We start from the raw sequence: 72,089 nt of genomic DNA, 5'->3' as shown, positions 1-72,089 counted from the left end.
CATAAACCAAAGGGCATAACTGTAAACTGCCAAAGCCCTGATCCTATCGAGAATGCGGTTTTTTCACGATCAGCTGGCTCCATGTCTACTTGCCAATATCCACTTTTCAGATCGAGTGTGGAGAACCAACGAGAACCAGAAAGTGTATCCAAAGTATCGTCTATTCGGGGCAAAGGATAACTATCTTTTTTAGTTACTGCATTGAGCTGTCGGTAGTCAATACAAAAACGTGTTGAACCATCTTTCTTCTTTACTAGCACTACTGGTGATGTCCATGGACTATTTGATGGTTCAATTACCCCTTGTTTGTTCATATCTTTGATGATGTCTTCGGCTTCATCTCTTTTTGCAAATGGAAGTCGTCTAGGTTGTTGTCTGATTGGCTGAGCGTCTCCGGTATGAATTTTATGCTTTACTATGCTTGTTTTGCCATTATCCTTCTTATCCATGGCAAAAACATCTTGAAATTCTATCAGCATAGACTTCACTTTTTTTGTTCGTTCATCATCAAGGTCTTGGCACGTTTTAATCATCGTCTCAACAAGCTCCTTTGGATACTTAGATTTCGACGGTTTCTCATTAGTATTCATGGAACAAATCGAAGCCACGGGAACACACTGTCCGATCAAAGTTCTTTTACTTAACTTAATAGCATTTCCCTTTAAATTCATAACTCTTACAGGGACGACATCTCGAATTCTCACCAAAGCTTTTGCCGTTAGGAACTCGGCATTATTCACATCTTCGACCATCCTTAAACTTCCCTCTCGGCAGTTACCATCAGGTCTGGTCATCAAAATTTTCTCACTATTACCGGGTATTGTTACGTCACAAGTAGTTATTAAGCTGATAACGTCTTCTTTGTCTTCATGAAACGGCAACTCTTCACCACTGATCTCGAGAACTCCATCTTTGACATTCAATACAGCCCCAACTTTCCTTAGTAAATCCATCCCCAATATGAACTCATCGGAGATCTCTGCAATTAATACTGTATGTTTCACTGTGGTCTGGCCAATGGATACTGACATATTAGCCTCGCCATATGTATTAATTATCTCACCAGTTGCTGTTCTAAGCTTTACTGTTGCAGGCAATAATTTAAGATGGCCTCGTACTACTTCTGGCCGTGCAATAGTTCTCGTTGCACCTGTATCCACCAAAAACGATCTACATTTATTATTGATACGACCCTCTATGTACAAGCTATGAATTCCACCTGAGGACGTAATGTTCACAGTTACTATGGGGGCTGTGTTTCTCGAGGTCGGCAGTTGCCCCTTGTTGTCGACCCGTTCTAGTTTTCCGACTGTTGTATCATTTTCTTGCAATTACGGCGAATATGACCTACGTCACCGCAATTCCAACATCTGGGCTCGCGTCTCTTCGGCATCGTGTTACGAACTACTTTTCGTACCATTTCTTCCAGACGTTCATCGTTTGGTTCGTCGCCTTCTTCAATGGTTCTTACTCGATGACTCCGTGAAGTTTGACTGGCTGTTTCATGTTCCAAGGCAATAGCGAGCGCTTCATCTAGAACTTTTGGTCTTGCTAGTCGTAAAGCTTTCTGTAATTCACTTTCTTTTAACCCATTGACGAAGGTATCTACAGCAATTTCTTCTAAAATGTTGTCTGGTACCTCCGGATAAGCCAACCGCACTATACGAGCAACATCTGCTTCAAACTCTTGCAAATTTTCACTTGCTCGTTGAATTCTACTTCTTAGTTGCGCCTTGTAGACTTGTTGTAGATGGGCATCTCCGTAACGTTTGTCTAGTCGAGTGAACAAGGTCTGGTAACATTTTTCTTGACCCTTAGGAATCGATCTTAGGATATCTGCAGCATCACCTCGTAAAGCAGCAGTCAAGGAAACAGCTTTTTCTTGTTCTGTCCAATGATTGGCTGTCGCAATAGCTTCAAATTGTCTAAGGTATATGGACCAAGAAGACTTTCCATCAAATGGTGGCAATTTGAATCTCATATTATGTGTCGTTTCGTCTCTGGGTAATTCTTCTTTCACTACCGGATCTAAGGCTATTGTATTAACTGGTGGTAGTACTTTTGTGTTAGTTATCATGGTCTCTAATTGTTTGATCTTCTCTTCTACTTTATCGAATGTTCTTGAGACTTCTTCAAATTTCTCATTGTTTTCATTACATACTTCGTCGAATCTTCTAGACATATTTTCGAATTTCTCGTCGTTTTGTCTAGCTACTTCTTTAATAATTTGTGAAGTCTCGTCGAATCTTTTGGAAACATTCTCATCATTCTTTCTAGAACTCTCTTCAATCATTTGCGAGACATTCTCAAATTTTCCATCAATTATTTTCGTTAAAACTGCTTCTTCTGCTGATTGAAACTGAAATGTCTCTGGGTCTTCTCCATTCTTGTTAAGCACAGTCTTCAGTCGTTCTTGGAGTATCTTCTTGGACCCACTGCAGTCTTCATCGCGTTCTTCTAGCTGCTCACGCAACTGTTTTACTGAAAGTTCTACTAGCAGCATCTTTGGTCAGGTACACACGTACTTTTTAAATGTTCTTTTATACGAAGATCACAACCGAACTACGCGGATGTTCTCGACGAATAATACTTTTCAAAAGTTCAAAAGTTTTTTTTCAAAAATCACTGCTGAATTTATTTGCAAACCCCACACCTGACACCACTGTAGCGTGATTAAATAAAACGAGCGGTTCGAATTTATATACATATATTTATTTATAACTTTACAGTTCGGTACTCTCTTATCGACTAACCTCCTTCTAACATTGTTACCTATATATATACTACAGTTACTACGTTCGAGAATATTCTGGCGTTGTCCCACCTCTAGTTCGCCTACGTGACCGGTTATTCTCTCTCGCACTCGATACACGGAGAAGCTTCTGGAAGGGTATTAGAGATGCAATGCAACCGTTACCTGGCCATGCCGAGAGCATGTTTGTAACAATAAGTTGTAAATTAATTTTCCGTTAACGGTAACTCCTGCTTTGATAATATTAAGTGTGTTAAGTGTGAAAATTTCTTCAGAATGTTAGTTAACCAAAAGAGGCGATAAAACGCATCCCTGTCTAATTCCTCCACAGATCTTCATTTCTTCTGACTGTTGCCCATCAATTTGAACTAGGACTCGTTGGTTCCAATATAATGTTTGGATTATCTTTATGATTTTACTATCATTGTGGTTATTCATAAGTATGGATATTAGTTTTTCATGCTTTATTGGTCTGATGACTATTTTGTAAATTCTGCCTTTTTTTCCTTTCCCTATATTTTTATTTTTTCATATTTTTTAATTCAGGCAATCTGTTGTTCACAACTCTTATTATTCTTTGTGCAGATTCTTTATAAGTCTTCTTTGTATTGGAGGGGTTATATACATTAAGGTATTGTACTATTTTTAGTTCATTTATAGACTCTTACACAATGCCATCTCTTTACAGAGTTGTTCTTTTTATGTAAATTATGTTGAACTCTACTGTAACAATTTTAAGTATTTATTGGAAACAATGGTTTTCTTTTATTTCTTTGTTGTGGGCGTCCAATATAAGTTTCTTCAAAATAATCGACTGATGGTTGCGCTTCATTCGATAATATGTCGCTGTTACCTAACTGTTCAAATGCAGTTTTTACATCTGATTTTGGTACATATGCAACTGCAACCAACATTTTAAGACATATAACAAAGTTTGCATCCAAATCTCATTTTTTTTTTTAAACTACACTGTTGAATTCGACGATATAAACTCTGACATAAGTGGAAAAAGTAACCTCGATGACTTTTTGTAGTCTATTTTAAGTAGAAATTAATTTTTTTAACTGATAATAGGTGACAAATAAATAATATTGAGGAAGAAGAGGTAAAGAAAAAAAAGAAAAGAAAAAGAAATTAAAAAATCAGAAAATCAACAGGAGACAGAATACCGAACGAAGTCTTAAAGTACAGAGGACTAGATCTGACCAAACAACTACTAAAACTAATCCAAAAAATAATATGTAGAACAAAACAGAATTCCTCAAGAATGGAGATCAAGCATCCTAATGCCTCTCTTTAAAAAGGGAGACAAATCAAACCCGGAAAATCACAGAGGATTTAATTTGTCAAACACAACACTAAAATTAACAACCAAAGTAATTAACAAATAAACTGAATGAAATTATATTACTAGCAGACGAACAACAAGGTTTTAGGTGGGGAAGATCATGCACCGACGCTGTATTTATTATGAGGCATGTGCAAGAAAAATTATTTAGGCATATGTGTTTCTTGGACCTTAAGAAAGCATTTTACCGGTTTAAATTAAAGGACGTTATACACTTATTGTAAAGATACCTTTAGGAATAATCAAAATGATCAAAAATATTAACCAAAATAACACAATAAAAGTAAAAGTAGAAGAAGAACTAACTGACCATATTGAAGCTGGTAATGTGTTAAGACAGGAAGATTCCCTGAGTCCTCCATTGTTTAACCTGAATATGGATGAAATAATAAAAAAAGTAAAAACTAAAACAGGATACCAAATGGAATAAAAACAACTTAAAATATTCTGCTATGCAGACGACGTTATACTACTCTTTCAAAGTGAAGATTATTTACAATGTATGCTGCACCAATTTAATAATTCCCAAATAGCTCAGTTAGCTTATGAAACAGTATTATTTTTCAGTGAGAAAGCCAAGTCTTCTTTGCACACTGTCGTTGGAGAACGTTTTTTCGTCTCTTTATGTGGTGGAAATAAAGATGATTCTCTAACAGTATGAGATACAAATGACTCGTCAAGGCAGTTACCAAAATAACATTTAACTTATCATAGCTTCCGCCAACACAAGATGCAACTTATACAAAATTCAAAGAATTTCAAGATGAATTATCCACAATGACGTCAATTATTCTAACTTCCGTTCTTTCACACACATTCCTACTGATACTGAATTAGATTCTGAACCGCAGCCTGGACCATCAAAGAAAATAAAAATCATTTGCTGGAAAACAACTTTTTAAATATATAATTATTATGCTCAATATTATCTTGTCTGGAAATTGTCAGTGAATTAGACCTAACTTCAAAAAAATTCGCCTCTAGATTCTAACTCATAGGTCATCGGAAAAAAGGTTGGTAATAAACTAATAATACCATAGTAATGATGATGATAAGCAAAATAGATTATATGAATACAAATATATATAATAAAAAACTAAGCCTAATGGTTCGTTTTATCGTATTCTTATGAGTATTCACGAATCTGGTCAATTTCGGATTGGTGTAAATCCTAGTGCAATTATTTTAATTAAACACATTTGTTGTGAAAATTATCCTTTGGAAACACTCTATAATATTGGGGTGATTTCTTTTTATTGTAAAATAACCAGAAAAAGTATAAGACCCCAATAGAAATTTGTTCAAAAGTTTTTGATTATTTTTGTTTATAACTTTTTTACGATTAAGAGTAATAGAAGTAAAGTTGAAGGCAATTTATTTTGCTACAAATAATGTTTAATACAATTTTATGTAGTGTTGCTGGTTTATAAGATATATTGCGAAAACTCTTTGCACCCGTTATTCCAAGATTGTGAGTATTCACGAACTCGGTCAACTTTGGAGCGCTGTAAAATCCATAAAAATTAATGAATTAAACAAATTTGTAGTTAACCCTTTAAGGCGCAAGTTTATTATGATGAATTTTTTTCAAAGTTTTTTCAGATAATAGTTTGGAATACTATAGTTAGTACATCAGTTACTAAATTTTGAATATATTTGTGGTCAAAAAGGTGGTCAACCGTTGTACCAGAGTTCAATCAAGAAATAGTTCTCGTGCTAGTTTCTCTGGTACATAGGGTGAACCAAATAATAAAAAGTGTATCAATAATAGGAATAGGACTTTACAAAAATACTGCACAATATTGTAGTAAACAAATAAAAATATAATAATAAAAATAATAGTTCAGTCACTTGAATGATATGGTTTAAAACAATCCAAACACAAAGCCACTTTACAGTATACGCACTCTATATCACTGCGCTTCTGTAATCCCCTTTTTGAGCACTGCTGGCATCGTCTTCGCGTGGTTTTCCGCGGCAAATGACCAACATTTTGAAAATACTCCATGTTTATTGGCTTCCCAATTTTTTTTCTCGCAGAAAAATCTTTCATAAGACTGGTAGCCAATTTGGATCTATATTCAAGGTGAGATATTGCTTTTTTTCTACTGTTACTTTGCCTAAGGGACTCTTTATAAATTATATAAGAATTTACTATGGATGCATCAAAAAGGTAATAAAATACTTCCATCCACCATCGACGACTTTTCCAAGCTACTGAGTATGTCTGTATTCGTTGGTCAAACCTATCAACACCACCCATATACATATTGCAGTCTACAATGGCTTGAGGACAGCGGATGTTTTCTCGTTCTCCAGTTTTTGATGTTCTCAAAACAAAACCAGTTTCTGCATGATTATGCATATTGCTGCATACGGTCACAGATTTTAAGCCACGATCCGTCCACTTACTTATAGTAATATCATTGCAGACAATTCCATCAATTTTACCCATTTTCATATTTCTGTCATCTACTAAAGGTGCTTTTGAAAAATATTTTCATGTTTGTCTTACTGTTCCACAACCAAAATGACCTAGTTCTGATAACTTATTCATAAGAGGAAGTGTGGTAAAATAATTGTCAAAATACAAGCAGTGACCCCTTTTTTCCAACACTTTAATTAAATTCAGTATAACTCTTTCCCCTAGAGTATGTTCATTAGTCATTCCCCTAGAGTATGTTCAAATTTTTATACCCCTCTATATGGGTTTCATTGGCATGTACTGTTTCAAAGTAGTCCTTCCTTTAAAGGCAACCATACTTTTATCAATTGAAATATTTCTGCTTGGAGAAAAAGATTCCATAAAGGTGTTTTTTAATTTTTGAATAGAAGGTCTCACTTTGTACAACTTGTCAAATTCCTGAGTTCCTTTGGCTTTCATTTGTTGGTTATCATTCAAATGGATATATCTTAATATTTTAAGAAATCTCTTTAGAGGGAAAATATTAGTAATCCTTTCATTACGAAAATTTGGATCTGCAGACCAGTATTTTTTGATAAAAGGTAAACTATTAAATCCAATTAGAATTAAAATTCCTAGGAAAGCTTTCAATTCTTCGAAGGACAAATCTAAATTTTTTTCGTCTTGGACAGCATATAGATTTGACTGTTCTACAATGTATTGTAGTAAGGTGTCATTAAAAAAAAACATTAAAAAAACTTACTGGGTCTTCAGAAGACGGTATCACTTTCGAACCCTTGAATCCTGCATAATTACAATTTTTAATTGAGTAGGTATTCTTGGTTCTTTAGACCACCCCTTAAAATCATTGGTAACATCGAAAGTTGCTTCATCTTCACTTGATGATTAAGCATTCATATTTTTGTTTTGAGAGTGTTTTTCGGGTTGGTAATCTCTATCTGCTACAGAATCATCTGAATCCTCGTGTTCTAAAAAGTCGTAAATTGTAGATTTTTTACGTTTTCTGCGTAGGGGTTCGTCTATGTCTATTTTGGCTGTACGACTTCCAGAGGGAGTAGACGGCAGTATTGCAGACGAACTTCTGCTAGATCTTTCTGATGGTGTGTCAAGTTCTACTACATCCTCAGCACCTGAGTGCCCTTTAATCTCGGAATGTTCAGCTTGATCATCCGTTATTTTATGTAATATTTTGGCTAACTGTTCAGTTGTAAGGCCCTTTTTCCAATACTATATATCAGAATAGTTTTCGGACATCTGAAAAAAACATGCGTGTTGAGGTATTGTGGAAAATATTTGCTGAGCGCAAATAGATTGGTTCATTATATATAACGAAAATGTACAAAAATGACCAACACAACATATGCAACCAATTTAGCATATTTGTGATGGTTATAAATATTTATATTTTAGAGGAAATTTTGAGGTTACATTTTTCTAAAATATCATATTCAAAATAATTTTAAATTTTCTTTACTTTTGATATATATTTTTTATTCTGAAACTATTGTATAGTATCCTTATATTGGTAATAAAAAACACTTACCTTTTATAGCAATCCTCAATGGTCAAATTTTGATGAAAAAATAACAAAACAGATTCAGCCTCGTGCTAATTGCAAAAAAGAAGCACACTAGAATCCACTGGTACAAATGTTGTACCGCTACAATGTTTACAAGTTGAGTAAACCTTCCGATATCAGAGCCGTCTATGCATTACTTATTAAAATACAAGTATAGATGTAAATAGGTAGAAATCTACTTCGTACTACTCATTTACTCTAGCGAAAATGTGTGGTACAAGGGTAATACCAGGGATACTTAAAGGGTTAAAATATTTACTCTATGAAAAACCCTATATAATATTGCTATGATGTTATTTTATTGTAAAACGTTAAAAAAAATATAAGCCAAAAGAAAGAAACGGGTGTGGCAGTCCAGTGGGACTGCCGGTAGAAGTTATACTTCTATACACGCGTTCGCCGTTAAAAATTTATATAGGAGTCAATCTGCACAATCATTACATATGTAATGCTATAGGTAAGAGAGAGCAGAAAGAGAAAAAGAATTAGTTATATAGGTATATGGTGCATCGTTTGCTGTATATAAACATTTGACCTGTAATAGGAGTATAGTATCAATATTTTAATGAAAATATATTTTTTTATTTTTATATATGTATAAAAGGAGTTGAATGCAAAAAAAATTTTACACATACTCTGCAGTAAAATTCATTGTTTATTTTGTTATTAATATAAAAATTACAATACAATAAATACACTGCAACATAATTCAATATAATAATACAATATAAATTAAAATCTAATATTCATTAGTGTTTAAAACTGCCAATATACATAACTTACTTTACGAAGATAAAAATAAAAAATCAACAACTCGGATTATGTTGTAAATTTTCATTTTATTTTAAAATTTATGTTTTTTGCGTATATTACATATATTTAATAAGATTAACGTGAGGTTTTTAAATATTTCAAAAATAAAAAAAAATTCACACTTGGGATTCGAACTCACAACCACCAGCGTATGAACCAAACACGTAAAGGATTTGCCAATTAGACATGACACTAACGGATTTCAAAATTGACAGTTTTCGGTAAAACAGTGATTATTTTGAAATACAAAAGCCTAAAATAATTATAAACGTTTAAATAAAACTTTTTTATGTTTAAATCTACGAAAAGTAAAGATGTAGAAAATTTAATTTGCTACAAATATAGATTTATAAACGAGATACTTATGTTTATACTAACCACCCCCACACATAAAAAAAAATAAAATTGCGTCCTCTCAAAAATGTAATCTCAATTTAACTATTAATTGACTGATACTATAGTTTAGATTTTATAAGCTATATTCAAGCATAAAAGCAGTATTTAGAAATAGAAAAACGGTCAATATAAAAACAAAATACTAGAGATCCAACACCATTTAACCAATATACGATTAGCATAAAAGAGACACTTAATTAGATTATTCACAGTAATAAAAGAAAGCTAACTTAAGAATTACTAAAACAAGTGTAGAAATGCGACAAAGCGGCTTTATCCTCTCTTTTTCTATATTTTTAGCTTTATTTTGTTAATAATTTGTTTGTTGAATTAAAGAGTGCTGTAAAAAGAAGTACGCTTGAGTCCGTTTTCTTTCATGATAAAAAATAATAAGCTTTGTACCGCAGCACAAAAATTTAGAAAGTTTCTAATAAGTGAGGCCACTAGAAATACAAACTTGGTAAAAGTTTACAAATTTGATTAAGAGATTGCTCGTAAAAGTTGCAGTCGTAAAAATGGAAATAACATGAAAAAGTTTTCTCTGTTTAGTATTTTCATTAGTAAATCTACTTTATCCCGACAGAAACAAATTGTTTTGGAAACATTTTAATTGTTCTTTGAATAAATATTTTAGATTAGCTTAAGGCTTAATTTAATATATTATTTTTATGTTGTTTGGAAAAATGTTTGTTGTAGTAAACTATTATGTAAAAGAAATATAGTAATATAGTTATAGAAGCAACAGAAAAAGAAACCCCAAAACCACTTGGGAAAAAAACAAAATCTTGGATGACAGTAAAAATTCTTGAACTTATGGAAGAACGAATAAAACATAAAGTAAGAGACCTGAGTAAATACAAAGAGATTCAGAAAAACATCAGAAAGAAAATTCGAGAGGCAAAAGAGAGGTGGCTCTCTGACAGAGGCAAGAAAATAGAAGATCTGGATAAAAAATATAATAGCTTTAATTTACAGAAAAATATAAAAAAAAGACTGGTTCAAAAAAAGCACAATGACGAATATCCTTAAAAATGATAAAGCAGATATTGTTACTGATATGAAGAAAATATTGTGTCACTGGACCAATTACATCAAAAAGCTATTTAATGATGAAATATAAGAACTATCATTAGAAACCACAGAGGATACCGAACCACCAATATTACGCGAAGAAGTCATATGTGCCATCAAAAACGTAAAAGAGGGCAAAGCTACCGGACCAGATAATGTGCCCATCGAATTATTTAAACTCATTGATGAAGATATTATTGATGTATTGGTTAAACTCTTTAATCTAATAAATCAGTCTTCCACATTCCCCAGACAATGTCTGCAATCAACACTTTTTCACACAGTCACACAAAATTTTTTGAAAATAATACACAGCAGAACTGTTAAAGCTCTTGAATATAAACTTAGTGATACACAATGTGGGTTTTAGAACTGTTAAAACTCTTGAATATAAACTTTGTGACACACAATGTGGCTTTAGAAATGGTATGGGCACAAGATATGCTTTGTTCGGCTTGAATGTGCTGGCTCAGAGATGCATGGATATGAATCAGAAAATCTACTTATGTTTTGTAGATTTTTAAAAGGCACTTGATAAGAAACATAAAAAGCTTATAGAAATACAAATATGTCCAAAAGTTTGGAATATTGGTATATTTCATATTTTTATTGATTTTTATATATAAACTCTTCTAAATAGTTAAACATCATTTTGTATTAATTTTTAACAGTACTAAATAAATCTCAAAATAAGATAAACAAAATGCAAAAAAATTATTTATTCTCTTAAAGTGAAAAACTTAGAATGTACAACTTATATTTTATAATAAATTAGTATAGAAAAAAATAATTTTTAATCGAACTAATAATTAATATTTTCTCCATTGGTCTGTATGCATGCCTGTAGGTGATTTGGCATGCTGTCCATTAACTGGTTGAGCTGGGCTTGCGGAATTCTCTCCAATTCTTCACGAACAGCATCTTTTAGTTCTCGAAGTGTAATAGGGGGATTGGTTCGCTTTTTGATGCGTGTTTTGAGAATGTCCCAAGCATGTTTATTAACGTTCATGTTAGGGGAATTCAAGGGCCACTGGTATATAGATATTCCTTCCTCTTCCAGAAAATGTTGTACTGCTGTTGTTCGATGAGGAGGTGCGTTGTCATGCATAAACACAAATTCATCACCTACTGCCCCTTGGAATAGACGTACGACAGGATTTAAAACTTCCTCGATGTACATAGCTCTAGCGACTCTTCTCTCCAGTACCAGCAGTGGCGTCCGTGTACCACTTATAATACCACCCCAAACCATAATACCGCCACCTTCAAATGGGACACGCGGTTGGGCTCTTTCTTGTCGGGCTTGTCGTCCTGGGGCCCTTCAAACCAGTGTTCTTCGCAAATCAGATACCAAGCCAATTTTTGACTCATTGGAGAATATCGCGTTATTCTAGTTAGGATCATGATGCACCATTTCTCTAGCTCATTGCAACCTTACTATTGTGTTTTGGTAGGTTAGTTTAGGAACACGTAGCGGTCTTCTACGATACAAATTTACAGAATTTAGTCTGCAATTTATTGTTTGCCATGAAATATTCAGTCCTTGAAGCCTAGAAATTTCTCTGGATATACCACTTGTAGATTCCAGACGATTTTTACGAGCTAACAATGTTATTTGCCGGTCTTGTGCTGCTGTTGTACATCGACTTCTGGACGATCCTTGACGTCATCTGTATCTTAACATTAACAATATTTGCAATATAACTTTGACTAAAGCCCTGTTGTAACAAAGCAATTACTCTAGATCTGGCAAAATGAGATATCAAGTTTCTAGGCATATTTAAACGGCTTAATTCAAATTTAAACAAACACTGAAATAATGTTTAAATACGCTAATTAGTTGAATGTGACCAAAATCATACAAAAGCTATTCATTTTTCATCATTTTTATTTAAAAACGCTCTAGAATGAATATCAACAACAGTTTTAACACCACAATAGGCGTAGATATATTATTTCTACGCATTCCAAAATTTTGGACATGTGTGTAATATTAAAAAGCGGAAAAATATTGACAGTCGTGATGTGAAAATTATATCTAATCTATATTGGAATCAAACTGCCAAGGTAAAAGTTGACAATCAGATCATCCGAGATATCAAAAACAGATAGGAGTCCGCCAGGGTTGCGTGCTGTCACCACTACTCCTCAATGTCTACAGAGAAACGGTGTTTAAAGAAGCGCTCTCAGATTCAATAGAACGTATATCTATCAATGGAGAAGTTTTGTATAACTTACGTTTTGCAGACAATCCAGTAGTAATGACGTATAACAACAATGATTTACAGAACGTAATGCAACGACTTAATGAATGCTGTCATGAGTACGGACCAAGGATGAATTTGAAAAAAAAAAAACTAAATCATGATCATGACTAAATCAGCAGATGCAAACATCCAATTGATTGTTGGGGATACTGTAATTGAGAGTGTGGATACCTAAAAATATTTAGGAACATGGATAACGTTAAATGTAGAATAAACATAGAAAATAAAACACGTAATAAAATAGCACGTGCATCATTCGGTAAACTTAAAACGTTTCTTTGTTGTCGGGATATAAGGTTAGGACTATGCATAAGAATGCTTTGATGTTACGTATTCACTACTCTTCTTGATGGCTTGGAAGCATGGACAATTAAACATAGTCGCCTTTAAATTTTGGTGGCGCCTTTAAAGAACTTAAGGAAATGGTTTGAATGCAGTAGTGCAGGTTCCGCACGGCCATGATGATTTACAACCTTCGATAGAAGATGGAACTTAAAGAGCCGAAACTTGAAAATTTAAAAAGGAAATAAAAAGAAACCTGACTGAATATGAACTAAAACAAAAGAGATACTAAAAGACCAGTGGGACCTAATAAGAAGAACCACATTAACTGTACCACAATCGATGCTAGGAAATAAAGAGAGAAAAGATTACAATTTGTTTGATGATGAATACAAGGCGTCAATTGAAGACTAAAATAAAGCAGATAAAATATATTACTATAGAAGAACTACGAAAAAAAAATGGTATTTAAACAAAAAAGATGAATAGCTGATAAACTGTTTAGACAAAAAGAATTCATAAACAAACATATAATATGGGAAAGGAAACAGGAAAGTAAACTTTAAAGAAGACAAACTACAAAATACGAAATACTAAATGCATATAAATTTATTAAACAAATAGAATAAGGATAAAAACCAAAAAGTAAACAAACTTGGAAATAATATTTGAAAAAACTGCTACCGGAAGGTAAAATTGGTAAACTTTTTGGCTTCTTTTTTCGGTTCCCACAATTGACATTATTAGCAAAATGCAGCTTGTTCGTATAATTTTTAGAGATTTAGTGGATTTTTCATCTTTGATAACTGAAGTAACCGAAAATTATAACAATCATGATATAAAATACATAAAATATAAACTATTGAAAGGAATGGAAAATGAAGAGAATATGATACCTCCCAAAATAGTTATGGTCATACGAAGTACGATGATGAACACAGTTGCTCAGATATAGATAAAACATCAGATTACAGACCCATTTCAAATACCATCAACATCATCAGCAGGCGCTATAGTCCTTTGCGAGCCCTGACTGGCCTCAAAACATTCTTCCATCCTTTCTTGTCTATTGTTTGTCTTTTCCATACTCATGTCTTAATCATTGTTAAATCGTCCTGGATGGATCTGCACCAACACTGTTTAATTTAGCATTAAAATAGGTATTTAGAAAATGATCAGAAGGTAAAAACAACACGCTCATTAATTCATCAGTCCAACTGGCAGCATATGCAGATGACATAAATATTATGAGAAGAAAAAAAATAAGCGATAATTCATATAAGGAACTTAAGTACCATATTAAACAAAAAGACAGTAACCAAAAAAAGACTAAATTACTAGTAGTAAACTGATCAGAGAGAGTAACAAGACCCTACCTGACAGTTGATAACTTAAAAAATGTAGACAGCTTTATCTACTTATAAGTCAATATCACAAAGGACGACATTGAGGATGCAGAGCTTAGCAAAAGAATTATCCTAGACAATATGGCATACTTTGCTATGAACCAGATACTTTAATCACGAGACTTTCATCAAAGAACTAGGATACCAATCTTCAAGACCATAATGCGACCAATAGTGAGTTATGGATGTAAAACTTGGGTATTGACTCAAAAATCTATTAACTACACAGACATATTTAAAAGAAAGTTACTGAGGCAAAAACTAGGCTTTATAAATGAGGACAACCGGTAGCGAATCAGACACAATAATGAAATATGTAAAGAACCACCTTTAACCGGCGACTGTGTGGTGAAATTTTCTGACAGGAGCTGTGTGTTGGGGTAATTATCACCCCATTTTTTTTTATTTATAAAATTGAGAAAATATTTTATTTTTGCATTCAACCTTAAGATTTTAAATCATGGTTATATTGTTATATAATATTTTTCAAAGATAAATCATTTAAAAAATTTCCGTTAAAAATTCAACGATTTAAAAAATATACTAAAATTTTGTTTATATTTAAACCACTACCACAATTTTTGTTACCAAAATTTTTATTAGAGATATAGAATAAAAAAAAATACAAGTTTTATAAAAAGTAACTAGGAACTTTTGTTTAAATAGCATAATTAACAATTATGTGCACATTTAGAACAAAAATATACACAATGTTCAAGACAAAGAAAAATGTCACATTTCACACATTTTTTTTGGCACTTTCTGTCCTTTCCACGGGGACACACTCCACATCTGGATGTTGTTCGTTGCTTCTTGTTTGGAGGTCCTTGAGAGTCCTCTCCGCCATCATTTCTTTTTAGTTTGGCTCTTATGTCTGATGGTATTCTTTGATTGTTACCTCTTTTTTCAATATATGGTTTAATTAGTGCCAAACCAAGTTCTTTTAAAAAAAATCTGCGTTTTAGTTTTTCAGTTGGCTTGTTATGTTGATAAATAACATAACTATTTATTCCTGCATTATTAAGCAGTGAAAAAAAAATTGTTAGAGGCCATCGTTTGCTATTACGAGACACATTATATAACGCAGACATTTCGTCAACCATATCTACGCCACCTTTTGTGTGATTATAAAAGTCTATAATCTCAGGTTTATTTGATTTGTGGTCAAATTCTGTATCATGATGAAGTGAAGAAGCTACTAACACTATTTTATTTTTCTTCGGGACAAAGGACACCAAAGAAATGTCTTTTTTAAATCCGAAAATTGCGTGGTTTTCAGCTCTGTTTTTGGAATTCAAAAAGATTGTCGGTATTTCCCTCTTGTTTTTACGAATAGTTCCAACTGATGTTAACCGATGTTCATTGAGCAAATGTTTCATTAGCGGTATGCTGGTAAACCAGTTGTCGAATGTAATGTTGCGGTTAGTACCACGGATTGGATTTACAAGCCTGTTTACTACATCAAACGGTCTATTACTAAATTGAAAAGGTCCTTCAGGCTGTGAGCCAACATATACCTCTAAATTTAAAATGTAGAATGTTTTGGCATCCACTAAGGCAAATATTTTAATTCCATATTTGGACGGCTTATTGGGGATATATTGCCGAAAGGAACAACGTCCCCGAAAAGATTCTAATTTTTCATCGATCGTCAAGTATTGACTAGGAATAAAATATTGTTGACAATTGGATACAAATCGATCAAAAACAGCTCGTATAGCTGCTAGTTTATCTACTCTTTTTCGTTCTTCTCTATTTTCGATATTATCGAATCGTAGGCATTTTAAAAGTAATATAAATCTTTGCAGGGACATTGTTAGCCTGAAAATGTCAATTCCTGTTCCATCTGTAGCCCACAGATCCTCCAGATTTAACCTGTTGGCTTTATAAACGCCTGATAGATATAATAATCCGAAACTGCACGAATTTCTTCTGCGTCCGTAGACTTGGTGATATATTTATGTTGATCATTATAATTCTGAGCAACTAAACTGATTTTTTTATTAGTGCAGTGGACAATATCTTCCACAATAATATTATCCATGAATAATTCCCAGCAAGAAATGGGCGACTTGCAATATTTTGCATTATTTCGAACACCGGGAAGTAAAGTTATTAAATTTTCTTGTCGTGTTCTAACCGATTTATTAGGACAGTTCTTTGCCCATTTTGTTTTCCCATCCCGTCCGATAAAAAACTTAGATTGCCTTACTTTATTATCTTCAAACTTATTGTTGTCTTGACAGGAATCTTCCGACGATGATTGATTTTTCTGATTAGAACTTCCAGGCTGACAATTTTCCACTGATTGAAGTTGATTTTCTAAAACATCCTCACTGGGACGAAGGCTAACCTGCTGACTTTCATTTTCAGATTCGCTTTCTGATCCTAACTCTGATCCAGTTAATTCATCCTGCCAAAGCTTCAAGAGAGCTTCTTGTTCTTTCTCCCAACTACACATATTTCTATATGTCTGAAATTAAAAATATCTAATCAATTTTCAATATTCCTACCAATTACATTATGTTTCTGTTAAAAAAATAAAGATAAATTGTGCTAGTATAAGAACTTACCTGTTAATAATTAACCGGTGTTGTGGGGTTAAAATTACCCAAAAACTAAATATTACTGCACTTCAACTGTGTGGTGGGGTTAAAATCACCCAAAAGTCCAAAGAACGCGACACCACTCGTTCAAATCTTATTTATATACTGAAATTTATGATGCAATACAAGATCTGTTATATTATGGGAAGGTATTCGTGGCGCCAGATGAATCTGGCGATGTTGCCACTATTTTAACAAGCGCTAATGAACGACGTGGGTGATTTTCACCCCACAACACAGTTGCCGGGTTAACTCAGTATGTCTGCCTACAGCGTCTTCAATGAACAGGTTATCTATTTAGGATGGAAATCAGGCTTCCTACAGAGTACCTACCTACAAGTGAAGAAGACATAGAAGATCTACAGATTGATGACAACGTAACAATCAAATGAAAAAATAAATTTAAATATTTGGGGTTTATAATCACAAAAAAGGTAACAACAAACGAAGAAATTACACAAAGATTAGGACAAACAAGAACAGCAATCCGACAACTTAATTCAGTATGGTAAGATAGAGACCTAAATATGAAGACAAAAACACAGATTTATAAAACATTAGTGCAAAGTATTATGACATATGGGGCTGAAAATTGTATCATAAACAAGAAAAACAGCAGTAAGATAGTAGCAACAGAGATGGAATGCCTGCGAAGATGCTGCAGAGTAACAAGAATGGATAGGAGAAGTCATGACGAAATAAAGCAAAGAACATCAATAGAAACAGACATATTAACATAGAACAAAAAAGACTAACGTGGTATGGACATGTGTAAGAAGAACTAGCAAAAACCAGATGGATAAAGAGAATAACCGAACGGAGCCCCATAGGAAGGAGGAAAAGAGAACGACCCCGAAAATCGTGGAGGAACGAAGTAGACGACGCCATGTGAGTAAGAGAGGCCTAAACGATGGAAAATGGGACAACAGAGAGAGATGGAAACTGTTGAGCGAGGGAAGAGAGTGAATACTGTTGAATCCCCAAATATGTATATAAAAAACAGGCTTTTAAAAAACTGTTAAATGCAAGAATGCAGAGGAAGAGACCTATTGAAAGACTTAGAAAGTGATGAGAGGATGGTGTAAATAAGGATGCAAGAAATTTCCTTTAAATACCCAAAGTGTTGTGCAGCAGAGCGTCCATCTTTCTCATTTATGGTTCTTTTAGTAAAATATATGGAGCAGAACATTCGGTACCTGAGAAAAAAGTGATAAGTAGTAGTGCGAAAAGTGAAGAACATTGTTTTCTCGGATGTGCAGAGTTTTTAAATATTTTTTAAAATTTATTAGCAGTTTGTATTAGATTATCTTTAAATGATTGTGCTTTATTTAATTTTGCGTTCAATTATTTCTGTATTTTATTTTACTTAAGAATGGTATTTTTAAAGTGTCTTGACAATTCTTTCAACGGGTTAGTTGTTGAGAAGCAGCAACTAACTTCTGTTTGGGAGGAATTAGGTCGGAATCTCATTTCACGGAAATATTTGACTGTTATCTTCATTCTGTCGTTAGAGCATCTTCAGAACATATATTTTATTATTTGTATTTTTCTACGTATATGATTTTAGAAAATGTATTGAAAGTATAATTTCAGTAAACGGATTTTAACATAGTTTTGATAATGTTTTTATTTGGTTTTTAAGCAATACAATGAAACCAGCTATAAGCAAATAAGTAGAAATAATTCATGTACTTTTGATAAATTAAGTCGACTGACAATCTATTGGTTATTGATCAAGACCTGTCGCCTTGTTGTCTTTTGGACTTCTGTTGTTATTATTAGTTCTTGATTTGCTATATCTAGATCCCCAGTTTCTAAAAAAAGGTTAAGATATTTTTATTTACTTAATGTAATTTTTATTACTTAACTAGTTATAAACATTAATTTGTTTAATTTACTCTTCATACGATACGAAAAGGTAATCGCAAAAGTAAATTATTTACACTAATATTTATCCTAACGTAATATCTTTTTACGAAAAACCAACTTGTCACGTTTCGAAAAATTCTCTCCTTTGTCTCCTTTTCGCCTGACTTGGTTATCTTATTTACCACACTAATAATGAAATATTCCCATTTGCCAAAAATAACCTATTGTACAGCACTGTAGAAAACGGGGGCTTCGCTATGACAAATCTAACAAAAGGTTTTCTCGCACGCAGTAGTAATAATCTTCGACATTCAGCTAAATCTTATCGAAATTATGTGTCTTCCAAATGTTTTCTCCTTTATCCGGGATAATGACAACACTTGAGCCAACCCTTAACAATAGAAAAAAAATCAATGAAACTTCGCCTTCTGGATTGGGTAGTTATAGCTCAGAAATTTTATAAGATTAAGTTGGTTAACTTTATGACTTGAAGAGATATTTCTAAAAATGTGTTCACTAATTCAGTCTTAAGTGGTGATGCTATGTATATATATATATATATATATATATATATATATATACATATTATTTCGTGGGTTTGTCGGTCTGTTGTAAATAAAACTACTTAAATATTGCTTAAACGTTTCGGCAAATTTGCTATTTTCAATAAGTACTTTATTTTCATATTATAAACATTACATTATACACTTATATTTCATGTTTACACTTTTTAAAAGTTTAACATGAAATAAACAATTGGTATCTGACATTGACAGATGACATCTGGCAGGTATATTTAACTAGGAGTGGTTTAGTGTCGTATTTTAAATATCTGCTATAGTGCATTTAAAAAACAACTCAATTTATTAAATTATGATACATATTAGAAAGGTCTTTGATGTCAGTCTTAATATTTTAGAATTTGGATCTTTTTTTATGTGAATCATCTCCAATATGCATCTTTTGTTGTAACTTTATTAGTGTATTATTATTATTGGTAGGTATGGTTTGGGTTTGTTTTGGTTTGGTATTGGAATTAGATTGATTTCTGATAATATAACTTTTTTTTTAATTAGAGGGTTGTAAAATTATGGTGAATAAATATTTTTTTCTAAAATAACTTTAATTCTTCTCAAATTTGCGGAATGGTATTGTGAACTAGATAGCTTAATTGCTCTGTCAGTAAGACTGAACACTACAACTCTTTTATGGGCTATGGGTACGTTGGTATTAAAATTTAGATACCTTCCGGACCAAACATTTTTTTGTAAACCAGTTAGTTGTTATCATTCTTCTAGTGTTGTTATATTCTAAACTTAAATCAAGAAAAGTAATTTTATTTTTTGCTTCTAGTGTATGAGTAAATTGAATGTTATTATAGAAATTATTGAACATTTAAAAGGTATGATCGATTTCATGATCTGGAATGCAGAGTGAGCAGTCATCAACATATCGTTTGTAGAAATGTATGTTGTACTTCAATTTAAAAATGACTGTTGTTTCTAATATTTCCATTATTAAGTTTGCCATTGTATCTAAGATAGGCGAACCCATGGCCACTCCAGAAATCTAAAAATAGTATTCATTTTCCTGTTGAAAGAACGTTAACTGAGGCAGAATTTTACACCCTCTAGGAATTTTTCAAGAGGAAGACAAGTATGTGTTTGGATATCATTCCATCTAGTCTTGACACTGTTTAGAGCTATTTCAATTGGGATGTTAGTGTATAATGATGTTACATCAAAAGATATAAGTTTGCGATTAACTGGTACAGACTGTTTTGAAATAAAATTGTAAAAATCTCATGAATCCTGTATATGATAGTGGCTTTTACCGATTGCATTTCCCAAAATGTCTGCAAAAGATTTAGTGAGGTTATATGTTGGACTTCCAATTTTACTAATAATTGAGCGAAGAGGAATGTCGTTTTTATGTACTTTTGGAATCCATAATATATGAAGATGTGCCATTGTGAGATATTAATTTATTTTTAAGTTCAAGTCTATGTATTTCGTATATACAATTTGTTAATGAGAGAATTTAAACAAGTTTGGATTTTACTTTTAAGATTTGTTTTTTCTTTTTTGTGTTTGGTTTGGGATCGCTAAATACTAATATCATGTCAGTGATAGTCTATGAGGCACTTGATCCCAGAATGGGCCTTGTCATCTCGAGTTTGTGGATCGAAAACTGATTGTATATCGAATTTCCACAAAACTCCAGCAAATGAGGCTGAGTGGCATCAGGTGCATCGTAGTCAATCGCCGTGATGATATTCATGTTCAGTGACTCCAAAAACCTCCGAGTAGTTATATATTAAACTTAATTTCGTCATTTATTACCGAATTCAAAATTTATTACTTTTCATCACTTCGAAAAACATTTTTCTTGTTCATTAATGCAATTTTAATTCTCGAATCAATATTTTTGTTTACAAAATTTCCCAACATTTTTTGAATCGAATGAAATAAGTTTTAAATAAATAACTTTCAGTGACGTACTCTATATTTTTCTCTAACAAGTAGATTTTGACCCATCTGTGAAAAGTTTTTTCTGAAGTTGAATCATCAAAAGTAGGGAAATAAAATTTGGTTTGGGAATTGGAACAAATTAGTTTCAGCTGAGATTTCTAAATAGGAAAAAACATTAAAAAATGCTATAGCTAAAGGAGAAGAATTTTTTTGTGCAACCATTTGTCAACTAAGTTAGATACAAATATGTCGGATATTTTTTGCAATAGGTAGGTTTGGTTTACCTTGACATTTAAGGATAAACTTTCCAGTTAAAAAAAGATGTCTTAAATGTAATGAAGGTTCCGTAAAAAGCCACCACAGTCAAGAATTGACCTAGTACAATAGATTAATCTTAGAATCAGCGCCCCATTGGTGACGAGTAACTACGTTTAAAACATTTAGCCTTTTTTCGCATTTAATTAAACAGTTATTAATATGTTCTCCCCACGTTAATTTAATATCAAGGATGACGCCGAGATAAGTATAATGTTTTTGGACAGGTATAGTTACATTACCAATTCTAATACTGGATATATTCGGTAAGCGATTACGACTAAATAACACTACAGCGGATTTATTTGAAGTAAGTTCCAACCCTTATTTAAGAAATAATTCTCTTGCACTGTACATAATCCGTTTTATTAAACCAATACATACAACCAATAAGAATTTTTAGAAGTATAAAGACAGAAATCATCACCGTATTATAAAATATTACAATTAATAGCCATACCACGTAGATCCATATTATATAGATTAAACAACAGAGGGCTAAGCACAGATCCCTGCGGCAAACCTTAATAAAGTAACCTTGGACCAATTATTTTATTATTGCACAGAATGAATACTTGTCTATTAACAAATAGATTAACGAATACCTGTGCACATCTAGTTGGGACTCCTATATTTGTTAATTTCTCGAAAAGTAAGTTTAAAATAACGTTATCATATGCACTCGAAATATCTACAGAAAGTGGTACTAAAAGTTAAATTCGTATAGGAGATTTGAGAAATACTTTTTGTGCTTGATATCAGGAAGTTTACAAAAGAAAACTTTTTCTAATTTCTAATTTCTTCCGCAACACTGTGTATTCAATGTACTAGACAAGTAACGTGTGTGAAGTTCTTTTCATGGCGCCGTCTCCTTTTAAAGGTTGACGATCCAAATGGCAATTGTAGTTTTAGAAACTGTTGCGCGGAATATTTCTGCAGATGAGCGGTCGAACCATCTCCTCAGGTCTTTCAGCCACGAGTTCTGGCGTCTTCCTACTGATCTTTTGCCCTGTACGTCTCCTTCCAGTATAACTTGAAGTAATTCGTATCTTTCGCCTCTCAACACTTGACCCAAGTCTTGCATTTTCCTCTCTTTGATTATTCTTAGTAATTCTTTTTGTTTACACATGCGACGAAGTACCTCAACATTAGTAACTCTTTGTACCATGAAATTCTCAACATTCGTCTGTATATATACATCTCAAAGGTGTGTGAAGTTGGTATAAATTATTTTTAAATTTTGTCCTGCCTTGACCATAGATTGTGCAGTATCGATTAAAAAAGCAATAATTAATGGTTGGGAACAGCTGCAGAATTTTTTTTTTGGATATTTCTTCTTGTGCAAAACGTTGTTGTAGAGTTAGATTAAATGAGCAATATATCTTCCAGGCGAATCAGTGGCTTTATCAACACACACGTAGAAGTAATTGTCACTAATATTAGTTTTTATATTATCTATTACTGACGAGTACAACGAGTTGATATGGTTTCTCTTTATAGTCCTTTCACTTGGAATATTCAATTTATAATATTTTAAAAGGTAAAAGAAATAATGAATTGGACTTACTCACAATCAATTTAATTTAACTAATCAGACGACCGGTTTCGCTTTCTATAATATGCAAAGCATCTTCAGGTCACGATACAAAGTTAAATAAATGCTGAAAATAATAAACCCATATTAGGGTGTTGTCTAATAAAGATAAAATAAAGATAGATGATATAAATTATATAAATTACAGTAATTATACCAATATTACATGTCTGTGGTTTTTCAAAATGAATAAGATGTTTAAGCAGACAAGGTAAGACCCACAAATTGGTAAAATAGTCTATTAAACTGTAATGAATTAATAAATAAACAAATAAATAAAACATTACTTACATGCCGGTACATGCCAAGTTTTATTTATTTGTTTATTTATTAATTCATTACAGTTTAATAGACTATTTTACCAATTTGTGGGTCTTACCTTGTCTGCTTAAACATCTTATTCATTTTGAAGAACCACAGACATGTAATATTGGCATAATTACTGTAATTTATTTAATTTATATCATCTATCTTTATTTTATCTTTATAAGACAACACCCTAATATGGGTTTATTATTTTCAGCATTTATTTAACTTTGTATCGTGACCTGAAGATGCTTTGCATATTATAGAAAGCGAAACCGGTCGTCTGATTAGTTAAATTAAATTGATTGTGAGTAAGTCTAATTTATTATTTCTTTTACCTTTTGAAATGGACTCACACAAGCAACACATTCATGATTTTATAATATTTTTTTTTAAAAAGAAGTTAAGTTTATTGAATAATTTTAAAAGTGGTATATTTGGAAAGATTAATGTACGGCACAAGTCTTCATTAAAAGTATTTTGTCTGTTTCCTTCTTTCGAACTTGACCAAAAGCACTTAAAAACCGAAGCTTGATATTTTTCTCCAGATTTAGTTTTGTTTTTTTTTTGGCTAAATGTAACGTAATTCTAACATATTGATATATTTGAAATTTCCTTTCGCGTGCAATCTGTAACAGATGTTTTCTTATACATAACTACAGTTAGAATCGATTTCTTTACAATCTTAAACTAAAGGCATCAATAAAAGAAATTTCAAGTAACTGCACTATTATTACATGGCAGTCACTGATATTTCAGCAATAGTTAAAATATATAATTTCTACTAAAATATACATAAATAGGTATTAGTATTATATTAAAATATAATTATATTATTTATGTTTTATTAAAAATCATTAGAATACGATAAACCGACATATCTATGTTTTGTAGACCTTAAGAAGGCATTTGATTAAGTCAAATTAAAAAACGTTATCCACTTATTGTACTCAAGAGAGATACTTCTAGGAATAATCAAAGCGATCGAAAATATCTACCAAAACAACACAATAAAAGTAAAAGTAGAAGAAGAACTAACAGACCCTATTGAAGCTGGCAACGGGATAAGAGAGCAAGATTGCCTATGTCCTCTATTGTTCAACCTTATTATCGAATAATAAAAAATAAGAACTATAAAACGATGCCAAATGGGTAGAAAAACAAAAAAAACGGGTGTGGCAATCCAGTGGGACTGCCGGTAGAAGTTATACTTCTATACACGCGTTCGCCGTTACAAATTTATATGGGAGTCAATCTGCACATTCATTACATATGTAATGCTATAGGTAAAAGAGAGCACAAAAAAAACAGAATTAGGTATATAGGTATATAGTGCATCGTTTGCTGTATATAAACAACATTTGACTTGTAATAGGAGGATTTCATCAAAATATAATAATATTTTGATGAAAATGTATATTTTTATTTTCATATAAATGTATGAAAGGAGTTGAATGCAAAAAATTTTTTTTACACATACTCTGCAGTAAAATTCATTATTTATTTTGTTATTAATATAAAATACAATACAATACACTGCAACATATTTCAATATAATAATACAATACAAATTAAAATGCAATATTCATAAGTATTTAAAAATGACAATATACATAACTATTATTCCAAACTCAATTAAAAATTTCTATGAGTACGCTAATAATTAAAAATAAAGTAATCAATCAGTGGAAATGATAACAAATAAATGTTTCCGATTCTAAAAATGCTAAGATATTAAATAAATAGTATTCATCAGTATTTAAAAATGACCATAGGCATACATAACTTACTTACCCATATGTTTAATTTACCATAATAATAATATTCATCATCATCATCATCCAGCCTCAAGAGTCCACTGCTGAACATAGGCCTCTTCCTCATGTTTCCAACCCCGTCTATCTTGCGCCGCTCTTATCCAGTTTTTATTGAGTCTTCTTAAATCGTCAGTCCATCTTGTTGGTGGTCGACCGACGCTTCTCTTGTCTTCCCTTGGCCTCCTTTGGTTATTCTGTCTCGCAGAGTTATTCCTAACATGGACTGCTCCATTCTTCTCTGCGTGACTCTGAGTTTGGTAGCTGCTGCTTTTGTTAAGGTAAGTGTTTTTGCTCCGTACGTCAAGACTGGGAGGACGCACTGATCAAATACCTTTCTCTTTAGGCATGTGGGCAGCTCACTTTTAAAAGTTTCTCTCAGTTTTCCAAATGCTGCCCACCCAAGGCCGATTCTTCTCTTCAGTTCATGAGTCTGGTTATCCCTGCCAATCATAATTTCATGTCCCAGGTATTTATATCTATCTACGAGTTCTATTTCTTTCCCACGAATACTGATGTTCTGGTTGGGTACCAAATTGGTCATGATTTTTGTTTTCGAGATATTTATATTTAAACCTACATTTTCTGTAGCCACAACGAGTTCCTGTACCATCTCTCTTGCCATACCTAGATCTTCAGCTCTTATAAGTATATCATCGGCGAAACGTAAGTTGTTTAGATATTCTCCATCTATTTTTATTCCCTTTGTCATCCAATCCAAATTCTTAAAAGCATGTTCTAGCACCGTATTAAAAAGTTTAGGTGACATTGGCTCTCCTTGTCTAACCCCCCGTTCTATTTTTATGCGATTACTGTTAGTATGTAATCTGACAGTGGTTGTTGCCTGCAGGTATATTTTGTATAATAGTTTAGTATATCTATAATCTAGCCTGCATTCTTTAAGCGCCTGTAATATTTTGCTTAGCTCAACTGTGTCAAAGGCTATGTGAAAATCGATAAATATTAGAACTAGTGGTTTATTGTATTCCACTGCTTTCTCTATTAGGGTTTTTATACTTTGTAGATGGTCATGTGTTCCGTAACTTTTTCGGAATTCTGCCTGTTCCCTTGGTTAATAAGTCTCTAATTTTCTTTCCATTCTCTTAACTAGTATTCGCGTAAACAAACAATATATATATATATATATATATATATATATATATATATATATATATATATATATTTATATATATATATATATATATATATATATATATATATATATAATATATATATTATATATATGGCTGAGGAGGCTAATCGGTCTGTAATTCTCTGTAATGATAATATTAATACAAATTAAAATGAAATATTCCTAAGTATTTAAAAATTACAATATACGTAACTTACTTTATGAAGATAAAAATAAAAAACCAACAACTCGGATTATGTTGTAAATTTTCATTTGATTTTAAAATTTAGCATATTTACGTATATAAATAATAATATTATATTATATATATATATATATATATATATATATATATATATATATATATATATATATATATATATATATATGTATATATAATATTAAATATATATACAAAAGGAACATTTTTATTCTCGAGAAAGGAAGAGAGAGAAAATATATCTTCTGTCTCTCGACAGAGAGAAATGCGTTTCGTTTTAAGTTTAATAATTTTTAAAGAACAATAATTCTACTTAAAATAATTTTAGATATGTTAAAGAACGTCAAATAAAGCTAAGTTAACACCATAAGCAACCCAAAGTATAATAGTTAACAAACTGTATCCCGTGAAAGCCTCTGTTCAAATAATATAGTTCATAGAACTGGAGTTTAATAGGTTTCGGGCACTTTCGCTGCTACTTGAATTTTACACGTACCTACTTTCAAGGTGCATCTACACTAGAGATCATCAATGAAATCTCAAAGCGATTAACCAGAACAAAGCATGTTGCTCGATGCACAACAGAAACAATTGCTAATCCAACTGAACTATTATGGAAATCCCGTAGAGTAATGAGATTCCACGCTTTAGATCTGTTAACTATGTTCAGTTTAGATTTAATATGTTAGATGTGATAATACAAGAATTATGCACGACTCCACCCGAATAATAGAGCTAATTGAGTGTTTATTATACAAAATGTGTAATTATTGATAGTTTAATATTTGCTAGATGTACATATTTTGTAAAGAAATAAGAAATCATTGACAAGATATATGTTGGAAGTTCTTATACCGCCTATTCGTTTCGGATGATGGCGACCAGCATGGCAATCTATATTTTGTACACCGCTACTTTGAAAAGATTTTTGGTTGTTGTGCTGAAACACGTACGTAGATTTTTTCAGCCTGGAAATCCTTTGTCTTCCTGGTCCTCGTGTTTCTTCTATTTTTCCCTGTAAAATTAATTGCAGCAACCCATATCTTTCGCCGTTCCTCATAATATGACTAAGGTATTTAATTTTGATCGAAGATCTTTTCATGGGCACAAGACCGTAACCAACACAAATTGATAACGAAGAATCTCCAATAATATTAAATCTGAAGTCCAGTATGCTATAAACAACTCAAAATCTAGCAGAGCCTCTGGGCCAGATTAAGTTTATATCGAGCTGATTAAACTTATAGACGAATACAATTTGTACGAATACAAGTGCAATAACTATACTTTTTAACAACATAATATACAAATCTGGTGAGATACCTACAGAATGGCTTTTATCGACCTTTGTTTCGCTACCAAAAACCAAAAACTTCAAGCACCTTAATGGCTATAGATTAATCAGCTTAATCTCACACTTCAGAACAGTGGAAGCTCTGTATAGTTCCACAACTTTTGCCCAAAAATGTCGAGACCAAAAAAAAGATCTTTTCGTTGCGTGTATAGACTACCAGGGTAGACCAGACTGGCACTCCGTTACGGATCTAAACAAACTGACAGGATAGTTCCAAGAGAGCATAGCTAGCAGATGAGCTTATTCAAAGACTACAGTAAAATTCACTAGGTACATTTACTGTGATTGGTCGTTATCGACATATGATTTGTGAGGTTATGTGTCTTTGTGTCTTATATTGGCGGTTTTATTTAACACAAAGCACACAAAAATATTTTCTTTGTTTGGCGCCGGTTTTATTCCAACTCCAAGCTGACATAAATAATTTCAATTGTTTTAAGAATCTTGTCGTTAGAACACCATATTTAATTATCCAACTCCTGGTTTTAGCAAGAAATTATGGGTTCCAGTACTCCATCTACTTCAACAAGCTCTGAAATTCTCTCAGGGGCCTGCCACCTTTGCAGCAAAGTATTTAAAAATGTAAAATTACGAAATCGTCATTTCAAAAGAATGAATAAAATCGATGTATCATAAAATAAAATGAATCATATAGTTTGTCCGTTATGTGAGCAAGAAACTAATTGTGAAAGTCATGAGAAGTTACGAAAACATCTCAATTACCACTACCAAGTGAGTATTAAACTAATAACTTTTGAATTTTCTAGAAAACAAGAATATGAGACATGGAAAGATATGCAGAAAATTCAGACAAGTTATACAATGAATAGAGTGGTTAAGAGAAATTATTATAAGATATTATACTGTGAGTGTAACAGAAGTAACATCAAAGGTAGGTGCAATACTTTGTTACTTGTAATAATTAAAGCTTATACTTGTCTATCTTTAGGATATAAGCCCAACCATAAAATTAGGACAGAGAAATTTGGTGGATCAATTAAAATTAAAGGAGTGTGCCCTTCCAGGCTGATCTGTACACTGAGAGATCAAGGACAAGTTTCTGTCAGTTATTGGAAAACACATGCTGGATATAAAGAAGAAATAAGAACCATACATCTCTCAAAAGCACAAGGAAAAACGATTGTAGAGAAGTTAATGTCTGGGGTGTCACCCAGCAGAATTTTAGATGATTCAAGAAAATTGAAAACACCAAAACTAGGAAGACTTACCCTATTAACAACTCAAGATATCACAAATTTGTCCAGAAAGTATAATATACACAAAAAATGGGATCAAAATGATAAAGTAGCAACAGCCTGAAAGGTTCAGGAATGGAATGCTAACAACAAGAATTATGCTTTCTTATTCAAGAAAGAAGGTAAACACCAAAAGATTTTTAATACCTATCACATTTATAATAATTAATCTTGTGTGGCTTCTCATGTAACAATCCTTTTTATACAAGCAATAAACATTTTTAAATAATATAACTGCTAAGTTTGTAGTTACTGGCCTTTTACATAGCTAATTTTATTGTGGCGGTGGTAATAGTTTATGGGTCAAATTTACTGCTTTGTTACCTTTGCCTCCCTCATGTAATAATTCTCACTTGTCAAAATCAACAACTTTCACCCCTTAACTAACTATAGAGTTTTAAGTTAATTTCTTTTTATCATCATCATTGATACAACTTTTTTTGGTTCTTGGTCTGTTTACGAATACTTCCCGATTCTCTCTGTATTTTATAGTATTTTCGACAAATTTTTGATTTATAAAAGTGCCATCTAATGTTTTATTTGTTCCTTATATACTCTTCAGTCTTCCTCTTGTTTTATGTCCAGCTGACATTTATTAAGTATTTCATCTTACATTCTTTCCACATGTCCCTTCTACTGAAGCTGAAGAATATATGAGGAGCGTGTGGGTACTAACTCTGTTTTAGATAATGCTGCAAGGTGTTTGGGAGAAAATTCAACTATCAAATCAAGTCATGAGGAGGAAATTAATGAATTTGTCAGAAAGAAGCTGGAACAGAGAAATGTGATTCAGGAAAACATCATCCAACAACGTCTTCAAGACTTACAACACTTTAAAAATGTCATCGACAGCTTAGTTGACTTAGATGATGAAAGTTATACACAATTAAAAGACACAATCATAAAAAAATTTATGAGAGATGTTGAAGAAGCAAATCGTAAGGCGAAGGAAAAATTTCAGGAAGCCACAAAGAAGGGAAAAATGGAAAAGCAGCAATATTTTTCTTCCAATAAAAAAAGAAACTGATTTAAAAATTAAATTTGAATAATTCTTGTAGCTCACATGTATTTTTTGTTTTTGTATCTTTATTCAATTTTTATTATAGCTTTATAGGTTTGTTTACAAGAAAGTTAGTTAATTTAAAATTATATGTTTACTTGATTAGTAATAGTAAAATTTCTTAAAATATTAATGTTAAGTAATGATGTTATTTGTAGACTTTTATATTAGAGTTGTATTTTGAAACCTGGATGTACTGGGTCCTAGGTGAGGTTTAGAGGGGTTTTACCTTCGCCATTGCACCAATAAGGCCCCCCTCAAAGAATAAATTTTAAACATAGCTATTTAGTGTTTTATTTGTTTTGCAATAGTTATTTCCAGTAAACGTTTGCTTAATTTTGTTCAGAAAATTTTTCACCTCATGGTGAAATCTAACACAATTTAGTTCCACTTTTTAGAAATAAAAGTAGATAAAAGTCAATTTGGATATATATAAGGCAAGTTGACAATAGCAATTTTTAATATAAAACAGCTAATGGAAAAATTTAAAGTGAAAAGGAAAGAGTTTACATAATTTTTATTAAACTTGAGATGGCATATGCCTACAAAAAAAAATTAAAACAATAATACCTAGATATTTAATAAAAAAAACAGCACTAGGATATCATACACAGTCAGCTTATTCCTAAAATATGTAGTACTAATACCCAAGTTTCATTTTATTAAAAATAAAATATGATAAATTTTAAATTAATATACACCTACCGATCAATCACAGCAAATGTATCTTGTTATTTTCAGTGTAAGAAAATTAAAGACATTTCGAATAAAACTGTAATAAGTCTGCTTAATCCTAAAATACGAATATTATCCTCTTGCTACCAATACCCCATTTTCAGTTCAATAAACATTAAACCCGCCAAATTTTAAATTAAGACACGCCCACCCACCAATCACAGCAAATGTACCTAGTGAATTTTACTGTAGTCTTTTAATCAAACAGGCGGCAGAAGTTTTACGCGCTAAATTTGAAATCGTATACGTCAAATTTACGTACACTGGAAATCTAGGGTTAAATAACTGTTGTATATTATGTTATACAATATTGATCTGCCCATGCAAATTCTTCTCTTTTTGTCTTTTTTTCGTCAAAATGCCTACATAGTGGATGTTCCCAATTATGAAGATCTATTATGTAAATATTGCATTTTTCGCTTTTGTGAATCCTTTTTAATATATGAAAAATAATAGACAGACTAAAATACATGTCAGAGATATTTAATTTTATTGTACAGGTAGTTGTTCTCAAACACTAAAGGTCCATGGAAATAATATTAACCTAGTTTCATGTACAGATGCTTTAAATATAATCAATTGTGTCACGAGTGAAATTTGCTTTGTTCCTATTTTACCTTCTCCGTAGTGCTTATTGTTAACCAATTGTTGTGTTCTGATAGTAGCCGACATTCGCTGAGGTGATTGTCAAGACGACTCTATCGACCGAGTCACTTTAATTATCTTTATTACTTTTAAACAATTGTTTCTTCGATACAATGGAAGTAATGAGTGTGAAATTGAAACAAAAGATAGTTTCGACATAGAAGCTGATAACTAGTGAATGCTTTTACAAATTCACTTTATTTACAAATTTATATTTACAAATAATATTTATACATCTTTTATTCTGTTCTTTAATTATATAGCGTAAGTTGAAAATATCAAAATATAATATGATGTGATGTTCCAATTTTTGCACTTGGGTGCAAAATTCAATGTAGATTCTAATAATAAAAATGTCAATTCTAATAATAAAAACATGACTCTTGAAAACTGAATAAATTATACAACTTGAAAATAAGATATTTTTATTCATGGGGAGAAAACTGAAAAATACACATAATGAAGTTTGAATATAAATGTAAAAAAAACAGAACATCTCAAAAATCTAGAGTATCTAGAAGCAATTTAAAACATATAACAATCCATAATTAATCGATAATCGACTCATAAGCTGAATGATATTGTACAGTGGCGGATTCAGAAATTTTTGTCGGGGGGTCATGAGTATTGAGGGTGATTTTGATATAGGATTTAGATTTTTGCACTTTTAAGATTGGTATGATTTGTGCCTCATGTAAGGGAACCATTTTCTCAATAATTATTTTAAACGATATATTAAACCAATGAAGAAAGAAGGGTACAATATTAAGTTGTCTTAAACAAAAAAAAATATTTAAACCCACATACTGTATGACAGTAAAATCAAGTGTATAAGACTATTAAACAAAAGGAAAATTATTAAAATATAAATATTGAAAAATCAAGGACTGTCAATTTAAACTACAAAATCAAGAACAGACCAAGAATAAATAAGTATAGACCAAAGTTAAGTAATTTAAATGCAATGATTCAATGTAAGTGTAAACATTAATGAATGTATTAAACATTCCTAATAAACTTTATCTTATCGTTGGATATCCGATATCAATTTATACAAACATTCATTTATTCCTTATTGCTAGACTTCGGCAAATATGCAAATAAAAATGTAGAAAATATGCGCATAAATATGCACGTGTTTACCCGAAAATATGCAAATATTTTACAAAATATGCATACAAATAAATAAAAAAATCGTAAAATAGTAACAATTTTATTTAAAAAAAAAGTGTACATAACTAAATATTTCCTACTATTCATTAAGATTTACATTTATTTTAAGTAACTACATCATTTTTAAGTATGAATAAACTTATTTAGAATTATGGTAACAATAAATGACCAAGTGGTGTTCAAAATTTTCTAACAAAAACTTGTGGCTTCTGTCTGAGTACATATATGGAAAAACTTCGTTCAACATCAACTGATGTAACGGGAGCATTTTTCAAACTAACCAAAACATTTGGTTCTAAATTAATTGTTTCCGAAATATTTCCAGCTAGAACACTGACTACTTCAGAAAGAATATGGTAACCTTTATTTTTTTCCATAGTAGCTTCAAATTTTTTTAAAATATCTTTTCCAATATTACCTCTAACGTTCCGACAACATGACGCAAATTCTTTTATTAATGCTGTACTTTCGAACAATGACAGTTTTGGTGATTCTAACTGAGTAATTGTTTTTTGAACAAAACTAAAATTTGATTTTATAAATGAAAGTTCTTGTTGAAGCAAGTTACTCTGAAAAGTTTGTTTAGAATCCAAAAGAGATTGGGAACTTTCATCTGTTAACGTATCAATTATGTTCTTTATTTTAACAAAATGATCTGCATAAAAATTAGCTGCTTCTAACCATGTTCCCCATCGCGTTAAAATAGGTTGTGGTGGAAGAGGAATGTTAGGTAGCATTTCTTTATAAAGTTGAATTCTTATAGGAGATTTAAGAAATACTTTTTTGACACTGGATATCATGGTATTTACAAGAGGAAACTTTTTTCGTATTTCCTCTGCAACTCTGTTTAATCCATGCGCTACACAAGTAACATGTATTAAATCTGGGAAAAATATTTTTAAATTTTGTCCTGCTTTCACCATATAAGGAGCAGCATCCGATAAAATAAGCAGTAATTTATTAGAAGGAATAGTTGTCGGAAGAAAAAAAGTTGCTAATGTTTCTTGTATAAAACGCGAAATTGTTAAAGCATTTGTTTTCTCAAGTTGCTGGCATGAAATAAGATGAGATTTTGGTAAGGTATCTTCTTTAAGAACACCAATCAATAAATGAGCAATATACTTTCCTGAGGAATCAGTGGTTTCGTCTACAGATATGTAAAAATAATTATCTGCAATTTCTTCCTTAATATTAATTAACACCGACGAGTATAGCCCGTTCACATTATTTTTTCTTAGAGACCGATCACTTGGAACATTAAGTTTGCAATATTTTTTTAGAAACGAACTAAAATTTACATTTGCTAATTTTGAAAGCGGTATGTTTGCAGACACTAATGCGCGACACAAGTCTTCATTAAAAGTTTCTTGCTCATCTAATTTTTTTGAAGTAGATTGGAAACATTTAGCCATTGAAGTTTGATGTTTTCCTCCCATTTTTCCTTTTTTTGCAATGTGTGAAGCAGTTCTCACATGTTGGTCTATCTGAAATTTCTTCTCACATGCTATCTATAAATAAAAATAAAAACCTTTATTTTAACCCAACCTTTAAAATATAAAAATATACAAGGTGTTTTTGGTTAATCAAATAACTGGTTTGGAAAAAAAAACACTCGCTAAGTGTTTTAAATGCAGTATTAATCCACAAATTAGTTTTTGTTACTAACCATTAGTACATCATATAACTTATTTTAAAATTCAACAAAAGTTTTTTTTTGTTAATTCAATTACAATAAAAATAATTGTGTTTTAGAATAGCTGACTTTATAAAAAAAAAGTAAAGGTGAAAAATTTTTCTAAATACACACCATTGTATTGTACCATGGACAATTTTTTCTCACTAAAGGAAGCCATTTTTCATTTAAAAACAACCTACGAGTACTAAATTTCAAGTAAATACGTTTATTGGTTTTAAAGTTATTGTTGTTATTAACTAAAAGAATTTAATTTTTTTTAATTTTAACACCCTGTATCTCGAAAAGTAAATAAGTTTGACCCCTCATTAACTATATCGTTTTGTTCAATTTTTCGAGAAGTATCTACAGTCAAACGTTGTAAGTGTCATTTGGAAACACCCTGGATGTATGAAATATTAGATATTTAATAGAAAATATTAGATACTTACAATTTTGCCACAGACTGAACAGTAGATTTTTCCCATATCCATAGACAGCTCTTTATAAGGTTTAATCCAAGTTGAAGCACTGGTTGTTTTAGGCATTATAAAATCACAATCTTCCTTTTTTTTACGCACAACGAGTGTTTACGCTTTGGATATCAAAACAAAAATGATTTACAAATCTGAGCATCAAATTAGAAATGTTTAGGTACCTAATTCAATAAACTGGGAGATTTTGGAAAATCCCTAAATTAGGAACAAAACTATTAGCCGTTTACCTGCTGTTAAGATACGATAAATTGTAGATAGATTTGGGGATTAGATCATAAAATGCAAATGAGCGAACCCTTAGCGATTATCCAATAACTGAATGCCTCAGTGACCGAGACTTTCTAAGAATGTTGAGGGCTACTTAAATTGATCTTCTTTGAAATTGTAAATGTTTTGTACCTGTAGAGATTACGTACTTAGATCATTTCTTGATTAAAATGACTACAAAATTTTATACAAGAATTGAAATAAATTGGTATGTTTAAAAATTTTCAAATACAGTATAAAAATCTGAACTTTTATGCACTTTATGCAAACTTTTATACAAATATGCCAAAATATGAAATATTTGCATAAAATATGCACAATATGCAAAATATGCAATATGCATATTTGCCGAAGTCTACTTATTGCTATAAAGAGTGGAAACATTGGACTCTCGGAATTACAAGTATGAGACGTATAGAAGCCTTTGAAATGTGTTTTTTTCTAAGGATCCTGAAGATTTCGTGGGCAGAGCACGTGACCAACAACGAGATGCTGAGAAGACTGAGAAAGAACTCCTAATCAAATTTTTCTCACGAGTTAGCAACAGCCGGCAACGAGTGTTAAATAAAATTTCTGTAATTAAAAAATACTATAAGAATAAGATAAGTAAATATTATATAATTTTTTAAAATGTATACTTTTCGCCTATCCGATTTAACAAATCGCTCTATGATTGCATCAGCATGTACAGAAATTTCAGGATGCACATTGATGAGTGTTAAACTAGTTAAATTTTCATCATCCGAAGTTCTATTTCTAAGCCAAGTCTTTAGTCGTTTAAGCGTAGAAAACCTACGCTCTGCTGTTGCTACACTGACTAAAAGGGGTAAATAAATAGATCTTCGGAAATATTCTTCGCAAGACTTAGCAGTTTGGTTTTGACGAGAAACTATACAAGGCATCTTCAATTCATTGTCTAATTGTTCAGCTATTTCCTTTACTTCAGGAAAAAGTTTGCTAAAAACAGATTCAACATTTGATCTTTTATTTTAAAGAATCCATTTAATGTCTTCTATAGCCTCAGTAGCCTTCTTTAAATCTAATTTTGGTGACTGAAGAATACGACTAAGTGATATAGTACCTAAAACATCACTAAGACAAACTACTGAAATTAGAAATTCTGGGCTCCTAATAGTTTGCATTAATGAAAATGCATCAGCTGACGTTTTACTGTCCTTCCACGTAAAAATTATTTCAGGAGCGTTGTATATTTTGATGATTGATTCGCCCTGGAGCTAAAGATGACCTTCATGCCTTTCAACCCAACGAGTCTCACAAATACCTTGGACAGCAGCCCCCAGTTCCTTCTTAAAAACATCATGTCATTTGGCAGAGTAGTAGCAAACGCTACTACTTTTCTCATAGTTCCTGAAGCATTACGAAATGATATAACTTGATGAGCTTGCCAAGGAATTATTCAAAATATGATTGCTACATGGACAACGCACATTTTTTTAGCCAATTTTTTTAATTCGTTAACGTCACCTTTCGTTTCGGATGCCATTAGAGAGCAACTGTCGACAACAAAACCTACGCAAAAATTTAAATCCAAATTAAAATCTTCGAAATTTATCTATCGAAATTTACGAAATCTTCAACAATGTGGCCTAAATCAACTCCAGTTAAGTTCTCCTTCTCAACCGACATCTTCTTCTCGAATCGAATCGTAGGCGATAACAAATGTAATAAAATTTTCTCTAATCTTATTTAAATATAGATATCGCAGATACATTCTTCTTTACAGCGAGAAATGATATCATTTTGAGTAGTCTTACTAAATAATGTAGCATTAGCCGTCATTATTTTTTGTACCATCGCTGTTTACAATACTTTTAATATTTTTATCATCCCTATTCCCTCTGAAAGAAATATTTTGTCTACCACAAAGAATAACAGTTTTTATTATGGGATTTCAAATTCTTCCTATTTTCATAAATCACTTCAACTTTAACTTCCTGCTTATAAATAGGGTTGATGGGTTTTAATTTATTTTTTTTAGGATTATTTGATTGATATTTATTTTTGTTTTGAGGGGGTCATGACTCCCGTGACCCCTCCCCCCCCCCTTGGATCCGCCACTGATATTTTATTGCTGTCTAGACGCCTAATGTCAAAGCTGTCCGTAAAGTCCTTCAGAACAAGATTTACACCGCGGTAGTTATAACCCAGAAAAATTAGTGTGTATGTTTTTTCTTCTCTCTCAATGATTTTCCTTTATTTTCTTCTTCGTAAATCGTTGAATCAGAAGTGGAAATTGAAACGTAAATAAACGTACTTTAACCTTCAATTGTGGCTTATTCCCATTAAAATAGTAATTAAGGTATACTATGAACTCCAAAAACAATTCCACTCAAGAAATATCCAAAGAAAGACTGAACTTGTTATGTAGAAAATACTGTTGATGCCGGTCCTTTGATATGGAGCAAAAACAAGGGCAGTGGCGCAATAGACATAATTTAAAATTAAACCAACTCTTTAACGAACCAGACATCATCAAGTTTAGAAGAATATAGCAGATTGGATGGGATGGACATGTAATACGAATGCTATACAACACGATTGCTAAAAAGATAACCACAAAAATAACTGTAGGAAAAAGGGGAGGCCGACCGCGAATTAGGTGGTTAGATGGAGTTCAAACTGACATAAATATATCAAAAATCATATGATGTCAAGTTCTGGCCAAAAACTGAACATATTGGTGACAAATCTGAGAGCAAGCCAGGATCCACAAAGGATTGTCAAGCCAAAGATGAGAATGATGATGAATAAAATTACTAATCGTAATCGGCCTTAAGCTACAAGAGTCAATTCGAATGAGCGAAAAAGAAGGCATACCCAAAATAAATATTGGTATAAATTTAACTACAATAATAAATTATTTGTCATATTTACTGAATTAGTTACCGTATACAGGCCTACTTTACCCAGCAAATTTCAGTTTTATTTAAATAATTATTTTCTTAGCACATATAAATCAATACAAAAATTATATTGAGAACTCGCGAGATATTAACAGAAAATGTACTTATCATTTTTTATCACAATTTTTAACACAGCCACAAAAAAAATAAAAAATAAATTCAATACAGAATGGAAAAGTTCAACATTATCCACCTATTTTAAATTCACTGTACTTCAAAATTGAAACGTAATAGGACTACTTTGCCTACGGCATACATTTTAATTTGACTACTTTGCCCAAGATACTTCTTCTTCTTCTTCTAATGGCGCTACAACCCTTTGTGAGTCTTGGCCTGCTTAACAATGTTCTTCCATTCTGCCCTGCGGATACTTTCCTTCGCCACTGCCTGATGTTCATGGTTTTAAGATCCCTCTCTACGTCGTCTATCCTTCTTTTACGGGGCCTTCCTCTTGTTCTGTTTCCTTGGGCCTTCCATCTCTGGACTACTTTTACAGCTCGATTATCTGTCATTCTTTCTAGGTGACCAAGCCAGTTTAGTCTTTGTGACTTTACAAATCTGACAATATCTGCGCTCTGCATTAGTTCATCCAGTTCGTGGTTCATTTTAATTCTCCACGAACTATCGCTGCATTGGGTTGGTCCAAATATCTTCCTTAGTATTTTGCGCTCAAATATTCTCAGTTGATTTTCATCAGTGGTTGAGAGGGTCCATGTTGCACATCCATATGTGACCACTGGTCTAATTACTGTTTTGTAGATTCTCAGCTTAGACTCACGATTCAGTAACTTACTTTTCATTAAGTCTTTGTATGCATAAAAGCACTTATTACCGCTAAGAATCCGTGCTTGTATTTCTGGACTGATGTTGTTGTTGTCATTTATTATGGAGCCTAGGTAGGGAAAAGTGGAGGCATATTTGTAGGTATGGTTGTCTACGATACACTAGAACAAAAAAACTAGAACAAAAAAGCTCTATTTTTTTATTAAAACTAATTTTTTATTAAAAAAATTATAACTGAAAACAACTTAAATTTTCTTTAAAAGAAAAATATCCTCTTCTAGTTTTGGAAGGTTCCTTTAATATTTTTCTAATGTCTTCAAAATTGACGCCCGATATGTCTAATATGTTTGGTCATTTATTTCTACTATAATCTCGATGAAATGTTTAACGGTTTTTTATGGAAATTGGATCACCACAAAATTACCAATTGTTAGATTATTTCCATCTACTTCGATATTTTCATTGGACGCTATATTTTCAACCACTTCATTCTGCTCTTCTTCATGTAATTCATCTGCCTTCTCACCATTATCATCGTCACTGTTATTCATCTTCATCTTTATTTCTTCTGCTACATTTTCGTCGTTATTCGTCTCTAGCCCTATCTCTCCTTCTAAATCCTCGTTCCCACTTTCCTCTTGATTCTGATTAAATTCTTCAAATTGAAGGGTTTAGTATTAAGCAATTTTTTCTTTCCTTTTTTAATCGTATCCCTTTCTTTTTTTGTTGTACAAAATTTAATAATGTATTATCAATTTCAGAGTTTACTCTTTTCTTAAATCTCTCATGCGGCATCTTTTTTAGCACTTCATGTGGGTCAAAAAGACAAATTCCAGTTTCTCGACATGAAGATTTTTTTGAAAGTTTGGTTCAATCTCGTCTATTAGTTTTGTTAGCAATTGAAAAAACATGGTTGTTTCAACTGAAATTAAGTTAGATTGACTAGTTTTTAAATCAGTAAGGATCTTGTTTCAGGCTCTTTTTAAAGGCCGAAAAAATCCAACAACAAGTAGTTGTGTAAGCCCTGAAGAATTAGGTGGCAGAAATACAAACCTTATATTTGCCCTTTGACAAGTCCTTATTATCTCAATATTCAGATGTGAGGGTAAGTTGTCCCCAATCAAAACCTTGGTGATTCCGTTTTGACCACGGTAAAACAACTTTAAAAAACCAGTCTTGGAAGGTAGATGCATGAAACCATCCAGATTTTGGTCTTTTATATAATGTATAAGGGGAGCCACCCGTTATTCATCTATTACATAATCTTTCAGCTTTATAAACGACATACAGTGGTAGGGGTTCTACTGTTGCGGTACATTAGAGACACTGCGCTTTTAGTGGGTTAATGTATCTTTTCGGGTATTTTGTCCCACGTCGAAATACACATTTTTGGGTACCAAGGTCATCTGACAGATTTATTTGATCATAATTTAGGATATTTTAAGGTTTGATGTTTTCAATTGTATTTTTTTTTTTTTATTAAAATATCCCTCTATGATTTCTTCAGTGTTAGCTGCCCTTGATCGTTAAAATTTTGGCAGTGGCTTTGAGTTAAAATGTGCTTATGTCGTGAAAAAAAGCCTTGACCCAGTCACAACTAGAAAGGTTGTTGTGAGAGAAATAAACAACTCTTTTTAACCAAATTGTTTGACAAGCATTCTAATCTCGAGCACCATATTCTGCACTTGCTATAACAACATCCACTATATGACGTTCTTTTATTTAAGCGAATGTAAGGGGATGGCCAATGGATTAAACATGCGTTCGTTTAATTTTGTTCAGAATGGATCGGCGTTGCACCTTAAAACGTTCCTCTGCCTGACGGGAACTTAAACTTGCTCTCACTACTTCCACAGCTCGTTTAAGCATGACTTCAGAGTAGTACATACTGCCCTGCTCCAATTTTTTTCTACTTTTTCTTGGCATTTTGATTGCTTCTTAAAAGAAAAAAAAAAATAATTAAGTAAATACTGACATGCTGTTTTACGTAAAAATTATTACTTTATGGCTTTACAAGCTCAAAATCCCTCTTCAGTCTCCTTTTAAATGCCACTAAAAAACATTTTATCTAAAAATAAAAATCAAAAATTAGAAACAAATGACAGGACAACATTGCGTACTTGGATTTTGTTTTATAAAAAAAAACTTTTGATTATCGCAAATTCAGTTAAGACAATACTAAATAATACGTACAAACAAAAATTTAGTCAATATTCCTACTATTGTATACCCAGCAGTGCTTAGCAGCTTAGCTTTTACCCTAAAAAAACTAAAACGTGTTCAAATTTCTTACCTTAGTACCGGCAGCAGTCAAGTTAGATCACATTGGCCTTGATGTCTGCAAGTTTCTTAGTGCGCGCGTAAACGTCTGTGGTACATTCCTATGTTGCCAAGTATTTTGGTTTACAAATATTATAAACTTTACAGTGAGCAAAGTTGAACCCACTGGGCAAAGTAGGCCATATTTACGGTAACAGTTTTAAAATTTAAACTTTAATTAGTGGGTTAAATGATGAGATCTTTAGTCGGTATACTAGTCGGTAATATTTCGTAAATTTAAACAAGAAACTATTTAACTGTTTCTTTATTAGTTACCATCAGAAACAGTTTATTAATAAAAATTCAATATTTTCATTATTCCCAGTCCATATAAACATAAAGTCTACTTCCATTTCATCTACAAAAATAAATTCGGAAAATTCTATTATTCAGTAACGAAAAAGGTGACGATAGAAATATAAAAATATCGGTTTTTACGATTCTAGGCTCCCCAAAATAGTGGCTTTTTCATCTCGGTATTCATCCCGCGTTGTGCGGGGATTTTAAAGCGTTATAGTGCCGTATGTCACAAGAAAGTGTGCTTGCAGGTTTATGTCTCGCATATGATCGGAGATTACGGAAAATATGTGCGGGGAACAGCAAACAGTTTGTTAAAAAGTGGTTTTTTAGTCAAAGAAAAATACGTTTGGTATGAATGCCGGGTTTTTATTTTACTGTTCTCTTTTTCACGTATTTGTGTGCGGAGCTTTTTAAGCTTTACTAAAAGGACGAAATGAAAAGTTGAAGCAGTTACTGGTAGATATGACAAAAATCTGATAACTCGAGGAATATGATAGAACTAATTATAATAACCTATATTTAGGCAATTATTATTTTTCTACAATTACCTACTTTTAACATACTTATTTCTATTATGAAAGATAATATTATAATAGGTTAAATTGGTAGCCACTAAAATATAAATATGTCGGCTGCGATCACAAGGAGATACAATATATCATCTGACTCATGTATTAATAGAGTATGGTTATATGATATCGTATATCGACTCCTATCTAAAATGGATTTCCTAGGAGGAAACTGACGTATATGTACATTTAATATCATGTATGTATCATACAATATACAAATGTCAACGTAATTACTAAAATGCTCATTCTGTTTGTATGCCACAGCTGGATAAATGACATATTATTCGGGTGTGAGGTGGAAAGCTTAAAGTGAAGGTGCTTGTTGACCTAACGCTTCCGGGCAAGAAACATTAGAACTCGTACATAGTATAACTGCTCGAATGATTGAAGACAAAGATAGGTAGAAAAGTAAACGAAAGAATGCAACGAGAATGCTATTCGAGTATAGCGAAGTAGTAGAATATATGCCATAAAAGGCAATTAAAAGGAGGGCATGTTGAAGTAGTACAAAATAAGTTGTTGCCACAAATATCTTCATCGGGTTTTAAACTGTGTATTTTTAAAATAATCTTCTGAAGCTATTTTCATGTGATTTTTGTTTTGACATTTTGATTTTCAAGTGATGGTAAATCAATACCAGTATTATATAAACTTACGTCCAATAATGCACATAACAACAAAAAATTCATTAAATGGACAGCCAGTTGGTTAAAACAACTTCTCTGTTGGAGTAACTGATATGTCAACTGTACTCTCTTTTGTTCACATCCTATAATAGACAACAATTGGCAAACAGTAAACTATAAAAGAGATGAGAAGCTCAGAAGAAAGAGCAAAGGCCCAGCAAGGAACGAAAATAAAGGTTAATCTGGTTAATCAAACTTAAATAAGAGCGAAAAACGTATAAAATAACCTGGAAAATACAAATGATAACTAAGATGTATCAAATAAACTATATAAAGAAAAAACAAACCAAAATTACCCCCAAAATATACAAGAATAATATATCAATAATATAAGAATAACCGAATAAAGCAAAAACACATATATCACAGAAAGTAATGGAGTCGAAGAAAGCTGGGCAAAAATTAGATCTAATATCTTAGCCTCGACCAAGAAAGTTCTTGGTGAAAGAAATATAAATAAAAATAAATCGTTCCCAAGGCGAAGAACTTCATAGTTTTGTAAAGAAGTAAAGGAAAAATGTAAAGGAAAAAAAGCTTACCTAAAATACATGTAAATCAAAACACAAGAACCATACCATAATTACAAGACAATTAGAAACGAAACACATGCACTTGTAAAAAAAAATAAAAAATGGTCACTGGAAACGCTTTTCGATAGACATGGAATATGATTTTTACGGTCTGCAAAAGGAAATATGGCGCTTTATAAAAGGTCAAAGAACGGAGGTAAAGGAACTAATAGAACCAAAACACATAAAAAAGGTTACGTGAATTAACTACCTAAAAAAGCTATATGCAGAAGAAGAACAAACGACGCTAGAACCGGAAACACTAGAAATTACCACAAATGAAGAACTTAATATAAATGTTCAGGAAGTTCAGAAAATACTTGAAAACCTGAAGAACAGAAAAGCAGCAGGTAAACACGAAATACCAAACGAGTTACTGAAATATTGTGGAGCACCAATGACAGAACAGTTAACAACATTAATTAATAAAATTATAGAACACAGTAAAATACCGGAAGAATGGAGAACGAGCGAACTAAATCTACTATTCAAAAAAGGAGATAAAACATCCAAACATCCAGAAAACTATACAAGTATAATCTTGTTAAATCTTCTTCTTCTTCAGCCTTCAGTAATCCAACTTTGGACATAGGCCTCCCCCAATTCAATCCAGTGTCTTCTATTTTGCGCCACTTGCTTCCAGTTGTGTCCTCCGATCTTCTTAATATCATCAGCCCATCTCATTTGTGGTCTTCCTCTGCTTCTCTTTCCTAACCGTGGCCTCCACTGTTGTATTTCTTGGTTCCATCTCTTATCCTTTAGTCGGGCATTGTGTCCTACAAAGCTCCGTTTTAATTTGGCAGCATGTTCTCCTTCGTCTTTTACTTTCGTTTTGCTTCTAATCTGTTTCTTTTTTTGTCTATAAGTCTCACCCCGAGCATTGATCTTTCCATTGCTCTTTGTGCTTTTACTATTTTATCCATATTGGACTTGGTGAGTGTTTACGTCTGTGAACCATACGTGAGTATAGGGAGGATATATTGATCATAAATTCTGGTTTTTAAATACTGTTCTATTTTAGTGCTTTTCAAGATCCAACTCAGTTTTCCAAATCCTGCCCACGCTAACCTTATTCTTCTGGTAATTTCGGCAGTTTGGTTGTCTTTGTTAATTTTCATTATCTGTCCCAGGTAGGTGTATTCGCTTACTGTTTCTAAATTTATGTCGTTCAATGTTTTCTGGATGTTCAAGGCCGTTCAATATTTCTGGAATGTTCAGTGTATTTCTCATTATTTTTGTTTTTTCCAAGTTCATCTTAAGACCTACTTTTTCCGAAGCTTAAAATAGTTGCATTATCATGGTCTTTAGTTCTTCGAAACTTGTAGCGAATATTACAATGTCATCAGCGTATCTTAAATGAGTTAATTTACTCCTTTATCTGCCCAGTTAATGTCTTTGAACACTTCAAGTCCAAGTGTGAATAGCTTTGGTAAGATAACATCTCCCTGTCGAACTCCTCTGTTAATTGGTATAGCTTTGGTTTTTGCATCAATTTGTATTTTCATTGTAGCTTTCTTGTAAATATTGTATATGAGCTTTCTGTATCGGGAGTCTATCCTGCAGTTGTTCATAGCTCTCTCTATTGGCCAAAGTTCTATGGAGTCGAATGCCTTTTCATAATCAACAAAGCCAATATATCAGTTTAAGTGATATTCATTGGCTTTCTCTATTAGATTTCTGACTGTAAGAAGAGTTCTCTTCTTATTTTTACAGTAAAAACTTTTTAAATACTCTGCTAAAACTTACAACTTATAGATGCAATATTTGATATAAAGCAAATTACTAAGAAATCACTGGAGTATAATAGACCAGCATGTAATCCATCTTCTGTATAATAGAGAAAATCCCCTAAATATTATAAAAACTATCGAAAACATCTACCAAAACTATAAAATGGAAATCAGGATAGATGGACTTACAGAATCTATAAAAATAGGCAGCGGAATAAGACAAGTGAATTTATTGAGCCCCGTGCTCTTTAATTTGATCATGGATGAAATCATCAAAACCGTTAACAAAGAAAGTAGAAACAGCATGGAAAACAAATAAATCAAAATACTCTGTTATGCAGACGACGCAGTATTAATAGCTCAACATGAAGATAATCTGCAAAGACTGGTCCACAGATTTAACATGAGAGCAAAATAATTTAATATGACAATTTCATTTGAGAAAACTAAAACAACAGTAGTCAGTAAAGAACCCACCAGATGTAAAATAGAAATTGATGGCATCATTATTGAACAAATAATGAAAATAAAATACCTGGGAATTATACTGTCTAGCTATGGAGACTTGGACAAAGAAGTGAAAAATCAAGTACAAAAAGCAAATAGACTGGCAGGATGCCTTAATAACACTATATGGCGACACATTAACACTGAGATTAAGTCAAGAATTTATATAACCAATGTAAGATTAATTGTGACATATGCCTCAGAAACAAGAGCCGACACAGCCACAACGCAACGGCTACTGAAAACGGTAGAGATGAGAGTACTGGAAAGAATTATAGAAAATACACTGAGAAATCGAATTGCGTAAAGGTATTCAAAAAATGACACGTTCGGTCTGGTCAGGCCTATGAGGCCCATTGGTGATACCTTTTGAGTTGCGTTTATGTTTATTTTTTTTTAAATTTGCATAGAAGTTATATTTTATAAGTAGAAAAGGTGTATTATAGAGTTTTAATGTTATCCATACAAAATTACAAAGTTTCTGTTGTACATTCAGAGGGGTCAGGTCTCACCCGTCCCCTAGAGGGTTAAGCTAAACAAAACAAAAAAACCACTACCTCTGTATTTTTGTAGACTTGTACACGATGCTAGAGGTATGGGCATACAAAGAATTTTTATCAGGTGATCCCAAGATGTGTGAAATGCGATGAGTCTTATCATGCTGCAAATAGAAACAGAAAAGATAAAGACTACAACTATGGAGTGGTAAACTATGTAAAAAATATGATAAAATAAATAAAATAAAAATATAATATAAATATATAGTAAACTATAATACTTTATCGTCAATAATAAAATTGATAATATACTATTGTTGGAGACACACTTCACGAAGAAAAACTATTTTAAATTACTAAATTTAACAACTACTTTACTAAGCATCCAGACTGAAATGCCCATAGTAGAACTGCTGTCATCGTGAAAAACGGGAAAAATAGGATGGCACATGCCACAAGGATTGCAGTAAAAGATAAAACAGAAATTACTATTAACTACTATTAATTAACATACTACTCAACTAAATTTAATTATAAAAAGAAACAATGTAAATATTTTCTTCAAATTTTAGAGAAAGAAAGGGGTGACTATAATACAAAAAATATAATTTTCATTCCAATTATCACAAATTGCAAGTATCCGTATACATCGTTTGCAAACGTAACAATCGACGAAAAAATAGAAGCGTTTAGGAACAGATGTTTGTTTCGAAAATATATCACAAGCAGGCCGAAGAAATATGGAGTAGATTAGTATAGAGAAGATATTTGCAATTATCTATTCAAAATTATATTAAACCTGAAATCTGAAGGTGTATATTAAACTACAGCTAAATGGGCCCTATTCTGTCCTAAACTGCGATAAATGGTTTAATATTAGATTCTAATCTCGTATTTTTTGGGTACTACATATATAAGAAAAAACCAAATCACAATTACCCCAGAATTTTTTAAACAACAGGAAGACAAATAAATTTATGTATGTTTGGATTGGGAACAGACAGAATGTTTCTCTTCTATACCGAAAAAAACAAAAATGATTTACTTTTATCAAGTCTTTACCACAACGATCAAATTGATGAAGAAACGGGTGAACAAGAAATGATTATTGATTACAATTATTCTACCGGTGAAGTTGGTGAAGTTGATAAAACAAGTCTGCATACTTCACTGGAGGTAATTTCATGGTATTATACCAATCCATTAAAAATATTACCACGACGCAAGTTCCTGTATATATACTCAGTGACATTAGAAGTGTTACACTCAGAAGAAATAATTTATGAATGACTATATTTAAAACATGCTATGATAACAATACAAATGTTATATCTTTTCTACTTTTTACAAAATAAAGTTTTATCTTTAAATTTTTTCTGTGAATAGACCGATTTGTGAAAACCGGTTCGTATAGAAAGCTTTAGTTATTATTCCTTAGTCTTATTGTATTAAGAGTGAAAAATGCCTCGAGTTCAAAGATACAAAAATTACCATGGTCGCGATTTTGAAAAGGGTAGAATTATTACGTATATAGATATGGGTAATTGTACGGCAATGACTGTTATGCGTGTCTGTCGTATGTGGACAAACGACGGTAGAGAAACACGAAGAAGACCAACTAGTCAACCGTGGCGAACCACAGAACGTCAAGATAGGCGTTTTGCTACTACGCGTCAAATTGCTGACCAATGGTTTGGAGTAGTAGGTAGACCTGTTAGTATGCGTACATTTTACCGGCGCGTTCGAGCCTTTAGACTGGTTTCATTCCGTCCACGACTAGTGCTTTCTTTGACTGCGGACCACTGTAATCAACATTTGAATTGGTGCAGAGATCGGCAGCATTGGGTGGCAGACTGGCATAATGTAGCATTCAGCAATAAATCACGATTCTGTTTAGGAATGCATAATAGTCGTAGGATGGTAAAACGTTACCGTGGGGAGCGACGAGTTATCGAGTTTGCTGTTGAGAGGCATGTACACAGGATAGTTGGAGTTATGGTTTCGGGAGCTATTGCCTATGGTAGCCGATCACCACTTTGAGGCAATATGACAGTTGCGCGTTATGTTGATGACATCTTACAAACTACTTTACTGCCTTATCTCGACGGCTGTTGAGGCGTCCCCTTTCAGCAAGACAACGCGCGTCTCCATATTGATCGTCAAACTATCGATATTCTTTAAGAAGCTGGCGGTAATGTTTTTGCCGTGGCTTCCCCGTGCTCCAGATTTAAATCGTGTCGAATATGTATGGGATATGATGGGAAGGAGACTGTCCACTTTGCACCATCCTCCACAGACTCAGGCAGAGTTAATACATAAGTTCAAGTTACTCGGAATGGGGTGCCACAAGCAGACATCGATCATCTCATTTTGTCAATGTCCAGACGTACACAGGAGTGGTATTCTGATATGGGGTCGCCAAACACATTATTATTATTATTTTTTGATTGGTTGTTAATAAAAATTCTTGACAACGGTATCGTTTCATTCATGATGTAAGTCTAACTTGTTGCCAAAAAATTAAATTCAAGAAATTATTTCTTCTGGGTGTAACACTTCTAATGTCACTGTAAAATATTTGGAGAAGCATAAGAATGGGAATAAAAGAGATGTAAGATGTAAGAACCTGATCCACAGCGAATGAACATTAGAGGTTGATGTTACTACTATGACAGAAAGAAAAACTATCGGATACATTTTTTATGTCAATGATTTAATGATAAGTTAATGTGTTTAGAACATTTAAATTCAAGTATTGAAAATATATTGGATCTAACTTTTGTGCTTAATTTTCGATTTATTGTCTCTACTCAAGCATCTATACATATTATTGTGATCTAAATAAATAAATATATTTTGTGTATTTTTATGTATTTTCATAACACTATACAGCAAAAATTCATACATAAAACATATTGACTATTTTAGCATGCGGACTTAAATTCCGCCGCCAGTTTGGTTTATTAAAGATAACCCACAGTCGTGGAAGGTTAGGTAGGTATTAAAAGTTATGTAGCCCAAAATTAGGGAAAGTTCTTATTTCCAGTTTTGAAAAAATTAAAACAAACGCATTATCTCGTAGGCTATAATAGCTAGATATTTTGTATTATAAATCATTGTATGTCAAGCCGTTATGTATGAGTGGTTAGGGGGATTTACAAATCCATTATGCCCTGCCCGCACATATTCGAATTATGTCAGCTGCGTTATATTTTCTGGTTTTAATTTTAATATGATAATAAAATTTTTTATAATAAAAGATATATTATTATTAAATAAAGGAAAATAACCCAAAATTATTTAGAACATAAACAAGCCACATATAAAAATGGTTAGCACACAAATAATAACATACATTGTCATATTAATAATAAAATTAGGTTTTATAATTTTAACACGTTAAGCGCCACGACAAAATTTAAAATCAAGCCCTACAGGCCAGTTTGTAAAATTGATTTTTACGTTGATGGAGGTGGTTTTTGTATAATAAAATATGGTTGCAATAAGTATTTTTTGAAAATTAAATTTATAACTTACATAAAATGTCGGTCTCTAATGACGAGCTCTGACTTGGTGGGAAGTTTTGTCCTTCCAGACCCGGCGGTCATTTTACGGTCAGTCCCAGACGTTACCTATCACCTGCGTACATTTGTCAAGGTTAGTTACCAGGCTTTTTAGATCTTGTTTATCAGTCGCCACAACGTATTCAAATGTATACGACGTGTGACAATGATTATTTGTTCGATTGTAGAGTTTTTAGTGGCTAATTACGATAATTTTTTTATAATGACTAGTAACAGAACAAAACGAATTTTGAAAGCAGCCAATGCGATAAATAATTCAGACGATCTCGGTAAGAATTTTAGTGACTTAAATTAGTAGTGTTGACCCGTGCCTCCTATGAATGTAATATAATTGCGGTTATAAAATAAATAAAATACATAAAATAAATAAAATAAATAAAACAAATAAAATAAATAAAATAAATAAAATAAATAAAATAAATAAAATAAATAAAATAAATAAAATAAATAAAATAAATAAAATAAATAAAATAAATAAAATAAATAAAATAAATAAAATAAATAAAATAAATAAAATAAATAAAATAAATAAAATAAATAAAATAAATAAAATAAATAAAATAAATAAAATGAATAAAATAAATAAAATAAAAAAAATAAATAAAATAAATAAAATAAATAAAATAAATAAAATAAATAAAATAAATAAAATAAATAAAATAAATAAAATAAATAAAATAAATAAAATAAATAAAATAAATAAATAAAATAAAATAAAAAAAATAAATATAATAAATAAAATAAATAAAATAAATAAAATAAATAAAATAAATAAAATAAATAAAATAAATAAAATAAATAAAATAAATAAAATAAATAAAATAAATAAAATAAATAAAATAAATAAAATAAATAAAATAAATAAAATAAATAAAATAAATAAAATAAATAAAATAAATAAAATAAATAAAATAAATGAAATAAAAGAAATAAATAAAATAAATAAAATAAATAAAATAAATAAAATAAATAAAATAAATAAAATAAATAAAATAAATAAAATAAATAAAATAAATAAAATAAATAAAATAAATAAAATAAATAAAATAAATAAAATAAATAAAATAATTAAAATAAATAAAATAAATAAAATAAATAAAATAAATAAAATAAATGAAATAAATGAAATAAATAAAATAAATAAAATAAATAAAATAAATAAAATAAATAAAATAAATAAAATAAATAAAATAAATAAAATAAATAAAATAAATAAAATAAATAAAATAAATAAAATAAATAAAATAAATAAAATAAATAAAATAAATAAAATAAATAAAATAAATAAAATAAATAAAATAAATAAAATAAATGAAATAAATGAAATAAATAAAATAAATAAAATAAATAAAATAAATAAAATAAATAAAATAAATAAAATAAATAAAATAAATAAAATAAATAAAATAAATAAAATAAATAAAATAAATAAAATAAATAAAATAAATAAAATAAATAAAATAAATAAAATAAATAAAATAAATAAAATAAATAAAATAAATAAAATAAATAAAATAAATAAAATAAATAAAATAAATAAAATAATTAAAATAAATAAAATAAATAAAATAAATAAAATAAATAAAATAAATGAAATAAATGAAATAAATAAAATAAATAAAATAAATAAAATAAATAAAATAAATAAAATAAATAAAATAAATAAAATAAATAAAATAAATAAAATAAATAAAATAAATAAAATAAATAAAATAAATAAAATAAATAAAATAAATAAAATAAATAAAATAAATAAAATAAATGAAATAAATGAAATAAATGAAATAAATGAAATAAATAAAATAAATAAAATAAATAAAATAAATAAAATAAATAAAATAAATAAAATAAATAAAATAAATAAAATAAATAAAATAAATAAAATAAATAAAATAAATAAAATAAATAAAATAAATAAAATAAATAAAATAAATAAAATAAATAAAATAAATAAAATAAATAAAATAAATAAAATAAATAAAATAAATAAAATAAATAAAATAAATAAAATAAATAAAATAAATAAAATAAATAAAATAAATAAAATAATTAAAATAAATAAAATAAATAAAATAAATAAAATAAATAAAATAAATAAAATAAATGAAATAAATGAAATAAATAAAATAAATAAAATAAATAAAATAAATAAAATAAATAAAATAAATAAAATAAATAAAATAAATAAAATAAATAAAATAAATAAAATAAATAAAATAAATAAAATAAATAAAATAAATAAAATAAATAAAATAAATAAAATAAATAAAATAAATAAAATAAATAAAATAAATAAAATAAATAAAATAAATAAAATAAATAAAATAAATAAAATAAATAAAATAAATAAAATAAATAAAATAAATAAAATAAATAAAATAAATAAAATAAATAAAATAATTAAAATAAATAAAATAAATAAAATAAATAAAATAAATAAAATAAATAAAATAAATGAAATAAATGAAATAAATAAAATAAATAAAATAAATAAAATAAATAAAATAAATAAAATAAATAAAATAAATAAAATAAATAAAATAAATAAAATAAATAAAATAAATAAAATAAATGAAATAAATGAAATAAATGAAATAAATAAAATAAATAAAATAAATAAAATAAATAAAATAAATAAAATAAATAAAATAAATAAAATAAATAAAATAAATAAAATAAATAAAATAAATAAAATAAATAAAATAAATAAAATAAATAAAATAAATAAAATTAATAAAATAAATAAAATAAATAAAATAAATAAAATAAATAAAATAAATAAAATAAATAAAATAAATAAAATAAATAAAATAAATAAAATAAATAAAATAAATAAAATAAATAAAATAAATAAAATAAATAAAATAAATAAAATAAATAAAATAAATAAAATAAATAAAATAATTAAAATAAATAAAATAAATAAAATAAATAAAATAAATGAAATAAATGAAATAAATAAAATAAATAAAATAAATAAAATAAATAAAATAAATAAAATAAATAAAATAAATAAAATAAATAAAATAAATAAAATAAATAAAATAAATAAAATAAATAAAATAAATAAAATAAATAAAATAAATAAAATAAATAAAATAAATAAAATAAATAAAATAAATAAAATAAATAAAATAATTAAAATAAATAAAATAAATAAAATAAATAAAATAAATGAAATAAATGAAATAAATAAAATAAATAAAATAAATAAAATAAATAAAATAAATAAAATAAATAAAATAAATAAAATAAATAAAATAAATAAAATAAATAAAATAAATAAAATAAATAAAATAAATAAAATAAATAAAATAAATAAAATAAATAAAATAAATAAAATAAATAAAATAAATAAAATAAATAAAATAAATAAATAAAATAAAATAAAAAAAATAAATATAATAAATAAAATAAATAAAATAAATAAAATAAATAAAATAAATAAAATAAATAAAATAAATAAAATAAATAAAATAAATAAAATAAATAAAATAAATAAAATAAATAAAATAATTAAAATAAATAAAATAAATAAAATAAATAAAATAAATGAAATAAATGAAATAAATAAAATAAATAAAATAAATAAAATAAATAAAATAAATAAAATAAATAAAATAAATAAAATAAATAAAATAAATAAAATAAATAAAATAAATAAAATAAATAAAATAAATAAAATAAATAAAATAAATAAAATAAATAAAATAAATAAAATAAATAAAATAAATAAAATAAATAAAATAAATAAAATAAATAAAATAAATAAAATAAATAAAATAAATAAAATAAATAAAATAAATAAAATAAATAAAATAAATAAAATAAATAAAATAAATAAAATAAAGTAAATTTTCCTTTGAGCTTGTAATTTTATATGCTAGGTTGTGCGAGAGGTTCTATATTATCAAAATTAGATGCTATTTACTTACGGTTCCTGTTGCTCGTGCACATTCGTCATTGTTTTTGGCGGTTGTTTTGCCAGTATAAATGTCAAAGTTTTAACAGTATATTTGCTACTTCCACAGAGCACCCAAAATTTGTGACCGAATTGAATAAGCGATACACACACAAATTGCTTCAATAAATTACATTTATATTACTTCATAAACATTTCATGTGCTTTATTTATATTAATTACCCAAAATAATATTTTTTAAAATATTAGTTACTGCGGAATAATTTCTCCTAAATATGATAAAAAAATATAAAACTTATTAGGCAAATTGCAATAAACAAATTAAAAATTAAAAAAAATACAAGTGAAGACTTGTGTGAAAAATACAAGACTTGTGCACAGAATCACTTTTAACTGAATAATGAAATATTGCCCGATTTGAAAACGCTAAGTACCAGTGTGCTATTTATAGATCAGTAAAATAAAATTTATGACGATTTAACAATTTAAATTTCCGATATCTATAATATAAAAATGAATCGCAAAATGTGTTGGTAAGCGCATAACTCAACAACGCATGGACCAATCTTAACAATTCTTTTTTTAAAATGTTCCTTGAAGTCTAAGGATGGTTTTTACGGCAAGAAAAATTCGAATAATTTCCGGGAAAACCCTAAAACAGCCCTTTTAAAGTTTTAACAGTATATTTGCTACTTCCACAGAGCACCCAAAATTTGTGACCGAATTGAATAAGCGATACACACACAAATTGCTTCAATAAATTACATTTATATTACTTCATAAACATTTCATGTGCTTTATTTATATTAATTACCCAAAATAATATTTTTTAAAATATTAGTTACTGCGGAATAATTTCTCCTAAATATGATAAAAAAATATAAAACTTATTAGGCAAATTGCAATAAACAAATTAAAAATTAAAAAAAATACAAGTGAAGACTTGTGTGAAAAATACAAGACTTGTGCACAGAATCACTTTTAACTGAATAATGAAATATTGCCCGATTTGAAAACGCTAAGTACCAGTGTGCTATTTATAGATCAGTAAAATAAAATTTATGACGATTTAACAATTTAAATTTCCGATATCTATAATATAAAAATGAATCGCAAAATGTGTTGGTAAGCGCATAACTCAACAACGCATGGACCAATCTTAACAATTCTTTTTTTGAAATGTTCCTTGAAGTCTAAGGATGGTTTTTACGGCAAGAAAAATTCGAATAATTTCCGGGAAAACCCTAAAACAGCCCTTTTCTTTGTTCCATACAAATATTTTCTAACTAAATATAGAGTCAATTTTAACTTTATTGCTATTCAATAAAGTTTATATTAAATTACTAGCGAATCCGACAGACTTCATTCTGTCAAATCGATTTAGAATGAGACAGTTTATTTCTTTAATTCTCTTGAACAGAACCATCACCATGATGATAGGGCGGTGTGTGAGGGTCAGCTCGGGTGACCTAAGTATCTTCGCTTCCACGAATTTTTGGCCACGCTTTTGGACCCACTTAAATGCCTGACTGGGATGTCTGCCAGGGGGCTTCAAACTAAGAGGGGAACTTAAGGTTCAAATCTGATTGAAAAATAATCTAAAGGGATAGTGGGAACCTAAAGGTGTCAAATATTTATAAAGTATGTGCTTCAATGACAAAACATAGAGATAATTAATTATTTATTATTATTATTAACATAGGGATAATAACCGATGTATTAAAGAATAATGAAATAAAACGTATATAAGTATTTTCAGTAATCGCTTTATTGTAAATTAAGTGGATTATAATAATTATTAACAAACATCTGTGTTATTTTTATTATAGTGCTTTATGATATACAATGTTTTTTGTTTGATTACCTGGTGAATATACAAACAAATCTGATGGTTTTCCAACACGGGAACAGGTAAGAGCTACGGAGGAATCATAACCCATTTGGGGGTGCAATGATTTTATTAGCAGGAGATTATCGTCAAACAGTGCCAGTGATTCCACGATCAACGCCAGCTGATGAACTCAATGCATATTTAAAGTCCTTCAATTTGTGGAAACATGTCAAGCTATTACACTTAAGCAAGAATATGCGTGTCGAGTTGCAAAGTGACCAATCTGGGGACATATTCTCTAAACAACTCATTAACATTGGTAATGGCAAATTTCCTATAGACACCTTGAGTGGTTGCATTAACTTTCCTCAAAGTTTTTGTCAGTTAACTCGATCAAAAGATGAACTTATTCAAAAGGTGTTTCCAGATGTTGCTCATAATTACAGAAACCATGTTGCCTGTCCCCGTGTTGGAAAACCATCAGATTTGTTTGTATATTCACTAGGTAATCAAACAAAAAACATTGTATATCATAAAGTACTACAATAAAAATAAAACAGAGTTTTGTTAATAATTATGATTCACTTGATATACAATAAAGCGATTACTGAAAATACTTATATTCGTCTTATTTCATTATTCTTTATTACATCGGTTATTAACCCTATGTTAATAATAATAATAATAAATAATTAATTATCTCTTCAGCCAAGAGTATGTCGACAATACAGCGTCGAACTATTGGTTGACATCAGGAAAGATGTTTCCCGAGACTGAGGATTTCCTACTTGCCATTCAGGATCAGTTTATTCCAACAAAAAATTACCTGAAATATATTATTAGAGATCCTCAAGTCCAAAATGACAAATGCCGATATGGATGTCAAGCCCAAGAAACCATCCAATATCTTACCGGTGGCTGCCAGGCATTTGTCGGTACTGATTATAAAGAACGCCATGACTCAGTAGGAAAGATTATCCACCAAGAACTAGCTGACAAACTGGGACTTCTCCAAACCGAGCATCTCCCTTATTATCAATACGTCCCTGACAGAATGCTTGAAAATGACAACTACAAGCTATACTGGGACCGTTCTGTGCTCACAGACCAACCAGTGGCGCATAATAGACCGGATCTCATACTAGTTAATAAACTTACTAGGAAAACAACACTTATTGATGTGGCGAGTACAGATACTGTAGATGGTTCTGATATTAATTTCGAGGATTTGGGTAATTATTTTTATAGTTCTTTTTATAATTTTCTAGTCATTTCTATTGACTGCTTTGCATCTTTGTATTATAGTTTGAAATGACTTATTTACACTCTTTTTTTATTATAGATAAATCTGACGATAGTACTGAAGAAAGTGAAGCCAGTGGAGAAACAGTAGCTGCACCAGAAACATTAAAATCAAAGAGTCGTAAAACCTATCCACTTTGGCGACATGTGTCAACTGAAGATTCTGCTAAACCACTTCCTATATGGTTAGGTCAACTAGAGCCGTCTGGAGTTGTAAAGCGACCTGTGGAATATTTTAGAAATTTTTTTTCGGAAGATATTCTGACTCACATAGTTGAGTAGTCAAACTTGTATGCCATTCAAGAAAATCCCAATAAAAGTCTGTCATTGTCAATTCCTGAATTGGAACAATTTTTAGGGTCCTTATTGGCAATGTCCATGGTAAAACTATCCAACTCAAGATTGTATTGGAAAACTAAGTTAAACTGTCCAATTGTATCAGAAGTAATGACCAGGGATCGGTGGGAAGAAATAAAATCCAAAATCCATTTTAACGATAATTCGACAATACCAGAAGATAATACCACATATGACAAACTATTCAAAATAAGGCCATTGATAAATCATTTACAGGCGAAATTTAGAGAAATTCGAATGCCTCAAATGTTATGTATTGATGAACAGATAGTACCATTCCAAGACAGATCTAGCATTAAACAATATATACCCAGCAAGCCACACAAATGGAGCTACAAATTATTTGCTCTTTGTGATGAGAAAGGAATTATGTATGATTTTTTTATATATTCTGAAAAAATCCAACCAGTAACTGGAGAACCAGATTTAGGAGCTAGTTCCAATGTGGTACTGCAATTAGCCACTCATATTCCTGTAGGTGCAAATCATCTCCTATATTTCGATAATTGGTTTACCTCTCTAGCTCTGATGGTGCATTTGGCAAAAAAGAAAATTTATTGCCTTGAAACAGTAAGGATAAATCGCTTATCGGGAGTTCCTCTAAACAAGGATAAAGATTTACTAAAAAAAAAAAGGATCCTTCCAAGAAGTCTCGACTCTAGTAGATAATATTGAAGTCAGAGCAGTAAAATGGGCTGATAATCGGGTAGTCAATTTGCTATCAACATTTTCGTCTGCAGAACCTACTGAAACATGCGAGCGATATGACAAAAAGACTAAACAGAATATTACAATTACCTGTCCAGCTATTGTCAAAACCTATAACCAATTTATGGGTGGAGTGGACCTAATGGATGCATTAATTGCTCTTTACAGAATTCATATTAGATCTAAAAAGTTCTATCACAAATTGTTTTTTCACTTTTTAGATGTTACTGTGGTAAACTCTTGGCTCATTTACAGAAGAGACTGCGAATCCTTACAGGTACCTAAAAGAAACATAGTTAATCTCCAAGAATTTAAAATAAGCATTGCAGAGGCACTGCTATTGGAAGGGAAAAGAACCCAACAATCAAAAAGGGGTCGTCCATCAAAAACCAGCACAGATGCAGAATTTTCAAAAAAGAAGAAGCTAGGTCCAGCCACTAAAAGTATTCCGGTAGCAGACATACGTCTAGATGGGCTTGATCACTTGCCCATGGTCACAGATAGAAGTAGGTGTAAAAATATCAATTGTAGAAGTGCTCCAGTATATATGTGCACCAAATGTAAAGTACACCTGTACATTACAAAGGAAAAGAACTGTTTTATACATTTCCACACTACATAATAACTTCTATTTTTGTATTTAATTTAAAATAAATTGATGTTTTTCAAATTTATTATGTCTTTTATATCGATATTGTGCATTACTATGTATGTAAAATTAAGCAAAAAATCAAAATTTAAATCATAAGTTATTTCTAAACAAAGGACTTTTGTGACGATTTCGTAACGTTTCAAAAAAACACCTAATATTTAAAAAAAAACTGTTTTTTTTAATCTATAAATTAATAATAGCAAAATAAGTAATAAGAAACAAATTTTTTTTTTTTTTGAATACATTAAAAATTCGGCGTTATAGGGTTAAATATAACGAAAAGATCGCCAAGTACAGAGATCTAGAAATACAAATCAGGAGACAATGGAGAATGGAAAGTACCCAGATAGTACCCGTTATTATATCTACTACTGGTGTTATTCCCAAAAACCTCCTAGAGAACATAAAACAGCTTTGTCTAAATGAACATCTCTATAAGGCCATGCAGAAAGCTGTACTCCTCGCGACGTCCAGATGTGTACGAACATTTTTGGGAGATACTCCAACATACCAAGTCACCTTTGAAGCCCTCTGGCAGATATCCCAGTCCGGGTTTTTAGAGGGTCCAAAAGGGTGGCCCTCACACACCGCCCTATCATCATGGTGACGGTTCTGTTCAGGAGAATTAAAGAAATAAACTGCCATATTCCAAATCTATTTGACAGAACGAAGTCTGTCGGGTTCGCTAGTTAATTCATAGTAAACAAAAAAAAAATATAATTCAATTAAAAACAGCCCAAGATATCCACAGAAAATATATCTTTTAATTTAAACAAATTTTAAGGATTGAAAAAAATAAATAAAATTTTCAGTGATCTATAAATAGGATGTTTGCTTACACTATCAGGCTTTAAATGTCAATCCGAAAAATGTTTCGTTTTATCACCCGAATGTGCCTTTTTGTTTTTTATTTTTGTTATAGTATTGGATAGTTAGATACTTTGTCATACAATATTGCTGTTCTTTTTGGAATATTAAATACATATTTTTTTGTTTGTTTGTTCGGATAACAATAAAAAAAACATTACATTGTTTACAACATATCTACGTCATTAGAAGCAGGTTTTATGTTTCATTTTATTTAATTAACTTAAACTTGACGATCAAAATTAATTTAATTACTATGTTTTACTAACACGACACTGTTTCACCATCGTAAAAACCCCAAAGTGGATCAGCTAAGTGTCCGGAAGACGCTCAGACTCCAACGAAAACAGATTTGAAAAGTAAACGAGAAAAATATGAAACAAGGATTGTTATCTCACTTGGTCAACGTCGACTTCTGCCTGTCTGACATGGCATCCTAGATTTATGTTTGGGGATAACTGCCGGACGCGTTCGTGATCTGGTAACATAAAATTTGGACGCAATATTTTCAAATTGTTTGCCTTCGACCGACCCGGATATATCTTATGGATATTTGTCAAGTTTTTTTTATCCTAACAAGGTTTGGCTGCAAATTTATTATTTATCAGATATATCATGTGTATTTTGTATTAAAAATAGGTTTCATACTACTTTACTTTATTTTTAACAGATATGTAGTAAAATTTGTTGAAAATATTATTGGAAATATAGAAAGCTCAAAATACCATGCAAATGACTGTAAACGGTATGTACATACTGTGGTGTTGGGCGTCCACCGCTCTAGCCCAATTGGGATTCAGATCATTATTTTTCGCCAATAAGAAAGACATATTATTTTTTAGTTTAATACAAACTTTAATGTGTTTACAATTGGATAGGTCGCGGTTGCTACCTTACACAATAACAGTCAGCGGAATGTTCACTGATTGAAAATAAAACGCTTTTAAAGATGCGGCTTGCAAGGTTTAATTACAATAATAATAGAAAACACCAACAACATGAGATTAATAATTATTCTAGTAATATCACTCAAAGCATTAACCTAATTTCAATCCGAACTGCAAGTAAATAATTAAACCTACGGTTTATTTCCCTTACTTACAATAATCTTCATAACGCATAAAAAAGAAGAAGCTTATTGTGTTTATTTAAATTTTGGTACAACCAATGATGATAGTTCGTTCGGTGTTTGCATCTCTTGTGGGTGCGGATATCTGAACGATGTTAACTTTTATTGAAATTAAATTCAACTGTATTGTTATGATTAGTTCTAGTTCTAGTATAGGTGAAAAATTCGTTACATATTTGCTAATTGTTTTATTGGTATTACAACAAATTTGTTTGTAGTACTTATCGAAATATAGAACGTTTAAAATGTCATATAAATGATTATAAATGGTATGTATTTGCTTTTCTAATAATCTTTATAAGGTTAATTATAGGACCATAAAATAACTTACCAATAAAAAGACATAGTAGTTAGAAATGGTAAAATAAAATACTATTTGAACTAATATATTAAAGCACTGTTAGTGATTATGCATTACGTGGAAATTTAACTACTGGTCTACAGAAATTAAAACTCGATAAGTAATGTCGGTATAATACATTGAACGTTCATGGGTTAAAGACAATTACAAGAAAGCTGTCAATTATTGAAAGAGAGCTAGCAACGCATTGGCTAGGAGAGGACCATTTTAGTGAACATAATAGCAATTATGTTTACTTCTCTGGCAGTGAGACCCATAACTATACAGATGTTGCCATTCTGGTCTCACCAAGATTACAAAAATCTGTCGTCAAGTTCAAAGCTGTACGCGATGAGATAATTCTCCTTAACCTAGAAGGAAAACTACATAAACTCAATATCACACAAGTACAGCAGACGAAATAAAATTTAAAGAATTCTACGAAAGATTGGAAATAAGAATTGCCCACATTCCAAGTAAAGAGCTAATCTTAATATGTGGTGACGTTAAAGCAAATATTTCGCAGAAATATAACTCAGAAATATTAACAAGGAAAAAGGTCGTCACAAAGGATCAGAGCTACTACCGAAAATCACAATAAACGAAACAAAAAAACCAGCAATAAGAAAAGCTAGGAATATCAAATCACTAGGCGAAGATTGTGTAGTTACTGATGCAATCAAAATCGGGGGCACTTGCCTAATTTAGAAAATAAAAAACCTTTCAACATGTGTCTTTTGGACAGTAAAGTACCCGACAAGTGTCACAATGCTGAGGTAATTCTATTGTACAAATTGTACAAAAAAGGAGATCCCATGAATTAGAAAACTACAAACCTATTAGTCTTCTTAGTCACCTATACAAACGTCTTACAAGAATAGTAACGAATTGTCTTGAGAAAAAACTTGATCTCTACCAGCCAATAGAGCAAGCGGGATTTCGTACCGGATTTGGAACACATGATCACCTTTTTTGTTAAAAGATATTCATCAAAGAAATATTAATTTATCATTGCCTAAATTCTTATTAACATATAGGAACACAGTGCACATGTCGGCAGGTACTTCTCCCGCTAAGATATTTTTTGGAAGGGCTTTGCGAACGCGTCTAGATTTAATTAAGCCTGTTGATTTACAAAAACAACAATCAAATCCAGTTGATTTAACATAATTAGACGTAACTAGATGCAAGCGCAAGAAAATAATAAGAAATATTATAGGGGGAGGAGACAGGTAGAGTTTGTAGTGGGGGATATCGTTTTAGTTAAGATTATAGAAACACCAAGGTGTCGTGGTGCAAAGCAAAGATTTTACGAATTTTAGGTAGGAGAGCATATTTGGTAAATCCGTTCGGTAGTAAACTTACGTGGAAAAGACTTTGTAATCAAATTAAAATAGTTTTTAATAGTAATTTAGAAGGTATTACATTTTCTGGGACGATGCACGATAGATCAGAGGAAAATAGTATTCAAAATAACGAGGAAAATGTTATCCAAGGCGCTACAAACTCAACAGGAAATCTAGGTGGGGAGCCTCAGCTAGACTCTCAAAAGGATAGTGATGTTATCCAAGAGTCAGGCATCCCACATAGACATCCAATTTGATCTAGAAAAAAACCAGAATGTTTTGGATTCGAAATATAGTATTAAGAAGTTTAATTTTGTTGTGTTCTTGAATTTAGTTATAAGTAAAATTTTAGGGTGGGGTGATGTAATGTATTGGTCATGTAATTATAAATCCCACTCGCGACGCTCATGTACTGCTAATTACCGCATTATATTTCAGAGGTTACATGTAAAATATTCAACAGTTGTGTTTGATATGTTGTCAAATAAAGATTTGTTTTGGGTTAATCAAAGTGTTTTTGTATCAAACATTTCAAAGATGATTAACGTCAGAAACTAGTTCGCTAAACCCCTGTAAAAATAGAAAAAGAAGAAAATATGATCAGTAGAAGACTGAATAAGACTGGCGATTAGTTAACTCAAGTAAAGAAAATCACCAGGACCATATGATAACAGCAGAAATGCTTAAAGCCACGCCACTCAAACGTCAATTTCTAAATATCAGTATTACAATAACTGACTACGTACCATAAATTACATTTTATAGATCAATTTACCATGTTCCTGATTCTTTTTCATTTCTCTACTATTAGTTCCATCTTTCCATCTTATAATATGGATAAATCTGTCAATAATAATTATTATTGTATATTTTAACTTATTCAGTAAAAATTGTACAATAAGAATTCACTCTATAAAATATAATGTATTGCGGTAACCATATCTCGTAAATAAATTAAAATCAAACAAAAATGTCATTTACCTAGCTTTGTTAACAAAATTTAAATTTTTACTCTTATAGTTGTAAATATTTTTTCTTAATTTATCTTTACTATACTCAATTTAATTGCTTTAAACTAATTGGCATTGAGTTAATGTCTAGCATTTTTGCAAGTATAGGTAATAATAATACATTTAATACGCTTTATCCATTCTAGAATATATCTTCATTATTCCAGATTAGGTTTTCTTTTTAATTTTCGTGAAGTTTACGGCCAATTTTCGAGAAACTCATACTCATACATATTAACTACAAAGTTCTCCAAGTTTCTCTATGTTAACATAGATATAATCTTGTTGGATTTAGGTCAGAGTCTCATATTACTAACTTATTAAACAAGAAATCTAAAAAATACATTGTAGTCGCTGTTGTAAACAACTTTTGGTGGTGTTTTAACTTATTAACTTTTTATTTAATAAAGAAGAAATTTTTAACGACTTGTAACAGCACGTAAATAGTAATTAGTTCTTTGTATTAAATAATAAATGTGAAGTCCTTACAAAAAGATATAAAGATAAAAGTGGATGATGTTTTAAAAACACGTTATTCGCCCAAATAAAGCGAACAATATCCTACCCCTAGGCCGAACTGGTTTTACTAGTTTTCTATTAGTCGAGTCGTCAGAAATTTGAACTCAAAAAATTATACAAACAAGCTGAATTTTGCTGAAAATGTCAACATAGGGACTCCAAAAAAAGCAAAAAAGTTTACCACTTTTACCTCCCGGCTTCGCCCTAAAATAAACCGTCGCGCCGTAGAAAGGGAAAAACGGAAAAATCTATTGAACAAGAATCTGTACTCCGTAGAAAAATATATTTCAAATAAAAAATGTCGCTGAGATAATTTTGAACAAAAATGTTCTCTCAGAAACAAGGCTTGAAACAACCGGTGATTTTAAATAGTAGTTACGCGCGCGAAATTAATTTTAAATAAAATTTGTATTAACTCGACGGTAAAAATTCGATACCTGTTAATAAGAATGTCCTATCGACAAAAATCCTAATACATTTTTAAGGTGAAGAGTGCAGATTTTGTATGCAATTTTTGTATTTTGCCGCAAATAAATAAATTTTTTTATAAAGGCGTTAAATAAATAAACGTTGCCGATTTTTGTCATTTTTTATGATTCTAGTGAGATCAGTAAAATTTATCATTTTCATTGACCGGTGGGAGTAGATTTTTGTATTATTAAAAGATACTCTTTAAAACTTTGAATCTTTGAAACTACATATGAAAATTTGATTTTGAGTTTTGGCCACAAATATGATTCTTTTAAAATATGCCCAAAAAGAGCATAATTTAAACTTTTAAAGTACAAACGATCATACGTCATGGTAGAGGTCTCCATGAAGGCGTTATTAAACGAAATTTGTAGCTAAAGTTATGTAGCTTCAAAGGAGATACTTGTGCAATCACACAGATGCAGTTTTAAACTTTGTAGATCGTTTATAACGTGAAAGCTACTCAGCTAATTAGCGTTTTTTAGGCATATTTTAAATGTCATAGATTTGTTGCCAAAACTCAAAACCTAAATTTTAGGCTGTAGGTTTTAAAGACTAGGATCAAACAATGGAAATTCCTTAGTAACTCGTGAAAGAAAGTAATACAGTTTATTGATAATATAAGAATTACAAAAAATGTTAAAAATCGCGCAACGTTTATTTATTTAACGTCATCATCATCATTTTGGCTTTACAACTCTACATAGGTCCTAGCCTTTTTAAGAATTTCTCTCTAGTCGTCCCTATCTAGACCTAGAACCTTGTTCTAGGTCTTCCTCTTCTTCTCTGACCAATGAGTCTATCAAGGAGCGTTTTTCTGGCTGGATCATTTTGTTCATTCTACATTACATGCCATATCTACCTCAGACAACCTATCTTCATATGTTTGACGATATCAGGTTCCTGATATATTTTATAAAGTTCAAAGTTGTATCGTCTTTTTCACACTCTATTGTCATTTACCGCTCCATAGTACTTTTCTTTATTTTATTGTTATTTTTTGTTCCAGGTCTATGAACCATTTATATTGGGACTGGGCGTATTAATATTTTATAGAGTTTTATTTTTGTATTTCTCGATATAATTGTGGATTTAAGGAGAAGATTGAGCCCAAATTTTAGTGTTAAGGGGCGCTCCTAGGTATACAATCCTCCTAGGTTTTCTATAACGAGTGGTCGTAGGATTTGTGGTTGCTTGAATATTTTCATATACTTCGTTTTGTTGGTGTTTATTATTAAACCCATTTTTCTAGCTGATTTTTTCAATGCTACATACCCCTTTCGTACAGCGTTTTCCGTTTTTCCAACAATATTGATATCATCAGCATAGGCAAGGATTTGCACTGATTTATTATATATTTAACCGGTGGTTGTGATTTGTGACATACGTATTATTTTTTCCCAGAGCCATATTAAACAGTATATAGGAGAGAGGTTCCCCCTGACGCAGCCCATTATTTGTTTTAAAAGGTTCAGACAGTCCCCCTGTCTACTCGTACTTTACATTTAACTTTTTTTGAAAAGTTAGTTTTGTTAAATTTACCAACTGATTTGGTATTCCTAGCTCTTTCATTGCTTTAAACATTTCTCTTCTATTCACAGTCACAGAGTCGTAGGCTGCTTTGAAGTCTATAAGTATATGATGAGTTTCAATGCCATATTACAGTGTTTTTTCCAAAATTTGTTTCAGGGTTGCAATCTAATGAATTGTCGATTTACCACCTTTAAAACTAGCCGGTATTTTCCTACTATCCGTTCTGCATATGGCTCCATACAGTGACATGGTACTGTGGAATAGTCATGTGTAACACTGTGTGGTATGACACTTTTATGCTGATACTTTACGGTGCGTCATGTGTATTGACACCGTGACAATAAAGTGTCATGACACAGTAACACCGTCGTAACACCCCGAGCAATACAATTCACTGCAATAGTCGCGATTTGATACAAGATACAACAAAAAGAGACAGAACACGAAAGGTGTGCGTTAAAGTTTTCGAATCTCACCGAAACATTTCAACCTGTCTGATCTATTATCGCTCTGTGTCCTTTGTTCTCAAAATATTTGTGAAAAGATCAATTCTCGGTCTCGCACCGAGTCTCGCACAGCTATTAAGTAAATGCCAAACAGATGTTACAGCTCCTTCATCTTTTGTTATAATATCTGCACTTATTTCGATGGTTTAGCAAAATATTGTCGTTTTGTAAGGATATAACCAGTCTCTTTATTTAGATTATTTTTTATGTGCCACTCACTTAAATTGATCCCAAATAAAAGTTTATACTCAGATATACATTATTAATGTTTTGACCTTATACTCAGATATATATTATTAATGTTTTGACACAAATCAATTTTAAAAAGAACATTTTTATTGAAGCTTGAGATATTACAAAAGTGTAAAAATAAATTTAAACATAAGTAATTTCTAAATAATTAATAATCACAGATCAGACATAGAATATCTTGTAACTCATTTATTAAATTTAATATATTTGACATTTTCATTACAGATGTATAAGGTGTACCTAATTTCAATAAATTTTTATGCACAAATATCATGCTTCAGATATTGTGGAATAGAGTACTTAGGTATTCCATTTAACAGATATCCAACATAAAGGATTAACAAATATAAACAGGTTAATACAATAAAACAAAGGTTTAATTTTTGAAATTCTAATGGCGTATAGATTAGTATTTATAAATGAAAAGTTTTAATCAAAAGTACTACACTCAAATATCAACAGCACCCTCATGTGCCAGTATTTCCATGTTTTCTCTATTAACTACAATGTTATGTAAAACTGAGCAACCTGTTAGGTATTATTCTTTGAACAAAAGGTAACTTGCATCTCATTCCACATGTTAAAATGGTAAATCTCTTTAAAATACCAAAAGGTCTGTCATTCACAATTCTTGACGCAATTTGTGATAGATTATACAGCACTTCGAACTGCTGTCTGAAGATTTTACAATGGTAGCTGAGAACTGGATATCCACTATTTCCTAATATTCCATTGCCCATAAATTCCCTATTTTATATACCCATACTATGCAAAAGTATTTAACAACTCCTAAAATAGCTACTTCTAATAATTGCACTTCCATATTCTACAACGAGTATTATGGGTTATGGTACCTATTCTTTAAATAAGAAAATAAATTAAATTCAACGTTTTACCCTTTTTAATGATCTTATTTTAATTTTTATTATAGGATCATATAATAGGTAACAAATACAATTTATGGTTTATAGATTATTTTTATATATAAAAAAATATTTAATGTCATTCGTCAAAATAAAAGAATAAAATCTGTGTTTGCAATAACTCTCTATTGACGACATACGCATTAGGGAAGGTTTCAAACTTTCAAGTAGTGTCAATGGCTTACTGTGTTATATGACACAATAGTGTTGACACACTGAATTGAAACAATAAGCTGCGCCAGTGTTGCTGTATCAACACCCAAAAATTTAGTGTGTTTCCCATGATTACTGTGGAAAATATTTTTTACGCTGCATTTACAAGCGTAATTCCTCTGTGGTTAGAGTATTCACAGATATCTACTTTTTTGCGTATGGTGCAAATTATTTTAATATTTCAATCATTGGGGAGGGATTTCTGTGTCCTTATTTATTTATAAGATGCTGGAATGGAATTATGGTATTATGACCACCTAGTTTATATAGTTCAGTTGGGAGATTTACTATTCCGGGTGATTGGTTTCTGGCTAGTTTTTTAACTGCATCTTCATCTTTAAGATATTTATTTAACACCTTTACAAATACTGTCTTAATTTGCGGCAAAATAAAAAAAAAATTGCAGATGAAAGCTGCACCCCTTTTCTTTAAGACGCATTTTAATTTCTGTCGATAGGAGACTTCTATCAAAAGATATTTGACATTCAAAATCGACGGTCAGTTCAAGCTTTGTTTCTGAGAAAATGGTTCATGCTGCACAAAAAGTGGTAATAAATATTTGTGATCAAAATTATCTCAGTTTCATTTTTTATTTGAAACATTTCTTTCTATGTCCCCCCCTCTATAACATCTCCCCTCTCTCATACAAAGAGGAGTTTTAGGGGGAATAGGATAGTAGTAAAAGTTGGTAAACTTTTTTACATCTTTTTTGAATGCCCAAAATTAACATTCTCAGTAAAATTCAGCTTGTTGGTATGGTTTTTAAAGGTTCATTGCCATTTCTGTCTCTGAGTATAGTGAATCATCAGGTTTTTACACTTAATAGGGTATACATAGGAAATATATAGTTAATAGAATTAGGTTAAAAATATTCTCAAAAAATTTATTTTTAAAACGACTCCCCACTTATGTGTTTCAGATCCTCTAACGACTGAGCGCTGCGAAACCCAAATGTCGGTTGATATTTTTGTTTGAGTTCTAACAAGTCTGTGTGTGCCAAAAAGGTAGATGTTTTGTTTAGTTTCCAGTCCATTCTTTGAAACTACAGCAGGTAATAAGGTTGGTTATGAATATACAAAATTTTGTTTTCTGTTGTAATAAACTGGCAAATTATTACGAAACGGAGCAAGCGAAACTTCTGAAATTGTGAAATGAGTTCTTATCAGACCAGAAGAACAACAAGAACTTTTAGAGTTAATAGAAAATTTTTCAGATGATTACTTGAAGAGTCATTCATCATCAAATGTTGATTCTGACAAAAGTGCATTTAGAACTTAGGAAGAAAAATCATAAAGTAATTATTATGTAAAACTTATCACCAAAAACTTTGTACTTATTTTCCTTTTTTGTTTTGTTGTTTACAGATTGAGAATTAAATATTTGTATGTAGTTTAGCTTTGATTAAACACTTTTAAATCAAAATAAAATGTTTCTAAAATAATAGTTCCAACTTCAGGATTTTCCTAACTTAAACTCAATAATTTTTAGATTTCTTATAAAATCGAAGATTTCTATTAATAAACTGCAGACAAACACCTTATTACCTTCAGTTTTCATCATTAACTGCGAAACAGCTTTAAACTTAAATGACCTTATCTACAGTAAAAGAAGGAAAACCATTGTTGTTTGCTATTTGTTTAATAATTGTGATTTCTCTATCATATTTTTCTTGGAACATAGGGATGTTGAGAAGATATACTATCGATTAGCTGCCATCTTACGTTGAAAAGGATTATTCGATCATGTAGATATCATACGATTAGTTTGAGAAAGTTGGAAAGTCTCTTCATAATGCAATTGGATTAGATTTTCCAAAATGTTATTCAACCCATTCCTGAAATCTTCTAAATAAGTTGAGCTTTCTGTCCATTTTACATTTAAGCAATTTTGTCAATTCATTTTACAATACTTCTTTATTTTAATTACTACTTTCTATTTCCTTTTTATCACATTCTCCCTAATTAAGATGCAATATTACATAATAAAAGTTATTAATTTATTTAGTTTCTTACTACTAGAGTATTTTAAAAATGATTTTTATGTGATATTTGTTATGGAAACGCGAAGAAGAGCTAAGTGATGCAGACGTGGATGATTGATGAGGGTAATGGAAGATTGGATTATACTTCTATGGATGTAAAACGTAGACTCGTTTATACATTTGAAAAGTTAAAAAAAATTTTGAAAGTATGATTATTTTCATTCATAAATTTATTAATGTTTGTATTTTCAGAAAGATTTCCGAAGTGGAAACTGAAACGTCAATGATTATTTTCTTTATTTTAAAAATCCAATTGCCTAGTATATTCTTAAATAGTTGGCATTTGAAAATTCCCCACTTATTAACTATACTGATGTTTTGGCAACGCTGTGAGGTTCTGACCTCGTAAATCTTGAATGACGTGCATTGATTTTTATATAAAAAATTCTATAGTAACGTAACCGATAGGAATGATTTATAATAGTTTGATTAGGTTTTCTAAAAATTGAAAATAGAAGAAAAGCTTAATAAGCGAATTTTTCTGTAATTTTGTTACCAAATGATCTCTCCTAGTAGTGATACTTGATATAAGTGAAACATTTTAAACTTAAAATTAGTCATTTATCATTGTTCTATTGTAGCATAGCTCTGAAGATGGCTTTAACTCCAGCTAGGAGTTAAAATTGTTTACTTTCCTTTTTCCATTTTTTTATTATTCTTCTTCTGACTTGGATTTGTCGGTGTAATCATTTGCTCTTTGAATTTTCTTACAGATCAGTTACTTAGCGCACTTAAGTCTCAAGCGGTACTTGCTCTTACGTAAGTACAGTAAAACCTCGATATAACGGACTACTTGGGGGGACGAGGTGTCCGTTAAAGCCGAAAGTATGTTATATAAAAATATGTTTAAAATAAATCAAAAAACTTTTTTTTAAAAATATGTAATATAAAAAATACAAAATACAAACAAAATTCTATTTAATTGTCTTTGGACATTCGTCGTGAAGTGACGTTGCTGTTGATATCGACGCTTTTGCTGTCGGTAATGCTGTTTTGAAAAAGGAATCAAGTTTCGTTTGCACTGTCGTTGATTGCTGTTTTTTATGATCAACTCTCTAAAATAACGAAAATGCGTAGAATACAGTTGAATTTCGTTATCTGATGAATAATCAATAAATGTTATTAGATCGTCAAGATGCGATCTTACCTCTGATAACTTCATTTTTGGCAGTGTTGTTTTGTCGTCTTCTTCGCTATCTTCACTTCCATCCTTATTTTTAGGTTCATAACTTCATCTGCTATTTCACTTTCATTCATGATTTTATACCCAGGGTCTCCCTCATCTACTTCTAGCCATTGTAATACATCCTCAGCTACATGTTCTCTATCATTGTTATGTATTGTCCTACAGAAATCAGTAACTTCCAACCCTTCTAAATCTATGTCTGCATCTTGGCTATCTAAATTCTTCCAACCATTTTTTAATGTTTGCCCTTTCACCTCCTCCCATGCTGCAGCAAAATTAAAAATTGTTGCTTTTAAATTGTAAGACCTTAAGTTTTGCAAGGTACGCTGCCCTGTGGTTGCCAAAATTATTCCCTGATCCATGGGTTGAATAAGCGATGTTGTATTGTTTGGCAAAAACATGCCATAAAGTTGCCATCTGAACGTAGAATATTTTCGAAGGGGTTAGAAGGAGCGTTGTCTAAAAGCAATAAACATTTCACCTCGTTTGGCGGTATTTCCAATTTCTTCTCTTGAAATTTTTTCACTAAAGGTAAATACAAATTCTATAAATAACCAATTTTTGAAAATATCTGAGGCGAACCAGGCCTTCTTAGAGTTATAATATGAAACGGGCAAATGATGCATTATATCTTTTAAAACTCTAGGTTTACGAGATTTGCCAACCATTACAGGAGTCAATTGATGCGATCCATTGGCGTTAGCACAAAGCAGTGCCGAGATCTTTTCCTTGCTGATTTTTTTTCCAGAATTCGATTTTTTATATTAATTTGTAGGCTTCTGTGCTTTCAGGCAAAGTACGCCATAACAAACCAGTTTCGTCAGCATTGTAAATCTGAGATTCTAATAGCATTTCGTTACTTACTTATATGTTCTACAACGGTTCTACTAATTTTTAGATATATAAAATATTATGTCTCTTACAAATACTTTAATTTATATATTTTTCAGCAAAAATATATACATATTACTATTAAAAACGTGTCGTCTTATGCTAAATTTAATTAAAATACTTTGGATTTTTTGTCTGTTATATCCGAAGTCCGTTATAGAGGTCCGTTATATCGAGGTTTTAGTGTATATACTATTTTAGATTATCCTGTTCACAGCGGTGAAGAATAGACTTTCAGCAGTTGCCCGTTTAAATGTTTAGTTTGTAATTTTTTTAAATGAAGTTTAACAATAA

The 72,089-nt window shown here is 30.5% G+C and overlaps 1 pseudogene; it reads right to left on the bottom strand.

The window, feature by feature from the left end:
* Positions 1-35,885: 35,885 nt before the first annotated feature.
* Positions 35,886-49,820, bottom strand: LOC140431160 (uncharacterized; annotated as a pseudogene).
* Positions 49,821-72,089: the final 22,269 nt, after the last annotated feature.

The sequence above is a fragment of the Diabrotica undecimpunctata genome, unplaced genomic scaffold, assembly GCF_040954645.1.
Source record: "Diabrotica undecimpunctata isolate CICGRU unplaced genomic scaffold, icDiaUnde3 ctg00000578.1, whole genome shotgun sequence".
Taxonomy (NCBI): Eukaryota; Metazoa; Arthropoda; class Insecta; order Coleoptera; family Chrysomelidae; genus Diabrotica; species Diabrotica undecimpunctata.
Note: the sequence above shows the minus strand (reverse complement) of the source record. Positions and strands in the feature narration are given on the sequence as shown.